Source organism: Coturnix japonica, chromosome 24, assembly GCF_054131305.1.
Source record: "Coturnix japonica strain WE chromosome 24, WE-NBRP24, whole genome shotgun sequence".
Lineage (NCBI taxonomy): Eukaryota > Metazoa > Chordata > Aves > Galliformes > Phasianidae > Coturnix > Coturnix japonica.
Genome location: NC_140686.1, coordinates 3,372,688 through 3,437,572, shown reverse-complemented (window position 1 = coordinate 3,437,572; position 64,885 = coordinate 3,372,688). Strand labels below are relative to the sequence as shown.

General features: G+C 40.6%; 2 protein-coding genes and 1 pseudogene across 3 annotated transcripts; all 3 read left to right on the top strand.

Moving 5' to 3' along the window:
- Positions 1-11,054: 11,054 nt before the first annotated feature.
- Positions 11,055-18,521, top strand: LOC146757043 (uncharacterized). Its single transcript, XM_085523304.1, has 7 exons — positions 11,055-11,897; positions 12,846-12,960; positions 13,218-13,391; positions 13,503-13,609; positions 14,041-14,178; positions 17,435-17,535; positions 18,424-18,521. Exons 1-7 carry the CDS (start codon positions 11,695-11,697, stop codon positions 18,519-18,521), a joined length of 936 nt encoding a protein of 311 aa, XP_085379430.1. The 5' UTR covers positions 11,055-11,694.
- Positions 18,522-21,048: 2,527 nt separating this feature from the next.
- Positions 21,049-62,825, top strand: LOC146757041 (ankyrin repeat domain-containing protein 26-like; annotated as a pseudogene). The gene is made up of 28 exons (XR_014936943.1): positions 21,049-21,392; positions 22,341-22,455; positions 22,713-22,886; positions 22,998-23,104; positions 23,536-23,673; positions 24,418-24,566; positions 27,377-27,427; positions 29,760-29,793; positions 29,874-29,974; positions 38,951-38,979; positions 39,081-39,144; positions 39,233-39,268; positions 42,085-42,170; positions 43,422-44,398; positions 45,194-45,411; positions 46,998-47,181; positions 48,764-48,910; positions 49,495-50,451; positions 50,691-50,843; positions 52,112-52,287; positions 52,483-52,549; positions 55,086-55,198; positions 55,606-55,747; positions 56,508-56,801; positions 57,489-57,721; positions 58,109-58,355; positions 60,281-60,326; positions 61,834-62,825. The product of XR_014936943.1 is annotated as an ankyrin repeat domain-containing protein 26-like (transcript).
- Positions 30,574-34,528, top strand: LOC146757042 (uncharacterized). The gene is made up of 4 exons (XM_085523377.1): positions 30,574-31,248; positions 31,614-31,798; positions 32,577-32,724; positions 33,605-34,528. The coding sequence occupies exons 1-4, from the start codon at positions 31,170-31,172 to the stop codon at positions 33,760-33,762; spliced, it is 570 nt and encodes a 189-aa protein (XP_085379503.1). The 5' UTR covers positions 30,574-31,169; the 3' UTR covers positions 33,763-34,528.
- Positions 62,826-64,885: the final 2,060 nt, after the last annotated feature.

Genomic DNA, 64,885 nt, shown 5'->3' with positions numbered 1-64,885 from the left:
AAGCAAATGATTCATGGATTTGGTCTGGGGAGGTAGGGAGGTGACTGCAGGCCCTGTGCTGTACTGATACTGGCAAGAGTGGCAATAAGGTGTGAACTTCAGGAAGAAACACTGCATATACAAAATAACAAAACTTAATTTTTAGTCTTTATTATTAAAGCATGTAAAAAAGAGACCAAAAAACCCACAAAACTAGTGGGATATGTGATCTTGTTTCTGTGAAACAACCACATGAGGCTGCTTTAATGGCAGTGATTGCCATTCTCAGTGAGAACTCCAGGTTTTGATCACAGTTTTGATGAAATTTTACTCTTCCTGTGCTTCAGCCTTGAAAAACAGTCACTCACAAATGTATTTACTGCCAGAAGCGGTGACACAAGTAAGAAGGAGGATATTTCTCTCTGGTAAAATGAGACTTGTAGAGGTCTGGTAGAGAGACATGATCAAACTTTTAGTTGCAACTCCATATATTCCATTTGAAAATCTGCAAGTCATGTATTTATGTCAACTGAAAATGGAGTCATAAAGAAAGCAAATAAATGATATATTTTTTTTTTCAATCTTGAAACCTATTCTTAATTTTCATTGTTAAAATGGGAAGCATAGCTGCATCTTTTTCATTTAGAGTAAGCCAAAAGGAATTCTTTCAGCATTATCAATAGAAACTAGCTGTTAATCCAGCTGAGGATTAACAGACCATGTGCATGAGATACAGTGTGAGAGCTTCAGACTGGACCAGGAACAAGCAAAACTGTATTTAAGCATACACATTGGCTGCATAGGGAAGCAAGAGTGTAACATCAAAAGCACCACCTCAGCTCCAGCTCTCCAACCTAGACAGAGCTGGAGCTGCTATAGTCTCTACCTGCAACTGCCCAGTTCTCTTCAAAGCCCTGGAGCAAGCAATGCAGAAACATGCTATCTGCCCAGCCAGATTTCCCAGCTTGTAAACACATCAGCTGCAAATCAGGCGTAGTAAATCACCTGTGGATACTGATAGGACAAGGGGAATGGTTTGAAACTAAGGCAGGGGAGGTTTAGGTTAGATATTAGGAGGAAGTTTTTCACACAGAGGGTGGTAACTCACTGAAACAGGTTGCCCAAGGGGGTTGAGGATGCCCCATCCCTGGAGACATTCAAGGCCAGGCTGGATGTGGCTATATCCAGGGGGGTTGAAACTAGATGGTCATTGTGGGCCTTTTCAATCCAGGCCATTCCATTCTATGATTAAAAGATTCTATGACCAGACAACACGCAGCACACAAGCCTTTACTGCCATTGTTACTCTTCAATAAGCAAAATACACACAGTGATTTAATAGGGGAAAAATAAAGACTGCAAAAAGAGAGCTTCAGACTGCCATTTTGTACCTCAGAGCTGCAAGGATTGTGAGCTAAATTATCCAGCCGTATTGTTATGTCAAAGGAAAGGTGAGTCTTTAGCAGACTAACCCAAATGCCAATGCTTACGCAACACTTAAGCCACACTTAAGCCCTTACTTGAAAATCTTACTGTGCTACGTGGATCTAGTACTGGGTAAAAGAAGAGGAATCACCTCACGCAGACAGCAACAGGAATAGCAATTGCTCAATGGTTCTTAGAGAAAGCTCCAGATTACCAAAGAGAACACACTGAGAATATGAGGAACTGTGACAGGAAATACCAATTTCTGAAGAAAAATAAAAATTAAATGGAACTATTTGTTTTTAACAGGAATGAATTTAAAATATTATTCAAAATCACCCATATTAAAGATTTAATAAACAGTATGAACAAAGGTGGAGGGGGGGAGGGGAAGATGGGAAAACTGAAGACAGAAAGCTGACAACTGGTTTAGTAACAGGTTAAAAACGTGTGCTTTGAGATCCCTATTAAATAATACCCACAAGTAGGGCAAGAAATAACCCTGCAGACGGTTATCCCCGTGACTATTCCAAAGGCAACGGCCCCAGGACACACCGTTGCCAACCGCTTTCTGAGGCAGCCGAGCCTACAGACGCGCACACTCCTGCTCTCCGCGGGTGTGTATCCTCTTCATATCGCTTACTATCGCTTCATATCGCTTAATATCGCACGTATAACGCATACGTGGGGCTCCCGGCTCCGGCTGGGAGCCTGAGGCTGCCCTGCAGCCTGTGGGTTGGGCCGCGGCTTCCTGAGCGTGCGCCGTGTTTCCGCGTCCTGCTCGGGGCTCGGCCCGGCAGAGTTTTGAGACAATATGAAGAAGATGCTCAGCTTCGTAAAGAAGAAAAAACGGGATCCGCCGCCCGGCAGCGCCGCCTCGGCGTGCTCCGCCGGTGCGTACGAGATCCGCCGGAAGGAGCTGACCAAGCTGCACCGAGGGGCCGCCGCCGGAGACCTGGCCCTGGTGCAGCAAGGACTGAAGAAGCACGACATCGACGAGCGCGACAAGGCGCAGCGGTAAGGGCGGCGGGCCGGGCCGGGATCCCCGCTGCATGACCTGGGCACAGAGGGCTGCTGTTAACGGGGGCCGCGCGTGGCTGGGACGGCCGGTAGAGGCCGCTCCGATGTGTCCTCCCGGCCTGGATCCCTCGTAGGGCTGCTCGGCATTCCTCCGAGCTGGGAGCTCTGTTGGGGGCTGGTGAGAAAAGGCAGCGATAAGGCTGCTGGCTTCATGAAGGCTTTCTTGCTTGCGAAGCTGATGGTGGTTCCTTTAGGTTGTCATATTCCCCAGTGCTTGGTAACGGCTGCTTTTGGGTGAGGAGGGGCTCCTGCACAAAGTTGTGTTTGTTACAGTTAAATTACTCATTCGAGCTCTTTGCGGTACACTGTGCTAAATAAATAATAAATACAGTGCTCAGATCAATATTGTCAGGCTTCTGTTCGGAGGTGAAGGATCTTGTATACTTATTTGGGAATTTCTCAGTGGGGACAGTCACCCTCGAGTTGTTCCATGTCTGTGACAAGGCATGATGAGTTATTTGACGTTCTGCCTGTTATTTCGTCCTCATCTTCTTTGCCTTGGAGGAAGCTGGTCTTATGGAGGGTACTCATCAGCCTGCCCGTGATGGGAGCTGTTAGGACAAGAGGGAACAGCCTCAGCTTGCACCAGGGGAGGTTCACGTTGGATGCTAGGATAAGCCTCTCCAGAGAGTGGTTGTGCACTGGAATGGGCTGCCCAGGTTGGTGGTAAAGTCACCGTCCCTGGAGGTGTTCAAGAAACATGTAGATGTTGTACTAAGGGACATGGTTTGGTGCACGCTGGTAATGGAATAAGCTTGTTTTTATTTTATTTTGTTTATTTTGGGAGGTAATTGGGATAAAGAAATGCAATTTGCCCTGTTCATGTACCACAGAGTGAAAATATTTATTTAGCTGTCTGTTTCAATTTACACGTTTCACTTTTAGGACACCACTGCATCTTGCTTGTGCAAATGGACGTGAGGATGTCGTTACGTTTCTAGTAGAAAACAAGTGTAAGCTAAATCTTTTTGACAGTGATAACAGATCTCCACTGATGAAGGTAAGTAGAACATACTATGTTGCTGCAAGTAGGAATTATTGATTATGTATTAAATGATGTCTTTCCAGATTCTTTAAGTAAGTCTGTGTAGAAGCATGCATGCTGTAATCAGTGTGGCTTTGGCATGTGCTAGCTAATCTTGGCAGATGCTTTTATATTCCAGGAATGGGAAGTTGTAGTAGTAGTGACACAGTGAAATATGACTGCTGGAAATTTTACCTTTTTTTTTTTTGTGTGTGTGTGTGTGTTGTTTCCAGGCAGTACAATGCCAGAAAGAAAGATGTGCAGTGATCCTGCTAGAGCATGGTGCTGATCCGAACCTGGCAGATGCTGGTGGCAACACTGCCCTTCACTTGGCTGCTGTAACTCCTAACACATTTCTAGCAGGGATGTTAATTGAGCACAGTGCCCGTATCAATGCTCAGAATAAGGTACATTTCGATATTCAATAGAGAAGTTCAAAAAGTTGCATTGATATTTTTATTGTAGATTTTTTGTTTGTTTCTTTTGATTTTTAACTTGAATTATTTCTGTTCTTTCAGGACGGATGTACTCCTCTTACTCTTGCTATCTCTGAAAATCACAAAGAAATGGTAGAGCTCCTTCTTAAAAAAGGAGCTGATGTTCACACTCGAGATCCGTGTGAAAGGTGAGGAGATGGTCTAAACTCTGCAGGTCACCTTAGTTGTCTTCAGGTTGGACTGATGGGAGGGATGGGAATGAGCATTGAAGTAGAAAGACACAGAGAAAGAGCTCGTTGAGTGACTGGCGAAAGCAGGTCTCAGCTTGGCAGGTGACATGCATTATTGCATGTTTTCTGCATTGAGAACTGCAAGAAAACATTGTTTCTGGTAGCCGCTGTGGCAGGAAAATTGCTATTGTGCCAGCAACATTGCTGTTATGCCAGAGAGAGTTTTTCAAATTGATGCCAAGTTTGTATGCAAGTGTTGTTAATATAGAAGCTTTTTTTTCTGTTCATAAAGTGATTTTATTTTTCTTTGAGATTGAGCAAATGGGAATTAAAATAATTACAATGTCTGACTAAATTGTATGGTTTGTCTTGTATTTTGGATGCTGTAGAACCCCACTTATGACTGCAGCGGCCGGTGGGGAGCTTAAGTTGGTAGAAATGCTTCTTCGCTATGGTGCTGAAATTTTCCATAAAGACGTTAATGGATGGACAGCTGAGGACTATGCTATCATTCATGGAAATGCTAGGTAAACTTTTAAATTTATTGCTAGGTTTTTAGTTATCAGTGTTGAGTTTGAACCTTTTTGGTAACAGCACCAAGTTTAACGGTGCTATTTTGAAGATGTGTTCATTGACATCTTCTCACGTATACTGTTCATGTGTCTGGTGTTAATTTGAAAGTTGAGAAAAGGGCTTCTGCTCAAAATTCTCTGTAAGATTTCAAGTGTTTGTTTCTAAGCTGATGTCTGCCTGCTATACACTATTAAAATGTGTCTGTAGCCCACAGACGCAGAAGTTCAACTTGAAAAACTGAAATGTTTGTAAATTCTTCTCAAAACAGAACCCTTGTTATTACTGTCTTCAGTTCCACTGACAAGGAACCACCTGTTTTGTTTCAGAGGAGATCTAGCTGTTATTTCTTTTGTTAAATTACTAAGCAGTTTAACTCCTCCTACACATAAGTATTTTACCCATGGGTGTTCATTCATAAGAGTGGTTGTATTTGTAAAAACTGGACTGCAAAGGGTACCGAGCAGAAGTAAATAACTTCATAGATCTGGATGTGCATCTATAAAATAGATGTGTCCATTATATTTGAGTATGTTACGGTTTGCAAAAAGTAGAGTATGTTACACTTACTGAATATGAAAATTGTTTTGGCTATGGTTAAAGCTCCCTGACTGTTTCCCAATTGATTCTTGCAGGACTCGGAGGGTTTTGAGTATCAGACTTGGGAGACAGTGAAGAAACCCAAGGCAAGTGCTGCTCAGCTGAGCAAGAAAGCCAAGAAGGAAAGCAAAAAGAAACGATAAGGGCTTGAGCAGAAAGGCACAAAGGACAGCAGAATCGCCTGGATTGCGTCCTCACAGGTGCACCAAAGGACACACACTGTGTGGTGCGGTTTTCAGGCCTGGCTGTGCTTTCCCTTTCATGGACTCCAGAGGGGAACTAAGGAAGCTGTGTCTTTAATCATTACCAGTATTCCGCCTTTTTGATTTCATATTGAAATGTATTTTGGATGCATTTGGCTTCTCTTTGTTGTAAATAAAAGCGAAACAAACATTTGATAAGTGTTGCTGCCTCTTTCAGTAGCTGCTCAATACAGTGCCTGGCTCGGGCTGGCAATTGCAGGGCCATGAAGTGGTCGGCTTCACGTCCCTCCCGGAATCACAGAATCACAGAATTGTAGGGGCTAGAAGGGACCTCTAGAGATCGTCGAGTCCAACCCCCCTGCCAAAGCAGGCTCCATATACCACATCACACAGCTCGGCGTCCGGGCGGGTCTTGAATATCTCCAGAGAAGGAGACTCCACCACCTCCCTGGGCAGCCTGTTCCAGTGCTTCGTGACCCTCACTCCCCCCCACCTGCAAGTGCAGCAGTACTGAAGGCTGAGGGCTCTTTTCGTAGGCAGGCAGGCAAAGGCAACTGAAATGCAAGTTTGCTGTCCCTCTTTGTTCTCGCGTCAGTAGGCCCTGGATATCTTCCCAGCACCTCTCTTAATCAGCCTGGAAATGTTTGCTAGCAGGAAGTAACCCCATCACATTGCCTGAGACTAATGATGCCTTTTTCCCCACTCACTGCAGGCAGCCTCTGTGATCATTTTAGACAAAAGTGCACGCTAATAGAACTAAATTTGATAGTTTATTCTGTTTTCCAAGCAGGTGTTGCACTTGGGCTCTGTATCACGTACTGGCCACGCAGATATGGTGTACAACTGGAAGAAATCCTTCAGACCCTGAATGCAGGAGAGAATCTGTGATGGGTGAGAGAGGAAATGTGCACCTTGAAGCAGGGGACGCCCTGCTGGCACCGCCTGTTACATCCAACACCAACATGGCTTGCTGTTTCTCAAGGGTCAGTAAGTAATAATGCCCCTAGTGATACTCTAGTACATTTTTCCTCTAAAATTGGTTCTATTTGACATGCTATTCCATTAAATTGCGCGATCATTAATCAATTATTAGCCCGGATAACTCAGTCAGTAGAGCATGGTTATGAGCATCTTAAAAGCATTTATTGCACAAATTTTAGTGGTCATTAAAAAATCAATGTATCAGAGTATATGAAAATTGAAGACTTTTCCAAATCAGTTACAGATTAACACAATGGGACCCTCACAGATTTATTTTCAGGTTGCAGAAACTTAGGTTGCAGTACAAACATATTTGTTCTTTTTAGTGGGTTTAACAGTAATGTTGTTATGTTGTATTTGACTTGTCTCTTTTTTCACTTTCAGAGTATTGTCAATCAAAACCTTGATTGAGTTATCATAGTTATGTTATTAATATAAGTAGTGTTGTTATTCTATAGGCAGTATCTTGAAATTGTTGTAATACAAGAAGAATTTATGGAGCAGCAGCCATGGATCAAGATAAGGAGTTCACAGAGCAGCAGCTACGGGGCAGGATAAAACTACATGAGAACTAATTGAACAAATGAACTGAATTGCTTGTTAAATATGGTTAGTCGGTCGGTAAACTGAGCCTTTTCAGCCTAAAAGAAAACGGGGGAAATGTAGAGAGTGTTTTTTACAGCTAGTTAGCTGAGAAGGGTCGTAAACACGGTGCAGTTAATCAAGCAGCCATACCACCTGCAAGGACAGTGAGAACAACAGGATGCCCTGGGATGGTGAGAAACTAGCCATGGTTCTGTGAACTCAGCAAGGGAGTAGCTTTCAGGATGATAACAAGAAGCTGCAAAGATACTTGGGGATGGTATGTAATTGGGAACCAATGATGAGCTCCACTTTTGCAATATGTATGAGCTAATTATCCGTATTATAAATGTACACGCAGCCAAGGAATAAACGAGATTAGCTGATCATATGTCAATGACAGGTGTGATCGTTTGCTTTTCTCCCGCCGTTCTGCAACAGGTGCTGTTCTTTAGAAAGCTCTGCCTGATTATGCACATCTCTCTGCATAGAGTTGGGCTTCTTTTGACAGAGGGCCCTATTACAATCTTGAAAAAAAACACAGAACATGATAACTGGAAAACTCACGTTGTAAAGCTAGATAACACCAATTTTTAACAAAGCTTGCAGCTGCACTTCCCCACAGAGAGCATGGCAAAGCTTTGATGACAGGGCTTAACAGACTTAGGAAAACTCACTGCAAGAGACTGAATGTGTCTCACTTTGTCCATTCTTCATAGGTGCCCTGCCCGCAGCAGGAGCAGAGCAAGAGTCTCCCCAGTACTCTGAGGTACTTTCTCTGAAGGATGTGCAGGGACCCCTGTTGGCTTGCTTACTTCTTGGCTTGCTTACTTCTAGGCTTGTCACCTCTGGACCCACCTCCCTCTGCTGCTGCCTCTGCCTTATGCTTCTGAACAATGAGACCTTGAAATACTTAAGCTCTAGGCCAGCTGTTCAAGGTACATAATGCTGCTAGCAGGCCTGGGTGCTTTTCACAAGCTGGAGGGGCAAAGCAGTGTGTTAGAAACAGCCTTCTAGTGGATACACAGAAACACTTTGCTCCCCCTGCAGGTTTCTGCACTGAAGCTGACATGAACCTAACAGTGGATGAGCAATGGGTATTTCTGAATTCTCCCCATCCCTGATTCTAGGAGGAGCCCAAGCTCCTGCCTTCAATGCCCAACTGTGAATTGGCCCTTTTGCTAAGCTTGTGCCACATGAAAGACTGCAGCCATATTGGGGATGTTTAATGTAAACAGGCACCAAATTACACGACAACACAAGCCATATACTCACATCAAAGCTCTGGACTCTGAGGTTTCTCCATGTCCGTCCTAAGTTTCCACGTAGTTCCCAGAGAGTGGTGCTCAGGTCTTTGCTGTAACAACCCAGAGTGGAGAGCTGATTCCTTCTCTGGGACATTTCTGTAGCTCAGGATGCTTCAGCGTGCACTCAGCTATGACAGTGACTGGGAAGGAATGGGGCTGCTGCATTCCGTGTCTGCTCCTATGAGCAGCTTAAGGTTACAGTGGGGGCATGAGCTCAGGTTGCTGTAGCACACTGAGCATCGTTTCAGCAGGGTAGATTCAGTGATATGAAAGTTGGTTGCCTTGTTTTACTAACCTGTAATTAGGAGGGCTGCCAATCAAGAAGTTGCTTTTTCCATGCTGGGAGAATTGTGTGCATGTTCCTTTCAAAAAGCTATTTTTTGAATTCTAATAGAAGGGAATGCAATTAAGTAACGTGAGTTTTTGAAAGTAGAAGTTGTCAGTTTCCCTCCATAAAGACTGCTCTTTCAGAAGTTGTGCTCTTGTGAATGTCCACAGCAAGGCCTGTCTCTCTTTCAGGCTCAAGGCTGGAAGTGACAGACTGGAAACCACAGCTCAGCAACAAAGCAAAACGAATGAAGCCCCTCAGGACAACCTTCAAGCCTTTGCTTCAGTAAGCTAGTTAAAAACCTCTGTGGGTTTTGCAAGCTCCTGAGACTAGTTAAGTAATTCTGTGAGGAAAATGCATGATGACATTTTCCTGGAGGGCCTAGGAGAGCTGAATTCCCAAGCTGTGCTGACCATAGGCTACTCTGAAAATCCTGCCATTCGTTATTTCCCCATGTTTGTGGTTTTGAGACTTGCCACGATGCTATGGCAAGCCGTAGTTAACACTAGAGAAGGTAAGGGTTTACACTAACATGCTGGTGTAAGTATTTTCAGGTTTAGATCTGCTTTAGTTGTGGTATCGAAGACCTCAGGCTGCACGTTAGACATTCCTCCTCATTAGAGGTATTTGCCAAGTTTGTAGAACTGCACAGCACTGACTTAAAGTGTCTCACTGTCCTTAACGTGGTTAGAGTTGTTATAAAATAGTATTTTCATCTGAGGCCTATGAGAAGCAAATGATTCATGGATTTGGTCTGGGGAGGTAGGGAGGTGACTGCAGGCCCTGTGCTGTACTGATACTGGCAAGAGTGGCAATAAGGTGTGAACTTCAGGAAGAAACACTGCATATACAAAATAACAAAACTTAATTTTTAGTCTTTATTATTAAAGCATGTAAAAAAGAGACCAAAAAACCCACAAAACTAGTGGGATATGTGATCTTGTTTCTGTGAAACAACCACATGAGGCTGCTTTAATGGCAGTGATTGCCATTCTCAGTGAGAACTCCAGGTTTTGATCACAGTTTTGATGAAATTTTACTCTTCCTGTGCTTCAGCCTTGAAAAACAGTCACTCACAAATGTATTTACTGCCAGAAGCGGTGACACAAGTAAGAAGGAGGATATTTCTCTCTGGTAAAATGAGACTTGTAGAGGTCTGGTAGAGAGACATGATCAAACTTTTAGTTGCAACTCCATATATTCCATTTGAAAATCTGCAAGTCATGTATTTATGTCAACTGAAAATGGAGTCATAAAGAAAGCAAATAAATGATATATTTTTTTTTTCAATCTTGAAACCTATTCTTAATTTTCATTGTTAAAATGGGAAGCATAGCTGCATCTTTTTCATTTAGAGTAAGCCAAAAGGAATTCTTTCAGCATTATCGATAGAAACTAGCTGTTAATCCAGCTGAGGATTAACAGACCATGTGCATGAGATACAGTGTGAGAGCTTCAGACTGGACCAGGAACAAGCAAAACTGTATTTAAGCATACACATTGGCTGCATAGGGAAGCAAGAGTGTAACATCAAAAGCACCACCTCAGCTCCAGCTCTCCAACCTAGACAGAGCTGGAGCTGCTATAGTCTCTACCTGCAACTGCCCAGTTCTCTTCAAAGCCCTGGAGCAAGCAATGCAGAAACATGCTATCTGCCCAGCCAGATTTCCCAGCTTGTAAACACATCAGCTGCAAATCAGGCGTAGTAAATCACCTGTGGATACTGATAGGACAAGGGGAATGGTTTGAAACTAAGGCAGGGGAGGTTTAGGTTAGATATTAGGAGGAAGTTTTTCACACAGAGGGTGGTAACTCACTGAAACAGGTTGCCCAAGGGGGTTGAGGATGCCCCATCCCTGGAGACATTCAAGGCCAGGCTGGATGTGGCTATATCCAGGGGGGTTGAAACTAGATGGTCATTGTGGGCCTTTTCAATCCAGGCCATTCCATTCTATGATTAAAAGATTCTATGACCAGACAACACGCAGCACACAAGCCTTTACTGCCATTGTTACTCTTCAATAAGCAAAATACACACAGTGATTTAATAGGGGAAAAATAAAGACTGCAAAAAGAGAGCTTCAGACTGCCATTTTGTACCTCAGAGCTGCAAGGATTGTGAGCTAAATTATCCAGCCGTATTGTTATGTCAAAGGAAAGGTGAGTCTTTAGCAGACTAACCCAAATGCCAATGCTTACGCAACACTTAAGCCACACTTAAGCCCTTACTTGAAAATCTTACTGTGCTACGTGGATCTATTACTGGGTAAAAGAAGAGGAATCACCTCACGCAGACAGCAACAGGAATAGCAATTGCTCAATGGTTCTTAGAGAAAGCTCCAGATTACCAAAGAGAACACACTGAGAATATGAGGAACTGTGACAGGAAATACCAATTTCTGAAGAAAAATAAAAATTAAATGGAACTATTTGTTTTTAACAGGAATGAATTTAAAATATTATTCAAAATCACCCATATTAAAGATTTAATAAACAGTATGAACAAAGGTGGAGGGGGGGAGGGGAAGATGGGAAAACTGAAGACAGAAAGCTGACAACTGGTTTAGTAACAGGTTAAAAACGTGTGCTTTGAGATCCCTATTAAATAATACCCACAAGTAGGGCAAGAAATAACCCTGCAGACGGTTATCCCCGTGACTATTCCAAAGGCAACGGCCCCAGGACACACCGTTGCCAACCGCTTTCTGAGGCAGCCGAGCCTACAGACGCGCACACTCCTGCTCTCCGCGGGTGTGTATCCTCTTCATATCGCTTACTATCGCTTCATATCGCTTAATATCGCACGTATAACGCATACGTGGGGCTCCCGGCTCCGGCTGGGAGCCTGAGGCTGCCCTGCAGCCTGTGGGTTGGGCCGCGGCTTCCTGAGCGTGCGCCGTGTTTCCGCGTCCTGCTCGGGGCTCGGCCCGGCAGAGTTTTGAGACAATATGAAGAAGATGCTCAGCTTCGTAAAGAAGAAAAAACGGGATCCGCCGCCCGGCAGCGCCGCCTCGGCGTGCTCCGCCGGTGCGTACGAGATCCGCCGGAAGGAGCTGACCAAGCTGCACCGAGGGGCCGCCGCCGGAGACCTGGCCCTGGTGCAGCAAGGACTGAAGAAGCACGACATCGACGAGCGCGACAAGGCGCAGCGGTAAGGGCGGCGGGCCGGGCCGGGATCCCCGCTGCATGACCTGGGCACAGAGGGCTGCTGTTAACGGGGGCCGTGCGTGGCTGGGACGGCCGGTAGAGGCCGCTCCGATGTGCCCTCCCGGCCTGGATCCCTCGTAGGGCTGCTCGGCATTCCTCCGAGCTGGGAGCTCTGTTGGGGGCTGGTGAGAAAAGGCAGCGATAAGGCTGCTGGCTTCATGAAGGCTTTCTTGCTTGCGAAGCTGATGGTGGTTCCTTTAGGTTGTCATATTCCCCAGTGCTTGGTAACGGCTGCTTTTGGGTGAGGAGGGGCTCCTGCACAAAGTTGTGTTTGTTACAGTTAAATTACTCATTCGAGCTCTTTGCGGTACACTGTGCTAAATAAATAATAAATACAGTGCTCAGATCAATATTGTCAGGCTTCTGTTCGGAGGTGAAGGATCTTGTATACTTATTTGGGAATTTCTCAGTGGGGACAGTCACCCTCGAGTTGTTCCATGTCTGTGACAAGGCATGATGAGTTATTTGACGTTCTGCCTGTTATTTCGTCCTCATCTTCTTTGCCTTGGAGGAAGCTGGTCTTATGGAGGGTACTCATCAGCCTGCCCGTGATGGGAGCTGTTAGGACAAGAGGGAACAGCCTCAGCTTGCACCAGGGGAGGTTCACGTTGGATGCTAGGATAAGCCTCTCCAGGGAGTGGTTGTGCACTGGAATGGGCTGCCCAGGTTGGTGGTAAAGTCACCGTCCCTGGAGGTGTTCAAGAAACATGTAGATGTTGTACTAAGGGACATGGTTTGGTGCACGCTGGTAATGGAATAAGCTTGTTTTTATTTTATTTTGTTTATTTTGGGAGGTAATTGGGATAAAGAAATGCAATTTGCCCTGTTCATGTACCACAGAGTGAAAATATTTATTTAGCTGTCTGTTTCAATTTACACGTTTCACTTTTAGGACACCACTGCATCTTGCTTGTGCAAATGGACGTGAGGATGTCATTACGTTTCTAGTAGAAAACAAGTGTAAGCTAAATCTTTTTGACAGTGATAACAGATCTCCACTGATGAAGGTAAGTAGAACATACTATGTTGCTGCAAGTAGGAATTATTGATTATGTATTAAATGATGTCTTTCCAGATTCTTTAAGTAAGTCTGTGTAGAAGCATGCATGCTGTAATCAGTGTGGCTTTGGCATGTGCTAGCTAATCTTGGCAGATGCTTTTATATTCCAGGAATGGGAAGTTGTAGTAGTAGTGACACAGTGAAATATGACTGCTGGAAATTTTACCTTTTTTTTTTTTGTGTGTGTGTGTGTGTTGTTTCCAGGCAGTACAATGCCAGAAAGAAAGATGTGCAGTGATCCTGCTAGAGCATGGTGCTGATCCGAACCTGGCAGATGCTGGTGGCAACACTGCCCTTCACTTGGCTGCTGTAACTCCTAACACATTTCTAGCAGGGATGTTAATTGAGCACAGTGCCCGTATCAATGCTCAGAATAAGGTACATTTCGATATTCAATAGAGAAGTTCAAAAAGTTGCATTGATATTTTTATTGTAGATTTTTTGTTTGTTTCTTTTGATTTTTAACTTGAATTATTTCTGTTCTTTCAGGACGGATGTACTCCTCTTACTCTTGCTATCTCTGAAAATCACAAAGAAATGGTAGAGCTCCTTCTTAAAAAAGGAGCTGATGTTCACACTCGAGATCCGTGTGAAAGGTGAGGAGATGGTCTAAACTCTGCAGGTCACCTTAGTTGTCTTCAGGTTGGACTGATGGGAGGGATGGGAATGAGCATTGAAGTAGAAAGACACAGAGAAAGAGCTCGTTGAGTGACTGGCGAAAGCAGGTCTCAGCTTGGCAGGTGACATGCATTATTGCATGTTTTCTGCATTGAGAACTGCAAGAAAACATTGTTTCTGGTAGCCGCTGTGGCAGGAAAATTGCTATTGTGCCAGCAACATTGCTGTTATGCCAGAGAGAGTTTTTCAAATTGATGCCAAGTTTGTATGCAAGTGTTGTTAATATAGAAGCTTTTTTTTCTGTTCATAAAGTGATTTTATTTTTCTTTGAGATTGAGCAAATGGGAATTAAAATAATTACAATGTCTGACTAAATTGTATGGTTTGTCTTGTATTTTGGATGCTGTAGAACCCCACTTATGACTGCAGCGGCCGGTGGGGAGCTTAAGTTGGTAGAAATGCTTCTTCGCTATGGTGCTGAAATTTTCCATAAAGACGTTAATGGATGGACAGCTGAGGACTATGCTATTCTTCATGGAAATGCTAGGTAAACTTTTAAATTTATTGCTAGGTTTTTAGTTATCAGTGTTGAGTTTGAACCTTTTTGGTAACAGCACCAAGTTTAACGGTGCTATTTTGAAGATGTGTTCATTGACATCTTCTCACGTATACTGTTCATGTGTCTGGTGTTAATTTGAAAGTTGAGAAAAGGGCTTCTGCTCAAAATTCTCTGTAAGATTTCAAGTGTTTGTTTCTAAGCTGATGTCTGCCTGCTATACACTATTAAAATGTGTCTGTAGCCCACAGACGCAGAAGTTCAACTTGAAAAACTGAAATGTTTGTAAATTCTTCTCAAAACAGAACCCTTGTTATTACTGTCTTCAGTTCCACTGACAAGGAACCACCTGTTTTGTTTCAGAGGAGATCTAGCTGTTATTTCTTTTGTTAAATTACTAAGCAGTTTAACTCCTCCTACACATAAGTATTTTACCCATGGGTGTTCATTCATAAGAGTGGTTGTATTTGTAAAAACTGGACTGCAAAGGGTACCGAGCAGAATTAAATAACTTCATAGATCTGGATGTGCATCTATAAAATAGATGTGTCCATTATATTTGAGTATGTTACGGTTTGCAAAAAGTAGAGTATGTTACACTTACTGAATATGAAAATTGTTTTGGCTATGGTTAAAGCTCCCTGACTGTTTCCCAATTGATTCTTGCAGGACTCGGAGGGTTTTGAGTATCAGACTTGGGAGACAGTGTAGAAACCCAAGGCAAGTGCTGCTCAGCTGAGCAAGAAAGCCAAGAAGGAAAGCAAAAAGAAACGATAAGGGCTTGAGCAGAAAGGCACAAAGGACAGCAGAATCGCCTGGATTGCGTCCTCACAGGTGCACCAAAGGACACACACTGTGTGGTGCGGTTTTCAGGCCTGGCTGTGCTTTCCCTTTCATGGACTCCAGAGGGGAACTAAGGAAGCTGTGTCTTTAATCATTACCAGTATTCCGCCTTTTTGATTTCATATTGAAATGTATTTTGGATGCATTTGGCTTCTCTTTGTTGTAAATAAAAGCGAAACAAACATTTGATAAGTGTTGCTGCCTCTTTCAGTAGCTGCTCAATACAGTGCCTGGCTCGGGCTGGCAATTGCAGGGCCATGAAGTGGTCGGCTTCACGTCCCTCCCGGAATCACAGAATCACAGAATTGTAGGGGCTAGAAGGGACCTCTAGAGATCGTCGAGTCCAACCCCCCTGCCAAAGCAGGCTCCATATACCACATCACACAGCTCGGCGTCCGGGCGGGTCTTGAATATCTCCAGAGAAGGAGACTCCACCACCTCCCTGGGCAGCCTGTTCCAGTGCTTCGTGACCCTCACTCCCCCCCACCTGCAAGTGCAGCAGTACTGAAGGCTGAGGGCTCTTTTCGTAGGCAGGCGGGCAAAGGCAACTGAAATGCAAGTTTGCTGTCCCTCTTTGTTCTCGCGTCAGTAGGCCCTGGATATCTTCCCAGCACCTCTCTTAATCAGCCTGGAAATGTTTGCTAGCAGGAAGTAACCCCATCACATTGCCTGAGACTAATGATGCCTTTTTCCCCACTCACTGCAGGCAGCCTCTGTGATCATTTTAGACAAAAGTGCACGCTAATAGAACTAAATTTGATAGTTTATTCTGTTTTCCAAGCAGGTGTTGCACTTGGGCTCTGTATCACGTACTGGCCACGCAGATATGGTGTACAACTGGAAGAAATCCTTCAGACCCTGAATGCAGGAGAGAATCTGTGATGGGTGAGAGAGGAAATGTGCACCTTGAAGCAGGGGACGCCCTGCTGGCACCGCCTGTTACATCCAACACCAACATGGCTTGCTGTTTCTCAAGGGTCAGTAAGTAATAATGCCCCTAGTGATACTCTAGTACATTTTTCCTCTAAAATTGGTTCTATTTGACATGCTATTCCATTAAATTGCGCGATCATTAATCAATTATTAGCCCGGATAACTCAGTCAGTAGAGCATGGTTATGAGCATCTTAAAAGCATTTATTGCACAAATTTTAGTGGTCATTAAAAAATCAATGTATCAGAGTATATGAAAATTGAAGACTTTTCCAAATCAGTTACAGATTAACACAATGGGACCCTCACAGATTTATTTTCAGGTTGCAGAAACTTAGGTTGCAGTACAAACATATTTGTTCTTTTTAGTGGGTTTAACAGTAATGTTGTTATGTTGTATTTGACTTGTCTCTTTTTTCACTTTCAGAGTATTGTCAATCAAGGCCTTGATTGAGTTATCATAGTTATGTTATTAATATAAGTAGTGTTGTTATTCTATAGGCAGTATCTTGAAATTGTTGTAATACAAGAAGAATTTATGGAGCAGCAGCCATGGATCAAGATAAGGAGTTCACAGAGCAGCAGCTACGGGGCAGGATAAAACTACATGAGAACTAATTGAACAAATGAACTGAATTGCTTGTTAAATATGGTTAGTCGGTCGGTAAACTGAGCCTTTTCAGCCTAAAAGAAAACGGGGGAAATGTAGAGAGTGTTTTTTACAGCTAGTTAGCTGAGAAGGGTCGTAAACACGGTGCAGTTAATCAAGCAGCCATACCACCTGCAAGGACAGTGAGAACAACAGGATGCCCTGGGATGGTGAGAAACTAGCCATGGTTCTGTGAACTCAGCAAGGGAGTAGCTTTCAGGATGATAACAAGAAGCTGCAAAGATACTTGGGGATGGTATGTAATTGGGAACCAATGATGAGCTCCACTTTTGCAATATGTATGAGCTAATTATCCGTATTATAAATGTACACGCAGCCAAGGAATAAACGAGATTAGCTGATCATATGTCAATGACAGGTGTGATCGTTTGCTTTTCTCCTGCCGTTCTGCAACAGGTGCTGTTCTTTAGAAAGCTCTGCCTGATTATGCACATCTCTCTGCATAGAGTTGGGCTTCTTTTGACAGAGGGCCCTATTACAATCTTGAAAAAAAACACAGAACATGATAACTGGAAAACTCACGTTGTAAAGCTAGATAACACCAATTTTTAACAAAGCTTGCAGCTGCACTTCCCCACAGAGAGCATGGCAAAGCTTTGATGACAGGGCTTAACAGACTTAGGAAAACTCACTGCAAGAGACTGAATGTGTCTCACTTTGTCCATTCTTCATAGGTGCCCTGCCCGCAGCAGGAGCAGAGCAAGAGGAAGACTGAATCTCCCCAGTACTCTGAGGTACTTTCTCTGAAGGATGTGCAGGGACCCCTGTTGGCTTGCTTACTTCTTGGCTTGCTTACTTCTAGGCTTGTCACCTCTGGACCCACCTCCCTCTGCTGCTGCCTCTGCCTTATGCTTCTGAACAATGACACCTTGAAATACTTAAGCTCTAGGCCAGCTGTTCAAGGTACATAATGCTGCTAGCAGGCCTGGGTGCTTTTCACAAGCTGGAGGGGCAAAGCAGTGTGTTAGAAACAGCCTTCTAGTGGATACACAGAAACACTTTGCTCCCCCTGCAGGTTTCTGCACTGAAGCTGACATGAACCTAACAGTGGATGAGCAATGGGTATTTCTGAATTCTCCCCATCCCTGATTCTAGGAGGAGCCCAAGCTCCTGCCTTCAATGCCCAACTGTGAATTGGCCCTTTTGCTAAGCTTGTGCCACATGAAAGACTGCAGCCATATTGGGGATGTTTAATGTAAACAGGCACCAAATTACACGACAACACAAGCCATATACTCACATCAAAGCTCTGGACTCTGAGGTTTCTCTATGTCCGTCCTAAGTTTCCACGTAGTTCCCAGAGAGTGGTGCTCAGGTCTTTGCTGTAACAACCCAGAGTGGAGAGCTGATTCCTTCTCTGGGACATTTCTGTAGCTCAGGATGCTTCAGCGTGCACTCAGCTATGACAGTGACTGGGAAGGAATGGGGCTGCTGCATTCCGTGTCTGCTCCTATGAGCAGCTTAAGGTTACAGTGGGGGCATGAGCTCAGGTTGCTGTAGCACACTGAGCATCGTTTCAGCAGGGTAGATTCAGTGATATGAAAGTTGGTTGCCTTGTTTTACTAACCTGTAATTAGGAGGGCTGCCAATCAAGAAGTTGCTTTTTCCATGCTGGGAGAATTGTGTGCATGTTCCTTTCAAAAAGCTATTTTTTGAATTCTAATAGAAGGGAATGCAATTAAGTAACGTGAGTTTTTGAAAGTAGAAGTTGTCAGTTTCCCTCCATAAAGACTGCTCTTTCAGAAGTTGTGCTCTTGTGAATGTCCACAGCAAGGCCTGTCTCTCTTTCAGGCTCAAGGCTGGAAGTGACAGACTGGAAACCACAGCTCAGCAACAAAGCAAAACGAATGAAGCCCCTCAGGACAACCTTCAAGCCTTTGCTTCAGTAAGCTAGTTAAAAACCTCTGTGGGTTTTGCAAGCTCCTGAGACTAGTTAAGTAATTCTGTGAGGAAAATGCATGATGACATTTTCCTGGAGGGCCTAGGAGAGCTGAATTCCCAAGCTGTGCTGACCATAGGCTACTCTGAAAATCCTGCCATTCGTTATTTCCCCATGTTTGTGGTTTTGAGACTTGCCACGATGCTATGGCAAGCCGTAGTTAACACTAGAGAAGGTAAGGGTTTACACTAACATGCTGGTGTAAGTATTTTCAGGTTTAGATCTGCTTTAGTTGTGGTATCGAAGACCTCAGGCTGCACGTTAGACATTCCTCCTGCATTAGAGGTATTTGCCAAGTTTGTAGAACTGCACAGCACTGCATTAAAGTGTCTCACTGTCCTTAACGTGGTTAGAGTTGTTATAAAATAGTATTTTCATCTGAGGCCTATGAGAAGCAAATGATTCATGGATTTGGTCTGGGGAGGTAGGGAGGTGACTGCAGGCCCTGTGCTGTACTGATACTGGCAAGAGTGGCAATAAGGTGTGAACTTCAGGAAGAAACACTGCATATACAAAATAACAAAACTTAATTTTTAGTCTTTATTATTAAAGCATGTAAAAAAGAGACCAAAAAACCCACAAAACTAGTGGGATATGTGATCTTGTTTCTGTGAAACAACCACATGAGGCTGCTTTAATGGCAGTGATTGCCATTCTCAGTGAGAACTCCAGGTTTTGATCACAGTTTTGATGAAATTTTACTCTTCCTGTGCTTCAGCCTTGAAAAACAGTCACTCACAAATGTATTTACTGCCAGAAGCGGTGACACAAGTAAGAAGGAGGATATTTCTCTCTGGTAAAATGAGACTTGTAGAGGTCTGGTAGAGAGACATGATCAAACTTTTAGTTGCAACTCCATATATTCCATTTGAAAATCTGCAAGTCATGTATTTATGTCAACTGAAAATGGAGTCATAAAGAAAGCAAATAAATGATATATTTTTTTTCAATCTTGAAACCTATTCTTAATTTTCATTGTTAAAATGGGAAGCATAGCTGCATCTTTTTCATTTAGAGTAAGCCAAAAGGAATTCTTTCAGCATTATCAATAGAAACTAGCTGTTAATCCAGCTGAGGATTAACAGACCATGTGCATGAGATACAGTGTGAGAGCTTCAGACTGGACCAGGAACAAGCAAAACTGTATTTAAGCACACACATTGGCTGCATAGGGAAGCAAGAGTGTAACATCAAAAGCACCACCTCAGTTCCAGCTCTCCAACCTAGACAGAGCTGGAGCTGCTATAGTCTCTACCTGCAACTGCCCAGTTCTCTTCAAAGCCCTGGAACAAGCAATGCAGAAACATGCTATCTGCCCAGCCAGATTTCCCAGCTTGTAAACACATCAGCTGCAAATCAGGCGTAGTAAATCACCTGTGGATACTGATAGGACAAGGGGAATGGTTTGAAACTAAGGCAGGGGAGGTTTAGGTTAGATATTAGGAGGAAGTTTTTCACACAGAGGGTGGTAACTCACTGAAACAGGTTGCCCAAGGGGGTTGAGGATGCCCCATCCCTGGAGACATTCAAGGCCAGGCTGGATGTGGCTATATCCAGGGGGGTTGAAACTAGATGGTCATTGTGGGCCTTTTCAATCCAGGCCATTCCATTCTATGATTAAAAGATTCTATGACCAGACAACACGCAGCACACAAGCCTTTACTGCCATTGTTACTCTTCAATAAGCAAAATACACACAGTGATTTAATAGGGGAAAAATAAAGACTGCAAAAAGAGAGCTTCAGACTGCCATTTTGTACCTCAGAGCTGCAAGGATTGTGAGCTAAATTATCCAGCCATATTGTTATGTCAAAGGAAAGGTGAGTCTTTAGCAGACTAACCCAAATGCCAATGCTTACGCAACACTTAAGCCACACTTAAGCCCTTACTTGAAAATCTTACTGTGCTACGTGGATCTAGTACTGGGTAAGAGAAGAGGAATCACCTCACGCAGACAGCAACAGGAATAGCAATTGCTCAATGGTTCTTAGAGAAAGCTCCAGATTACCAAAGAGAACACACTGAGAATATGAGGAACTGTGACAGGAAATACCAATTTCTGAAGAAAAATAAAAATTAAATGGAACTATTTGTTTTTAACAGGAATGAATTTAAAATATTATTCAAAATCACCCATATTAAAGATTTAATAAACAGTATGAACAAAGGTGGAGGGGGGGAGGGGAAGATGGGAAAACTGAAGACAGAAAGCTGACAACTGGTTTAGTAACAGGTTAAAAACGTGTGCTTTGAGATCCCTATTAAATAATACCCACAAGTAGGGCAAGAAATAACCCTGCAGATGGTTATCCCCGTGACTATTCCAAAGGCAACGGCCCCAGGACACACCGTTGCCAACCGCTTTCTGAGGCAGCCGAGCCTACAGACGCGCACACTCCTGCTCTCCGCGGGTGTGTATCCTCTTCATATCGCTTACTATCGCTTCATATCGCTTAGCATCGCTTCATATCGCACGTATAACGCATACGTGGGGCTCCCGGCTCCGGCTGGGAGCCTGAGGCTGCCCTGCAGCCTGTGGGTTGGGCCGCGGCTTCCTGAGCCTGCGCCGTGTTTCCGCGTCCTGCTCGGGGCTCGGCCCGGCAGTGTTTTAAGACGACATGAAGAAGATACTCAGCTTCGTAAAGAAGAAAAAACGGGATCCGCCGCCCGGCAGCGCCGCCTCGGCGTGCTCCGCCGGTGCGTACGAGATCCGCCGGAAGGAGCTGACCAAGCTGCACCGAGGGGCCGCCGCCGGAGACCTGGCCCTGGTGCAGCAAGGACTGAAGAAGCACGACATCGACGAGCGCGACAAGGCGCAGCGGTAAGGGCGGCGGGCCGGGCCGGGATCCCCGCTGCATGACCTGGGCACAGAGGGCTGCTGTTAACGGGGGCCGCGCGTGGCTGGGATGGCCGGTAGAGGCCGCTCCGATGTGCCCTCCCGGCCTGGATCCCTCGTAGGGCTGCTCGGCATTCCTCCGAGCTGGGAGCTCTGTTGGGGGCTGGTGAGAAAAGGCAGCGATAAGGCTGCTGGCTTCATGAAGGCTTTCTTGCTTGCGAAGTTGATGGTGGTTCCTTTAGGTTGTCATATTCCCCAGTGCTTGGTAACGGCTGCTTTTGGGTGAGGAGGGGCTCCTGCACAAAGTTGTGTTTGTTACAGTTAAATTACTCATTCGAGCTCTTTGCGGTACACTGTGCTAAATAAATAATAAATACAGTGCTCAGATCAATATTGTCAGGCTTCTATTCGGAGGTGAAGGATCTTGTATACTTATTTGGGAATTTCTCAGTGGGGACAGTCACCCTCGAGTTGTTCCATGTCTGTGACAAGGCATGATGAGTTATTTGATGTTCTGCCTGTTATTTTGTCCTCATCTTCTCTGCCTTGGAGGAAGCTGGTCTTATGGAGGGTACTCATCAGCCTGCCCGTGATGGGAGCTGTTAGGACAAGAGGGAACAGCCTCAGCTTGCACCAGGGGAGGTTCACGTTGGATGCTAGGATAAGCCTCTCCAGAGAGTGGTTGTGCACTGGAATAGGCTGCCCAGGTTGGTGGTAAAGTCACCGTCCCTGGAGGTGTTCAAGAAACATGTAGATGTTGTACTAAGGGACATGGTTTGGTGCACGCTGGTAATGGAATAAGCTTGTTTTTATTTTATTTTGTTTATTTTGGGAGGTAATTGGGATAAAGAAATGCAATTTGCCCTGTTCATGTACCACAGAGTGAAAATATTTATTTAGCTGTCTGTTTCAATTTACACGTTTAACTTTTAGGACACCACTGCATCTTGCTTGTGCAAATGGACGTGAGGATGTCATTACGTTTCTAGTAGAAAACAAGTGTAAGCTAAATCTTTTTGACAGTGATAACAGATCTCCACTGATGAAGGTAAGTAGAACATACTATGTTGCTGCAAGTAGGAATTATTGATTATGTATTAAATGATGTCTTTCCAGATTCTTTAAGTAAGTCTGTGTAGAAGCATGCATGCTGTAATCAGTGTGGCTTTGGCATGTGCTAGCTAATCTTGGCAGATGCTTTTATATTCCAGGAATGGGAAGTTGTAGTAGTAGTGACACAGTGAAATATGACTGCTGGAAATTTTACCTTTTTTTTTTTTGTGTGTGTGTGTGTGTTGTTTCCAGGCAGTACAATGCCAGAAAGAAAGATGTGCAGTGATCCTGCTAGAGCATGGTGCTGATCCGAACCTGGCAGATGCTGGTGGCAACACTGCCCTTCACTTGGCTGCTGTAACTCCTAACACATTTCTAGCAGGGATGTTAATTGAGCACAGTGCCCGTATCAATGCTCAGAATAAGGTACATTTCGATATTCAATAGAGAAGTTCAAAAAGTTGCATTGATATTTTTATTGTAGATTTTTTGTTTGTTTCTTTTGATTTTTAACTTGAATTATTTCTGTTCTTTCAGGACGGATGTACTCCTCTTACTCTTGCTATCTCTGAAAATCACAAAGAAATGGTAGAGCTCCTTCTTAAAAAAGGAGCTGATGTTCACACTCGAGATCCGTGTGAAAGGTGAGGAGATGGTCTAAACTCTGCAGGTCACCTTAGTTGTCTTCAGGTTGGACTGATGGGAGGGATGGGAATGAGCATTGAAGTAGAAAGACACAGAGAAAGAGCTCGTTGAGTGACTGGCGAAAGCAGGTCTCAGCTTGGCAGGTGACATGCATTATTGCATGTTTTCTGCATTGAGAACTGCAAGAAAACATTGTTTCTGGTAGCCGCTGTGGCAGGAAAATTGCTATTGTGCCAGCAACATTGCTGTTATGCCAGAGAGAGTTTTTCAAATTGATGCCAAGTTTGTATGCAAGTGTTGTTAATATAGAAGCTTTTTTTTCTGTTCATAAAGTGATTTTATTTTTCTTTGAGATTGAGCAAATGGGAATTAAAATAATTACAATGTCTGACTAAATTGTATGGTTTGTCTTGTATTTTGGATGCTGTAGAACCCCACTTATGACTGCAGTGGCCGGTGGGGAGCTTAAGTTGGTAGAAATGCTTCTTCGCTATGGTGCTGAAATTTTCCATAAAGACGTTAATGGATGGACAGCTGAGGACTATGCTATCATTCATGGAAATGCTAGGTAAACTTTTAAATTTATTGCTAGGTTTTTAGTTATCAGTGTTGAGTTTGAACCTTTTTGGTAACAGCACCAAGTTTAACGGTGCTATTTTGAAGATGTGTTCATTGACATCTTCTCACGTATACTGTTCATGTGTCTGGTGTTAATTTGAAAGTTGAGAAAAGGGCTTCTGCTCAAAATTCTCTGTAAGATTTCAAGTGTTTGTTTCTAAGCTGATGTCTGCCTGCTATACACTATTAAAATGTGTCTGTAGCCCACAGACGCAGAAGTTCAACTTGAAAAACTGAAATGTTTGTAAATTCTTCTCAAAACAGAACCCTTGTTATTACTGTCTTCAGTTCCACTGACCAGGAACCACCTGTTTTGTTTCAGAGGAGATCTAGCTGTTATTTCTTTTGTTAAATTACTAAGCAGTTTAACTCCTCCTACACATAAGTATTTTACCCATGGGTGTTCATTCATAAGAGTGGTTGTATTTGTAAAAACTGGACTGCAAAGGGTACCGAGCAGAATTAAATAACTTCATAGATCTGGATGTGCATCTATAAAATAGATGTGTCCATTATATTTGAGTATGTTACGGTTTGCAAAAAGTAGAGTATGTTACACTTACTGAATATGAAAATTGTTTTGGCTATGGTTATGTTTAGGATGGATAGTATAAGGCTCTTATTATCCCATTAAGTGTTTATGTAGCTATGGGATTATTTTTCCCAAATGCATTTCCTTTTTTGCTCTCCATAGTCTTAGTAAAACACTGGCAGAATATGCAGACCATGAGAATGCAGGGGAAGCTTCTGCAGGTGCTAAAGGAGGCATCCCTGTGCCAGTGACTCCTCACCAGGCAAGAGCTGCTGGCTTTACGTTGGGTGCAGCTGCTTCGAGCAGAGGAGGTAGGATACTTAACTGTGGTAGAGCTAATGGGCAGAATCGTGGTGGCCCCTTCCTTAGGTTGGTTTGCATCTTTTAAATTCACCGTGCTCAGTGTGGACTTCAGTGGAAGCATCAGGTGGACTGTAATAAGAAGTGTTATGAATGTGTTTGCTTGCTGCTAGTTTACACTGCATCTCCACAGGCTGTGGGGACAGTTGTGATTTGTGTGCACTACATCCATCTGCTCATACAGTTGTCACTTTCAGCACATCAAGTTGCCCATTTATTTAAATTGTCCCTTTAGCAAGGGGGAGGAGGGAAGAGAAGAAACAAAATAGGTTAAAGTAGCCTTGTTTTATGGGTGTGCAATTTTTCTTAGAGATGCTCATTTAGATTGTTGTTCAGAAAATCCAATTGCAAAAGCTGTAGTTTCATCCCAAATAGTAGTTTTATCTTCTGTAGCAGCGAAGCAGCAGATGAATTGCAAGAAGATGCATCTTTTGTTGATTACCACTGGATTTCTGTCACTTTGTTTTAATTTTAATAGTTTCACCTGCATAAAGCTCCTTTTTTGGGAGACATAATTTCTCACCTTCAATTACAATTGCTTTTGTTTGTGTTGTGGAGACGTAACAAAAATTGTCTTGGAAAAATAACTTCATAAGCAACAACAGTACATTGTTTGTATACACCGTATCTTTTTGGACATGGTTTGATTTATAATCAAATAATGTTTTTTTCAATTACTTTTATTTAAAAAAGAAAAAAAAAAACAACTGAGAAAGACTTTGTGATCCAGAAAAACTGTTACATTTTCTCATTGCCTTGTAAATAAAAGAAATACATTCCTTCAATGAATTTGTAAAATCCAGGCAGCGTTTATAAGCTCAAATTGCCCTAAATGAATCTTAGAAAGTTGCTATTTTAGTATGAATGAGATTGCCTTGCAGTTTACGTTTCAAGCCCCAACGTACGAGGTTTTATTTGTTCCTTATTTTTAAGGGTTTTGTGAGAATCATGTGTCAGATGGGCAGCAGACTGTTCAAACACAATTCATTACTTTTTTATTATAAAGACTTAGAAATATGAACAAAGAATACATGGAATATTTTTTCTTCCTGGACTTATCCCAGATGGAAGTATAGATTTTAGACCCAAGTGATGTTGCCTTTGACTTAGGAGCAGTTACTTTGAACTAGAGAGTGGTTGAAAAAGTTTCTTCGTAGCTTGGTTTTGAAGTTTTGTTTGCTTGTTTTTCAGTGGGGCTCGATACAGTTGGTTTAATCATTGAAATACTTTTTTTTATCCAAATCCACTCAGTTGCTACCTTCCATGCACGTAGATAGTTGCTCTGGTACCCCATTGTAAGGACTAACAGGCCTGGGTTAATTTAAAATATGTGATTTGAGGGTTTCTTCTTCCAAGTAGAGGGTACATTTAGACTAGATATCAGGAAGAAATTCTTTACTGTGAGGGGGATGAGACACTGGAACAGGTTGCCCAGAGAGGTTGTAAATGCTCCCTCCCTGCAAGCATTCAAAGCCAAAGGTGGATGGGGCTTTGAGCAACCTGGTCTAGAGGGAGGTGTCCCTGCCTATAGCAGGGAGTTGGATTTAGATGATATTAAAGGTCTGTTCCAACTCAAACCATTCTGTGATTCTCCCTGTGCTCAGTCTCTTAAAGATGACACCAGCATGAGGAGTAGGAGGGAGCAGAGAGAAAGTTCAGTAGCGTAGTAGAAACAATATTGGAATTAATTCTGCAGTCTCTGATTGCATCCACACCCTGAATCATGAGAGTCCTTTTAATATGCCACAGTAACAGTCTTAAAAGTGTCCTTTAGAGGAGAAGCCGGGATGTTGAGAGAGAGACCAGAGAAATACCCACTTTGGAATTCTTTTATTGTCTTTTGCTCTTCTGTTTTATTTTTCTGCTATCTAAAATTTTGACCTTATCCTTTCTGCTACTTTTGTACCTTCTAATTAGAAGAGGAGATTCTGAAGAATGTTGAACAGGTCAGCATTTTTCAACAAGTTTGCTCATGATTATTTGGATGTCAGAACATGAACCCTTTTATTAATCACGTACAGATTGGCTTCCAGAACGTATTGAATGACCGATCTCTTAGATTTTAAGTAACAATTTCTTTTTGAGGAAAACAGTAGTTGTGCTATTTCTGTTTCTAGTATGTTTGCAGTGACAGTATGTTTGGCCACTGCAGCACATACTAGTGTATTGTTCAGTGTTTCCCTGAGTCATTTGCAATTGGACTTGATAATCTTTTCCAACCTTAGTGTTTCTATGATTAGAGGAATTGTCTCAGCATTGTAAAACTCTTTACAAAAGTAAATTATCACTTCTGTGTGATTTTTATCTCCTGAGGTCAGATAAAACTTTTCCTGTATTCCCTCTTAAGGAAACAGAGAAAAGCCAGAAGGGATGAGAAATCATCTTGAGGTTCTTTTCAACCCAAGCCATCCTATGATTCTTTTAAACTTTCTCTTAAGTGTATGTTTCTGATAGTAGCTGTTTTTCCACAGCACTGCATGTGTATGTGATAAAATCCATGTAAGTAGGACAACCTTCTGCTCCAGAGAAAAGTAACAGATTTATTGTGAAAGAATTTGATGTCAAGGTAGTGTTCCACAGTTTCTCTTTTGACACACAGATGTACACATGCACACAAATGCATGTCATAGTCACAGCACATTCTCCCAGTGCTGTAGCTTTGTGTGTGTGCTTTTTGTATTTTCCAAACTTGTGAGATTCCGCATTTATTCTGATGTCATTGTTGTCTGTCCTTTCCATGCCTTTCCCTTAATGGATATAGAAATGCAACGGTCCCCTGAGCAGACTCTGAGAACAGGAGAATCGAGTGAAGGTATTCATTCTGCACAGCAGTATTTTAAATACCACACATGTCTTGTGATACACAAATACTTATTCATCATAGGTGCTTATTATCTTGCAGATCTGTATCTTGATGATTTAAGATCTATGAGTTAGAGTGGATTTGGGGCAGCTTTTGTTTCTTTGCATGTTTTGCATGAGTCCCTTATTACTGAATTCAGCATTTGCTTTTATCACTTGTGATAGTGTTGGTTTTGGGGTTGTTTGTTTTGTAATCTGTTCTCCTCTTGCTCAGAAATGGTGATATAGGCTTCAGTTAAAGTGGAAACGGGTCCCTGGAGACTAGATCTCATTTCTGTGTCAGTGCATCATGGCTGTGGTTTTGGTCTAGCTGAAAGCTATCTCATCAAATTCCTGTCTCACCTTCTAAAGGATAGCAGGATCATTGGCAGTATTTATATGTTGAAAGCAAAAGTGTAGGTAATTTAATGAGCTGTTTTCCTTACTTCTAGTAGTACTCATTGAAGATGTAACTGAAGTCGTTCGTCCAGAGTTTAACTGTTCCACACAGCAGCAATTTTCTGTTCTGCGTGGAAAGTTAGCAGATAGAGTCATAGTACTGAGTTAGTTATTTAGCTTTACATACAGCAGGATTCCATTAGCATTTAAGAATATTCTGTGTTTTCTGTAGTGGAAAACATCAAAAATCAGATTGTTAGCATTTGAACCATTTAAGATGCCCTCAGATGGGAAGTTTCAGCCTCTAGCTTTTTTCTACATGAGATTTCTTTGAACATTTATACTGTACTGCATCTCAGAAAGCTGTGTTCAGATCAGGGAATATTCTCGCATACTGTGTTTAGGAAAGGCAAAATTTGTACACTCATTTGTAGGTTGTTAGTAGTAACCATTCTTTTTGTTATAATATTTAACAGTTCAGAAACTTCAGGAATTATGATTTCTATGTGGAGATCAGATATGTCTGTTTTCCCTTCTGTGCTGGGAATCAGAAAGTCCTTCTATTATGTTTTAGTTGTTAAGAGGTGTTAGCGCTTCAAAAATTGTGTTCCTAGACTGCAGTTTTCATTAGAACGGTGACCTGAAGGATTTACTGCAGGGCGCTCTCATCAGGGTTGCTAATGATCTGAAGTAAGAGTGATTGTTGGATATGCTTCAGCACAGAGCTGGCATTCAGAGGGACTTCAATGAGCCAGGGCAATAGACTGGCAGGCATCTTAAGAAATCCATCGGGGGCAAATACCAAGACCCATTTGGGGTGAAAAAGCCCCTTCCTACAAAACATGATGGGACTGCACGGCAGGGGAGCAGCTCTGCTGAGAAAGGACACAGACCTGTCAGAAGGCAAGCTGAGCATGAGGCAGCATGAGTAGCAAAGCCAGGAGACTGAGAGAAGCGATTGTCAGCCCCTGTTTAGCACTCACTTGACTGTGCCTTGGCTGTAATTTTGAGTTCCTTCTACGTGAGAGGTCGATGGATCAATAGCAAGCTAATTCTCTAGGGAGCCATCATATTTGTGAAGGAGTATTTGCCCTGTGAGAGAGGGCTGAGAAAGTGGACTTACTCAGCCTGAAGAAGAGGCAGCTTTGAAGGGCCCTAACTGCAGCGTCCAATGCAGATGAGAAGACAAAGCCAGATGCTTCCCTGTGATACTTGACAGGAAGCGAAGATGGCAAGAGGTATAAATGGAAGCAAGATGGTTTCTAGCTGGAGATGAAAAGTGTTGCCATGATAAGGATGGCAAAATAGAGAAGTTGTGAACCTTCTCTTGGAGGTGTTCAAGACTAGACTGAATAAAACCCTGACCAACTTTTCCTGACCTCAAAGCTGAGCTGGCTTTAAGTAGTTGGCTGAGAGACTTCCAGAGATCCCTTTTGACCTGACCTATCCTATAGTCTTAGGTGTGAGTTACTACCTTCACTGAACTGATAAAAACTTGGGGGTGTAGTATAGCATGCCCTGCTAATGCTCCTTTTGTCTCAAGTATATCATTTTTTGATTCACTGTAGAGAAATGCTGGTGATTCTTCTAGCTAGGGATAACCTATAGCTCCTGAGTATGCTTTTTGATTTTCTTTGTATTTATAAATATACTTTATATTTATTTATAATCCATAGCAAGGTACGGCAGCAAAAAATGGTAGATATTGTAGATATGTCTGATTTGTTTTTCAGTATAATTTGAAAAAGCATTTGTTTTGTAAATACTTTCCTTCATGCTGTTCTTATTGAATTGGCCACTTCAGCTTCTGTACTCTTATGAGCTGTTTTCATGTTAAATGTCTGTATTGGTTAATTTGTAGTATGCAAAATCTAATCTCAACATGTTGATTTATATTTGAACAGCAATGGATGACTTTTTCGAAGGATACTCAACAAGGTGAGTCTTATAAAAATACCAAATGCTTATTTGAGGAATTATTTGAGAGGACCAGTACTTACTTTTCGTTGTTTTTGAAGTTCTGAAAAAGAGGGCAGTAATGGCACCTGGAATAATTCTGAGGAAGAAGAACTGGATTTTACAGCCAAGGTATGGTGCCTTTATGGGAAAATAGTTGTGTAAAATAAGTGATTTGAAGGCAATTTCCTATGAGATAGAAGGAAACTCTTTTTCCAGCCAATTCTTTTTTTTTTTTTTTTTTTTTTTTTTTTTCCTCCTTAAGAAGAGTCTCTCATCTGCCAACCTTTCTTCTGCTGTAAGTTTTTCCTAAAAATTGTTGCTTTGGCAGAACATGCAGTAGATTTGTTGTTTGAGGCAAAAGAGTAGATATTAAGATAAACTACCACATTGTATTAGTTGTTCATTGAGTGAGATTTGCCAACCCTAGGAATTGATAAGTTAATAAATAACCTGTTCTGTTCTCTTTCAAACTTCACAATTGTTTCCCCTAATTTACATGATAGGATGATTAATGAAAAAAGAACACGATAATGAAAAAGAACATTTATTTATCAAAATCTAGTGAAATTGTTCATCACCTGGTTCTCTTTCCTTCCTCACTAGGTTCCTCAAGTGTTCGATACTTGAGTTGCTCAAATAATTATTCTTTCTTTCTTTTTTCCTTCTGTGGGATGACATTCCGTGCTTGTATATAATCTCACACTGCATGACTATCTTCATTTTTTGAATATTTGGATTTTTCTCTTTATAAGCTCCATGTGCTTATCCTGCTGTTTTTATGAATGTTCCAAAGGATTACCAGTTTTTTCAATGGCGTCTGGAGTATTTAGTCTGTTGCACTGGGATTCTGCAGTGATTAGGAACTTTAGTTTGTTAGTTCAGCACACTCTGTAATGCTGGAGATGTAAGCATGTGTACTTTAAAATTTTTTCTATTTTCTTACATTGATTTTAGGGGAAGTGATTCAAATTTCTAGCATTATTTTGAAATTTACAGATATTTCACTAAGTGGAGTTATATTAACTAATTTATTCTTCAAGCTTCAGGAACTTTAATTGATACTTGAGTTGTGCATACTTACAAGTAAGTAATCGCGAGTGTAGTTGTATTTTACCAATGGATTAAAATACCTTTTTAGAATTGTTACGCATTTACAGATAGTTTTGAATAGTCACTGACTTGTACACAAGAGGAGAGGAATGTTTGTGTAATTAAAGTTGAAGGATCTAGCAAGTATCTGAGTCCTTTCAAAAGGGGACAGCCTGGTTGTATTTACTGTTCAAGATTTGATGTAAGTAAAGGATTTGCTTTAAAACAAAAAAGCAAACAAAAACAGATCAAATAATTCTTTTAAAATGTGTTTTTATTTGCAGAAGCCACAGAAGCCAAACTTGACATCGTTAATGAATGTTCCCCAAAAGTTCAGAAATACTGGTAAGTTATTTGGAAAGTACTTCATAATACAATGACATACAAAAGTAAACTTACTAAGTAATTTCATTTCGGTTTTTGTTGTTGTTGTTTTCACTTGGCTGTAGTAATTGAGGAAAGTAGTGTTATAAGAACAGAACAGATGGTCATGTCAGAATAAAATAAGTAAGATAATGGAAATGACCATACTGAGTCCCCTCCTAAGCCTTTGTGTCTGATGTGTCCTTCTCCCATCCTGCCCTTACCTGGCTTCTTTTCCATACAGTCCCAGATGACTACTTTCCTGTGTTTTTAATGGGTAAAATGCCTGCTGCTATTTATATAACCCATTTGATTCATATTCCTCTTTCCCTTTCTCATGCTTTAAGGTGGTGGTGATAGTTCTAGAATTGAAATTCCTAAGTCACAGAAGAAAAGCCTCAAACAAAAAAAACCAACAGGTGCAAATCTGAGCAGAGGAGAATGTGGAGAGTTGTTGAAACAAGATGTCTCAGATTCAGGCAACCTTGAGGAAGATGAATTGGTGGAAGAGGAAGAAGGGCAGTGCAAAGAGGTACATAATAAATTCCATGAAACACTAAAACAAGAAAGTGAAAACCTGGGCCTAAATAGATATGAGGAAAATCTATGGGCAGCATTTCCCTCAAGCACAAAAGTAAGTGTACAGGGATGATTCAATTGGAAGAGTTTGTTAAGGGTAATACAGGTAAGCGACAGTAAACTATTTTCCTGTTAATACTCAATCACGTATCTGTATTCAATCATTGTATTTTGATACTGAAAACATCTTGTTCATAGCCAAACTCAGACATTATTTTCAATATTTTTATTATGAGATTGGAGAGTTTTGGAAGGAGAAAGACAGGAAACTTCATTCTTTCTGGAATCTGTGCACTTTCTGTTATGTAAAACGGAGGGAATGGATAATATCCATTAGAAGTTGTAGCCATTTAGTAGAATTCATGAGGTAATGACTGGAAATGAAGAAACAAAAGGAAGTTTTGAATGAAATTGAGGGCAGGAAACTAGTGAAATTGTGAGATATGTAGGCAGAAAGAAGACTTTCTGAATAATATCAATGAAACTGCATTTAGATTGACACAAGGAAGTGCTTCTCAGAGGTTTTGCATAGCCAGAGATGAAGTTTACAACATGAGGCACTGCAGTTTAATTGTGCAGATTCCCACTAAAAATTGTAGGCCTTTAGAAACCATGTTGCACTTTGCTTCATTTAAGTCTTACCCAAGAAAACCGTTTTCCAAGTTGTTAGTGGGTGGTGAAGTAGATATTGATTTCTGTGCTTTTCAGCTGTTTTGGTCAATCTGTTTTAGAAGGAGTCACCTAAATGGAAAGAAGAACAGGAGAAGGAAGATACTAGAAGGAAGCTGCAAACGACAGTTTTGGGAGATGTGAAACATTCTGTTTCTAGTAATAAACATCAAGTCCGTAAAGTTTCAGAAGACACAGCTTATGCGAGAAGTGAGTTTAAATATGATCCTGATTGCTCCTCTATAAGTATTAATGTTCAGTAAATAAAGTAAAATGATGATTATCCTCAAAGATGATAAACTTTCCTGTTACCTGTGAACCCTAGCCTGCTGTGGTAGAGAAGGTCTGCAGCTTTTGTTTTTTTTCGTTCTTACCTAACGGTCACAAATGGTGGTGCTGGATTCCTAATGATTACGTATGATGCAAGTTTCTTTATTAATTTTGTTGCTGTATTCTCCTATATCTGAACAAAACAAGTAGGTAGTCTAGTGTGTCTTGTGTGTGGCACTGCTGATTCCCTTTCGAATGGGTACTGTCAGATTGAAAAGCTGTGGTTTTTCAGGGCTTCAGCCAAAAGCTGACCTGATTCAAACTCAGAGAAGACTCTTCCAGTACCTCGACTTGTTCAGTTGTAGAATGTAGGAGATCTCTCCTTTGCTAAACCTTTGTGGGCTTGAGAGCATGACCAGCTCAGAGAGAGTTGGGTAATTTGGCATAGACCCCAGGGTGTGAAAGCAGAAGATACTATTTCCATTGTCTGACTCCAGAGCACTGCTTGTTGCAGTAGACTTCTTCAGAGCATGTGTAGCTATTGGTCAGATGCTGCACAGAACATTGTCCAAACATGGTGAACGTAGCCATGTCAGCTGTCCTGCTTGGGCATCTTCTGCTGGAAAACAGATGAAGAGGAGTGAAGAGAATACTGTGATGTGACTGGATGTAAAGTTACCGTTGAGTGGGACTCACTGTTTGGTTAGTTCTTTGCTGTAGAATTACTGCTCGTCTTTCAGATCCTTTATTTGACTGATGGGGTATAAAAGTGTAGTGCAGTATATTTCTCAGTGTCTGTATTTCTCCTTTTTATTTGTAGAAGCCCAACCCACAGTAGGAGCAGAGAAAAAGGAAGAGTCTGATTCTCCCTGGGATTCTGAGGTACTTTCTGTGAAATGTGCATCTCCCCAGTCTGTGGGAGAGCCAGATGAGAACTACGTGAGAGCTTGCCTTTGCGTTGAGCCCTGCCCCTGGTGAGGCTTATTTACCCCATATTGCTGCTGCTCGATGTCCTGTATCTGAGGGTCAACGAAATACTTGTAGTGTAGGTTCTGTGTGGAGATAGTACTGGGACAAAGTTAGGTTAAGCTTCTTGTATCGGCCCTTTGGTTGCAGGCTTTTGAGTTGATTTTCTAGCACAGTAGTGAAACAGAATAACTACTTCCCCTCTAGCCTTTGTTGTTGGGAAAAAAACTAATTCCCCACTCCTTTCTTAAAAATACGAGACTTTCTAGATAGCTTAATCGCTATCAGCTTTGCCTTTTTGGCCTTTAAGCAAATCAAATCTTGCTTTTGCAACGTAGTGATGCACTCACTCAACATTGTGGGACATGTGCCCCAGCAATGTAGGCTGATATTTGAATGCCAGGTGCAAATTTGATGCCAATGTTCAATCAACACAGAGCTGCAGCTTCTTGTTCACAATCAACATCTTGATTTCCTGTGTTAATTTCTTGTGTGGCTCTGTGATTTGCCAGCCTTAATCAACATTATGGAATAGTTTAGATGAATTGTGAGGATTTTTTTGCCCTTTTATTTAAAATGCAAAAGCCTTTGTTAGATTTTATTTTAAAAAAATTGTTTTGTACAAATTCTTACGCGTATGTACTGTATTGTACAGCCGTGTTCTGAAGGTCCGAGGAAAGCATCTCCTCCTGTGTTTCTCCCACCTGCAGTTGAACATGGAGTACGCTTGCAGAGTGTTTCAGGGGAGCACAACAAGGGTAACTATCTGATAGATTGGATTTGTCTGTGTTTATAGACAAGTGAACTTTTTCTTTTGTTTTCCTTGTTAGTCCTGTTGTTCAGTGAGTATGTGCTGTAGCAATGAAGTGCTTGGCTGATGTTAATTAACAGCAGTGAACACTGAACTTGCTGGCCTGCTTGATTAGTCCAGGAGGTTCTTGCGTTCATTATGTATACTTTTTGGATATGTATTTGTTCGGGTGTTTTTCTTTGCTTTAAGTGGTTGCTTAAAGTGGTGGGAGTGGTATCTGGTTTAAGATTTAGCTGTGAACCCTAGCCTGCTGTGGTAGAGAAGGTCTGCAGCTTTTGTTGCTTTTCGTTCTTTCCTAAAGGTCACAAATGGTGGTGCTGGGTTCCTAATGATTATGTATGATGCAAGTTTCTTTATTAATTTTGTTGCTGTGTTCTCCTTGATCTGCACAAAACAAGTAGGTAGTCTAGTGTGCCTTGTGTGTGACACTATTGATTCCCTTTCTAATGGGTACTATCAGATTGAAAAGCTGTGGTTTTTCAGGGCTTCAGCCAAGAGCTGACCTGATTCAAAGTCGGAGAAGACTCTTCCAGTGCCTCACCTTGTTCAGTTGTAAAATGTAGGAGATCTCTCCTGTGCTACTCGTCTGTATGCTTGAGAGCATGACCTCAGAGAGAGGTGGGTGCTTAGGTACTCACCCCAGGGTCTCAGAGCAGAAGATAGTATGTCCGTCTCCAGAGGATATCTTGTTGCTGTAGATGTTTTCAGAGCTCGTGTAGCTATTGGTCAGTTGCTGCTCAGAAGGTGTGGAAGCAGCACTCACGGTGCATTCACTTTTCTCTTAGTGCATTTTATGTGCAAAGAGTTTATTTTGGAAAAGCGTGAATAGTCAGCACTCAGGCTGGAATCAGCAGTTACGGTTTTCCAGAGTGGACGCCATTGCTCCAGTCTGGCTCATTCCTGTAAATTTTCCTTGCGTTTCTGTGTGAGTCAATCCTGAGTTTGTTTTACATAATGGAGTAGCTTAGAAGAGAGAACTGACTGTGGTCTGCTCTAGATGGGAGTTTGGTGGTCAGAAGATACTAGACTTTGAAGTGATAAGATTTAAAATGCTTGCAGTGTTCTGGACTGTATTGGAGCTGTGAGCTTCTGTTTCATTCCTAAATGTCAGTCCTTATGTATGTACCTGGTCAGAAGTTGCAGGATTATGAATCATGGTCAGGTGAGGTATCCCTTGATAGCACTAAGCAAGGAGCCGTGTGTGTTGGCAGCTTCCTCTTAGTGTGAGGTTGTTTTGTATCGTGCTTTTGTGGTATGTCCTGTAGAGTGGAATGTGATAGTAAGTGCCAGATGATGGAGGTGTAGGCAAGAGGGAAGATGACTCAGGGTGTCCATATGCTGAGACTGAAGCATGCTGGAGTTTCTTCCTTAACGTTGTCCCAACACGAGGGACATTGTCATGTCAGCCACCATTCTTATGCATCTTTTGCTGGAAAAGAAATGAAGAGGAGAAAACAGAATACTGTGATGTGACTGGGTGTAAAGCTACCGTTGAGTGTAACTCATTTCTTGGTTTGTCCTTTGCTGTAGTACTGTTACTCGTCTTTCAGATCCTTTGTTTGACTGATGGGGTATAAAAGTGGAGTGCAGTAAATTCTCAGTGTCTCTCTTTGTCCATTTTTTTGTAGGTGCTCTGCCAGCAGTAGGAACAGAGAAAAAGGAAGAGTCTGATTCTCCCTAGGATTCTGAGGTACTTTCTGTGATATGTGCATCTCCCCGGTCTGTGGGAGAGCCAGATGAGAACTACGTGAGAGCTTGCCTTTGAGTTGAGCCCCGCCCCTGGTGAGGCTTATTTACCCCATGTTGCTGCTGCTCGATGTCCTGTATCTGAGGGTCATTGAAATACCTGTAGTGTAGGTTCTCTGTTGAGATAGTACTGGGACAAATTTATGTCACACTACTTACGTTGGCCTCCTGGCTGCAGGCTTTGGAGTTGATTTTCTAGCACAGTTTTAATACAGCAGTTTATTGCTGCTTTTAAACTTATGAACTTCTCAGGCATATTTTTGTGAGGATTTTTTTTTTTCCTACTATTCAGATCTATTCTGCTGATCCAGTCAGAGTTTAATGGATGCCAATACATTGAGCAACCCAGACATTTAGATTTTTCTGTATAGAACCTCTGTCTTCTCTAGATAGACTTAATCCGATTTTGAAAATCATGTTCAGCAGACACCAAGTGTGCTGGCTGTGTTTATCCTTTCTGTCTGATAATTCTCAAGATGAGAGTGAGCAGGGTCTGTAGCTACTTCCCCTCTAGCCTTTGTTGTTGGGAAAAAAACTAATTCCCCACTCCTTTCTTAAAAATACAAGACTTTCTAGATAGCTTAATCGCTATCAGCTTTGCCTTTTTGGCCTTTAAGCAAATCAAATCTTGCTTTTGCAACGTAGTGATGCACTCACTCAACATTGTGGGACATGTGCCCCAGCAATGTAGGCTGATATTTGAATGCCAGGTGCAAATTTGATGCCAATGTTCAATCAACACAGAGCTGCAGCTTCTTGTTCACAATCAACATCTTGATTTCCTGTGTTAATTTCTTGTGTGGCTCTGTGATTTGCCAGCCTTAATCAACATTATGGAATAGTTTAGATGAATTGTGAGGATTTTTTTGCCCTTTTATTTAAAATGCAAAAGCCTTTGTTAGATTTTATTTTAAAAAAATTGTTTTGTACAAATTCTTACGCGTATGTACTGTATTGTACAGCCGTGTTCTGAAGGTCCGAGGAAAGCATCTCCTCCTGTGTTTCTCCCACCTGCAGTTGAACATGGAGTACGCTTGCAGAGTGTTTCAGGGGAGCACAACAAGGGTAACTATCTGATAGATTGGATTTGTCTGTGTTTATAGACAAGTGAACTTTTTCTTTTGTTTTCCTTGTTAGTCCTGTTGTTCAGTGAGTATGTGCTGTAGCAATGAAGTGCTTGGCTGATGTTAATTAACAGCAGTGAACACTGAACTTGCTGGCCTGCTTGATTAGTCCAGGCGGTTCTTGCGTTCATTATGTATACTTTTCGGATATGTATTTGTTTGGGTGTTTTTCTTTGCTTTAAGTGGTTGCTTAAAGTGGTGAGAGTGGTATCTGGTTTAAGATTTACCTGTCTGAGGATTTGGATATTTCTGGATAAGCAGCAGAAGAAAAATATCATTTGGTTAATCTTTTTGTTTGTTTATTTAATTTTTTTTAGTTTCCTGTTTTTATTTAAAAACTAAAATATGTGGGCAAATTCTTGTTATGTTTCTGCGGGTTTCTACCTGCAGCTCATGGCAGTTGCTTTATGACCATCCTGATTGATCATAAGTGTGCTGGAAAATTTTTCTATTGGAATAAATCTTTTATCTTTTTGAGAGTGATTTGGCAATGTGGCTTATAATATGGATTCAATGACATAGCCTAAAAGGCAAGTCCAATTTTATTTTTGTAAGCAGACACCAAATCTTAGCAAGCTTCTGGAATCCATAAATCAACTTACCAATTGTCTTTAATGTCTGCTTCCATATGATTCTGCTAAGCTTGAAATCAGTGTGGGAGGGGGGAAGAGGTGACTGTGGTAGTCTTTTTAATGTATTTCCATGTTACTTGACCACCTAGTGTTCGAAAATCAAGTTTTGATGATTTGTTTTTAGTATTTATTTAAATCTAAAAATTATTTTGTGGAACAATTCGTAGAAGCATTTTGTATGCTTGTTTCATGAATGGAGTCGTAAAGTATAAGATGACTGCAGCACAGGGCAGTAGGTTGTGTGAGTTAGGAAATAAGATTTGACACTAAACTTGAAAAAGATTTGGAATAATGCACATGTTGTGCATTACAACCAAGCAATGTTTGTATCATTTATTTCCTTGCAAACTGATCCAGAGAGGTCAGCTGAGAACCAGATTGTTTTTACCTCATTGAATGATGTTTGTATGAGGTTGCTGTGTCTGTACCCTTGCTCTCCATAAGCTGTTAATGAGAAAGTAGCCTCAACATTATGCACTGCTAGAATAGAAGTAGTCATAGTTCTGCTGGGTTCTTTCTTGATTGGTCATTAAGAAGCCAAAGCTATCTGCTCTAATTAATTTTTCCAGAAAGCAGAATTCAGCTTCCAAAAGGAACAAAATATTTTAATCTTGTTCCCTTAATAGACATGACTTAATGCTTCACATGAATTGTTGTCATTCTGTGATTTGATTCTTTTTTTTTTTTAATAAAAGTTGGATGATGGGAATTACTCTGTATTTCTTATATACTGCTACAAGTTCTGTGTGATAAGATAATTGGATATTAGCTATTTCACTCTCAATGAAGTAATTTGTGCAAGAAACAATTACAGAGCCTACTAATGTTGTAAAGAATAAAAGATATCTTCAATTAAATAAAATAACGCTTTCATTTTTCATCTCCAGGCTTTTCAGAGAAACCCAGTAATTTGCAGGTAAATGCTTTTCATTGAAATCTACTTGTCCTGCTCATTAATGAATATGTAGTTACTTTGAATGTATGGGTGTTTATTTTTCATTGGTTTGTCTTTCATAGTTAAAGGTTTCTGCAGTTTTAGAGATGAATGAAACATCTTCAAAAACAGAAAAGCAAAAATCAGGTAATGATGTCTTTTATATTCTGATTTTAGCTTCAAAATCTTTCTGATAAGCATATTTAATTAAGCATTTGATTCATTTGTTTTGCAGATCCACAGGAGAAATTGAGTGTAGATGATATTGAAGGTATTTATAAATAGTTGTTTTTTTTTTGTCATGTCCCTTTGTGGGCAGATAAATTGTAGTTATAAATTCTTCATATTAAATTAATGTTTTGCTAGCAAGATGTTATTTCAGCAGCAGATTTAATGAAATATGGCTCTATCTTTGGGTGTTTTCTCCACTAGAGCTCCATTCAACATTTCTAAACATCCTTCTACAGTGTAAGGTTCCTCCAGCATACCTGCTATCATCACCCCTTGTCAGGCAGTCCACATTTACTCATTTCCTTCTCATTGCCAAATATACCAATCTGCAGAGGAGCAATAGGGGTCATGTCCTGTGTCTGATTCCTGGCTAGGGTCTGCAGATGGAGCTGTCCAGGAGCTGCAGGTGGGACAGAATGGGTGATTCACAGGCTTATGCTTCATTAGCATGATTGATTATTTACCTGGCTTTTTCTTTGCCTCTCTGGCAGTTGTATGAAAACATGTATTACATATGCTCTTCCAAAGCCATCCTCTCATGTTTTGTTTAAACTGGCCACTGAGTTTAGAGCTAGTGGAAGGACATGGGAAAGAGAGTGTAGGTGGGAGGTAGTGAGTGGAAGTATGTTGGCAGGTATTCCTTTTGGTTGGGAAAGATAAATAAAAGTGAAGCAGCTAGATCATTTGTTATACATGGGAGAGAGTATATCTAACCTCAATGGGTTCTTAGTTTCTTAATTCTGATATATGTGAATTTAAGTATTTGTTAGCGAGATACAAAACAGTTCCCTATTAAGGTCTTAGAATTTCTACAACGAGCCCTGAAAATTACAAATCAGGTGAAAACCTATATAAGCAAGCATATGAAGTAGATGATTAGATAAGAGTTCAGAAAACTATTGCAACTTCTAAGTATGGAATGGAAATTGCTCCAAGCTGTTTGACATCCATGTCTTGGGAAAAAAGGTACTGTTTCTTTTGATGACAATAGAGGTTAAACTTCTTTCTAGAAAAAAAATGTACGTGTGTTTGCATAAAGAAAAGGAGATTCTCTACTGCAGTGATATTGTTTCTGTAAGATGCACAAAAGGTGGTTAGAATCATTGAATTATAGAATTGGGCTGGAAAGGACCTTTAAAAATCACCTAATTGAAACTTCCCAGCTGTGGATAACCTGTTGCAGTGCCTCATCACCCTCATCAAGAATTTATTCCTTATATCTAATCTGAACGATCTTTTAGTTTAAAACTGTTACCCTTTGCTCTGTCACTACAGGCCATAGTTAAAAGTCTTTCGTGTAAGCCCCCATTAATTATTGAAAGGCCATCATACGGTCTCTGCAAACTCTTATATTCCCCAACTCTGTCAGCTTTCCTCATAGGAAAAGTGTTCCAGTCCTCAAATTGTTTTTTGAGACCCTTCCCTGGACCTGCTCAAGCCAGAGATTTTTTGTGCTGGGGGCCCCGGAGATGAACTCGGTGCTCCTGGTAGGGTTTTGAAAGAGTGGAGTAGAAGGGGACACCACCTCTCTTGGCCTGCTGGCCATGCAGTGCTTCTTTTTTTGTGGCCCAGGGTGCAATTGGCTTTTTGGACTGCAAGCATGCATTCTCAGCTTATATGTAATTCTTCATCCAGCATTATCCCCAAGTCCTTTTCCACAGGACTGCACTCAGTCTGTTCATTGTCCAGCCTGTGCTAAAGCTGATGACTTCCCAACCCAGGTGCAGGATCTTGCGCTTGGCCTTGCTAAACATCATAAGACCTTCTTCTGTAGGCTGTCAGTATCTGTCTGAATGCGATCTCTTTTCACTAACATATCAGATACACCACTTGGCAGCACTTCCCTGTCTACCAAAGAATCCATCCATGATATTTCTCCAATTTAGAGAGATGAGCTCTCTAGGTAGCTAACATCAGTTGCTATTTCTTTATCCTCCACTCTAGTCACTCCATAATAGAAGGTTGTCTGGGCCTTGGAAAGTACCTCCTTTCTTAAACTCTTTAAAAACAAGTGTGATGTTTCCCTTTCTCCTGTCACAAAGGGTTTTACCTGACTGCCACAACTCTTTAAATATGGTGGATAGTGACTTAGCAACCTAATTTACCCATGATCTTGGAGGTCTTTTCCATCCTTTGTGTTTCTGTGATTCTGTGAGTTCTTGTTTTGTCTGTTTTATGTAGTCATGTGAAATGTAGTCCAGTGATGGTGTGGGACGTGGCAAAGATAGATAGGAAAAACAGTCTTTTCATAGCTCATTTAATGTCATCATTTCATGTATTTTCTGTTCATCCTTCCTCGTGTCTGTTTTTTTTCTATAATCCATGTATTTGCTCAAAGATCAGGTATTAAGAAATATATGTGAAAGTTTGTCTCAAACTCCTATGTTTGGGTTTCAGCAAGCTGTATTTCTTCTGCAGAGTGTTATAATTCCTATGGTACAAGCATTTCTAACTCTAAAAGGGTTAAACGAGACCCTTTGTGGCACAAAACAAGGAGAAATGAAAGTAGCTAGAGGAATCTAGCCGATTGCTGTCTAGCATACAGTGTGTCATGTATGTATAAATATAGTTCTACATGTAAACCATTTGAGATTCTTAAAGGTGTATTTCTGACTGATTTTCATCAAATTTCCCTTAGGAATGAAAGGGAAAATGCCCTGAGAGGGATTAGTTCGCACAGAGGCATCTTCAAACTGTTTTGTAATATTATGTTCAAATCGTAAATAATCATATGCTTGAGAGGCTGTGTTAGTTTGTGCTATTTTCTCACAAATGCAATGATTCAGGATGTACTCTAGGTATAATTAATTTGTAATAAGTCATGTTCGTTATAAAGATGTAATTTTTTCACTGTAGGTGAGCGCTCAGAATCTACCGTTCATGTGTCGTCATCAGCTAAAAAAGAGATGGTCAAGGATGCCACTGAAAACTTTGGGAGGCAGGTATGTGAAACCAAATATTGTGTTTTTCCTTGCGTGCAATTCTGAGAAACAGTGCAGTCATGTGGTGGGTTTTTTGTTTTTTCCTATGCAAAATACATACTCATTTGGGAGCAAAATTTTATATCATGTGATTATTTCTTTGACAAAACACGCCAGATTTTCCTCTGTGTATTAGAAAGATTAAGTAAAAACCTGAAATATGATCTGTCAGTGCTTTCTCTGCCTCTGCAAAATATCTCCTTATCTGATCAAGTTAGTAAGTGTTCGAAAATATTTTTTGAAGGTCATTATGGAGGAATATAGGCTAGGCGTCCTGTTTGTATTGAGCATACAGGACTGGGTAGGGATCTTCATTGAGTGTCTGGAGTCTTCTGTAATACCTCAAGGGAAGTGGAGGAAGTAATATCATCATACATCCAAGGCACTGTGGAAGAGGGATGTGATTCATTTCAGCAGGTAGAGAGCGGAACTTAAGTATTGGAAGGTGGTAGCGGATGTGCAAAGTGAATGGAGCTTGGAAATGAAGTGGCTGAGACAGGTGGTGACTGAGATGCTCTCCATTGTGAAAGATTTTTGTGGAGTTACGATGTGGAAGGAGAAAAGGGCCTCTATAACCAGAGTAAGAAGGACAATAGTTGTGGTTCCTTGGGATGCCAAGGCTGCAGACCTTGTTCAGAAGGGAACACAAACCAAGGGCAACTTTGCAGGGACTGTGAAGTCAGAGATAGTGAGAAGGCTGGAGAGAGGAGCTGGTCAGTGAGCTTGAGGCATGGTACCGTTTGGATAGATGTCTCAGTTCTTGATTTTGTGCTGAGGGCAGGAATGAACAGGTATTCCTTGTAAATATTTGTCTTGGGAGCTTGGAATAGAATTTAATAATTCTGACTCTGAGGAGCATAAGTGATTGTAATGTAGCCAGTCCCTTGTGGTGGTTAGTAAAAAAGCTTGTTATGATCACTCACGCTTGTTATGAACGCTCACCAGCAGGGGGTTTAAAGGGACAGTCAGTAGAAAGTAATGGAGTATGGGAAAATTTGGGCAGTTGTGTTTTCTGTTGTTACTGATTGGTTTTGATCTGTTTGATTGGTTTATGTTTCTAAACTAGATCCTTCTGTTTTGAGGAAAAAATAAATAAGGTATCTTTGTTTTGTTGTTGTTGTATGATGGGATGAGTTTGCAATGTAAATTATATGGCTTAACGGTAATTTCATTTTTCTTGGTAATTTTTCTGTCTTTACCTGCTTACTTAAGGATAAATATGTTTTAGAAACTACCAACTTGATAGAAAATACAGCACATGAAAAGCAGACTGACAAAGCAGAAATTTCTCATCAGGAAGCCCTAGCAGAAAATGAGGAATCCCACAGTGCTGACAAGCAGTTAAGTCTAAAGCTGTGGGAAGAAAGATACAAAAAATGTGGATTGAAAAAGAGAAAAGGGAGTTGAAAAGAAATTTTACAAACATTACAGCAGAGCTGAAGCAGCTGTTTGGTGAAATTAATGAATCTGAGAAAGCTTCATCCCTTGTGGCAGAAGTGTCAGAAGATGACCTCATTGAAGAATTGAAGAGTCTTTGTGTTTCGTCTTGTGTGACAGAATCAAGTGATAAGTTAGAAAGTAAAGGTGAATTTGGAGATGTGAAACTTAATGTAGACCTAAAAGAACCCAAACCTGAAATAGTTATTCTGAGTCTCTGTGTCCTTCCTGATCACAATAACTTAAATGCGAGCATGGAAAATACCTGGAGAATACCAGATGAAGAAGGCTGCACTAATTACACAGATAATACAAAAGTACATCTATCAAAAGCAGAGGAAATGGAAGAGAATGAGAATGGGATTAGTAGAGATGTAGAGGGAAGTCCTGAGTATTCCCTGAGACACTGTTTAAAAACAAATATTTGGGATGACATTTCTAATAATCTTCCTAATATAAGACCTGTTTCCACAAATGGTGAAAGTACACTTGGCTTTATAAGTGAGAAGAAAATTAGCAAGGACATCTGTCTTAGTGACAGTGTTCCCAGAGACTGCCTTATCAAAAACAAGGAAATAGGAGAAACAGAAATCGAAAATCTTTTCCCGCATGCTCAGCAACCTTGTGGCATGCTGAAAAGGAATCTGGATGAAGAACTAAAACAAGATGTGGAAAGATTTAAGAGTAAGGTAGGAATACTGCAAATGGTATTCCTGGCTTTGGAAAAAGAGAAGGTAGAGCTACAAAAAGAGGTAGAAGTTCACCTGCTTTTCCTTATTCTTTAGTCTTTCTCAGTATTGGTGGTCCTGTTCATGTTAGCTATTGATCATTAAAAGAAGGTGCTTTGTGCAAATTGGTTTTTTTGTCTTAAGAGAAGAACGTTACTCATAAATAAAGGAAAGCAGTGGAGAACTGTGCTTTTCCCCATAATGTAATCAGAAGGTTTTGAGAAAGCAAAGTGTATTGTTTCAGTTTGACAATAGGTGGCAGTCATTTCCAGTGTAAGTAGTTATCACCTCATTACCATAAAAAGAAATTCATACAAGTACACCAGTTTTGATTGTCGATCAAGGAATGAAAATAGCTTCTGAACAGGGTCTTGATTTATCTCTTCATTTGCTGTGGTTTGTGCATGGTGTGCCTTCATTGCCTCTCACTAAAATTCCTGATTGCTGTGAAGCTGTTCCTGCTTTTGAGTTCAGTTTGCTTTTTTCTTCATCATTAAGGAAGTACGACATCATACATCCACTCATACTTTGTGTTTCTACAACTACTGTTGTGTAGTCCATCTGATTTCTTATCCATCAGTAATGCTTCTATTGTTTGTTTCCTTAGGGCTGCTTTGCTTTTTTGTTTTTGTTTGATTGTTATACTTCAAATCAAGAGTGAATTCAGAGTATATTTGTTGACTTTGTACATTTTGTAGAGTAATTTTGGGGGATAATCTTTTTTATTTTACATTATTTTAAAAGTCAAGCTTAGGTTATTTGGTCTTGGATCTCCTTTAGAATCAGAAAAATATATGAAGCTTAATTTTCTCTTCATAGGTTGAGAAGGAAAAAAGGAAGCAGAAACATTTCAAAATGCAAGCAGTGGAGAAACAGGAAAGTCTTGATAAATCAAATACACCAGTGGGCAATATTACCCATCAACCAGTAAAAGAAAAGCTTGCTCTAAGGAAGAATGAAAAAATGATAGAGGAAAAACACACAAAGAATTCTTCATCTGAGGAGAGACCAAAATTACTTGAAATGCCAGTAAAAGGGTAAGCTAATAAAATAATCCGTAGAATTAGATTGTTTTAAATCTTGTAATTGAAGCACTTTCCTCGGTATTGAAAGCTATGCTGAGTAGTCCCCTGCTCCCCAAACTGTTTTAAAAGTATATTTTTCAAAGAACTAAATGCACAGTGGAGGTTCAGATTAATTTTGCTGGAGGTAATAGAGGTCTTAATCACAGAATCATAGAATGGCCCAGGTTCAAAAGGACCACAATGATCATCTAGTTTCAACCCCCCTGCTATGTGCAGGGTCACCAACCACCAGACCAGGCTTCCCAGAGAATTTCTTCCTTAACACTGACTCTAATCGTGTCTTTAGAATCTTACCTCCTATGCCTAATAAATTAATCAAGAACGAATTCAAAGCCCTTGCACGTGGGATGGAGGAACCCCTTGTGTACACAGTGAAATGCTCTGGCTGGTGAGCTGATTCGCTGAGAAGCCTCTGGGGGCTTTGGCAGAGATTAAGTGCAACATGAGTCAGAATGATCTTGCAGCTGAGAAGGCCAGCAGCATCCTGGGTTGCAGAGTCAAGAAGCTGAAGGGAGGAGTCCATCCCTACTTAGCATCTAGTTGGTCTGTGTCTGGAGCACTGGGTCCAACTTTTGGCCTCCAAGTACTTGTGTGCATTTCTTTTTATGGCCTTCAAGAGATCGTAGTCAACATGTGTGAGTTCAGTAGAGGCTTTCCAGGCTGATCACAGAGCATGAAACTCTGTGAGAATAAGCTGAGGGAAATAAACTTCAGGATGTGCCAACAGTCTCCCAGTACGTGGAAGGGAATTGTAAGTAAGACAAAGCCGTTCCTGATTTGGCCTGGATTTGATTCTAAACATTTTTCAGAATTCCCAAACATCTGTAAATAGAAGGAATTAATTTTTTCTTCTATGTAAAATCTCAAAACAGTATTAGCTATATATGAGTAAAAGCTGTACTTTTTTGGGAAGCTAAAGACTACATGTAAATCTTTCTCCTTTAGAATAAGCTGCTTCAATACTGATGTTACAGCCAATGTTTTGAACTACTTGTTAGTGGTTGCTGATATTCAAATCTTTTTTTGAACACTATCCTTATCCTTTAATTTATTAAAAGAAATGAAAAGGTTCATCCGCACATGGTAAGCAGTTGTTATAGTCTTAGGGAAGGCTTCTTAAAAGTTTTTGATTTGTCTTAGATAAGTGATGTGATGTTTTATCGGTATTCCTTGCAGTCATTATGAATCTGTACTATATAGGTGATGATCAACTTATTAAAAACAGTGTATTTTTGTTAGTAAAAGTTCATGGTTTACTGTTCATGTTTACCTATGTCGACATGGAAATACATGATGAATTTTGTACATCACTTAAGGGCTTATTTGTCAGTCTTGTGCAGCTCATGTATAAGGTGTCTTCCACCACTAATGGAATGAAATTAGAGTGATGTTAAAAGTTTAAAATTGCAGAAAAACTTCTATATTTGAAAAGGTGTGACATTTCTACAGTTTTAAGTTGTTTCTCCTGGTTCATGATGTGGCATATTTACTTTTTTGTCAGTGCTTTAATTCCTCAAATACTCTCTTTTAAATCCCAGATTTTCTGTGAAACAAGGAGAGGAAAAGAGACATAGAGCTGAAATGCGATATGAAAAAACAAGAAAGCAACTAAAGAGGGAAAAGGATCAATATTCTAGAGAGACAGAGGAAAAACAACAACTTGAGTTTCGTGTAAGGAATTTAGAAACAGAGTTAATAACGCTGAAACAGCTCAAGAAACAGGTATATTAAATATATATCTTCTGTTTTTCTGTTTCTTTCAAACTGATATTTTATGCTAGTATGTTCAACTTGTTGGTGAAAGAGACATTAGGTAATTATCTTGGTGCATTTTGAGGACCATTGTCATGAAACCAGCGTGAACAAACAAGTTCATGATACCTTTTCACATTTTTCAGAATTATAGTTTGGTTTGTGCTTCAGGCAAAGCTTCTCTTTGAGTTATTTTTCCTAATTACTACAGAACTCTGTGTGCGTGTGTGTATATGTATGTCTATATCTATATATCTATATATATATTATATGTGTATATATATATATATATAATGTTTTTATTATTGTTTTTTTTCTTCAGAAGGAAATTACAGTTACTGTTTGTAGTATTCTTTCAAGTATACTTACATGAATTTAAATTTAGGCCTAAATGTTACTGTTTACCTGATAATCTGTAAATTGCCTCAGTTGCTTAAAATCAAGACTGAATCCAGAAAAACTCTCACCTTTATTTTTATTACAAGTTTAGTGGCTTATTTAATGCAATTGAGATGATGATGTTCTCACTGTACACAACCTGCATGAATTCTTCAGTTCTTACATACAGTTTTGAGGGTCTTTTCACTGGCCTTTACCTACTTTTCAGCATTCCTGTCATGGTTCTACGCAGTTTGAAATATACCTCGGAAATTCGGTCTGTTGTGTTGTATTTTTCCCCATAAATAGTAAGCCTCAAATTTTCAGAACTTGTATTTGCAAACATATTAAGAACATGTGAAAGTGGTCATTAAGGATCCTCAGTGGCCACGTTGCTCTGGCAGAAGCAGTAAGTAGTTAGCATCACCTCTTTCAGTCTGCCTGGATTTAACAGGCACATCATTGGCATTAGTTTACCTCCTGGTCTGCTGTTCAGCTGGTCAGTCCTCTTCTGTGTCTCAATTCATTAATAGCCTTTGGAAATCTCATACAACTCAATTTATCCAGCAGTATTGCTAGATTTTGGTAAACTGAAAATGGATTGGCACATTTTCTGAAGCATTTCTAAATATTAGTAGAAGAGATGTAGACTTAAGACCTTGCAGTGGGGTAAAGTAAGTGTAGTTATTGTGCTTTTGGAAATCTTAGTCATTTGTTTTGTGCAGTTCTTAGTGTTAGTGCTCATATTGATGAATAGATGTTTTTAAATCTTTGACTGTAAGCATATGAGTGTCCATCTCTGGTTTTAGTATGTATATATAGTTTGTTAGAAAGATAACTTGGGTTTCTACTTAAACTCTGTATGTTTCCAAGAATAGTAGTTCTAGTTTGTTTGTTTTTTTCTTGTGTTATAGAGGGAGATTCATTAAGTATAAAACTTCTATGATGCTGATTTGTGCAAAGGACTCACACTATCCTTATAACTTTCAATTCAGATAAATCTAAAGATGTTTGTTTGCAAACATGGAAAATTGATATGCAGGTCATTCTATGATTTTATGATAAATGACTCTTAATAGAATTAATAGAATGTAAGAATAAAAAGAATGAAATAGGAAGGTATTGCTAATTCTGATTTTGTTCAAGATTCACAAGTTCAACTATATTACTGTAGGTTGAAGAAGAGCGTGATGAAACACAGAGACAGCTCTCTAATGAAAGGAGTGCTAGAGCTCTGCAAGAAGGAATTTTGAGCAACCACCTGTGGAGACAGAAGGAGCTGGAAGAAGAGACAAGAAAAACTATTGGGAAAAATTCAGAGGTAAGCAGTTCCATTCCTAATTAATTTGGTTATACTTCACTGTGCTCATTCTAAAACCTTAAGAAAAATAACCTTTTGTGCCTTTTCGTGGATTATCTACAGTTTATCAATATAACCAAATTTTGTTACTGTTGTCTAAAAACTCTGAATAGCATCATCAATCCCACATAGACCTGAATTGCATGTGGAAGTAGGAAGCCACTGGAAAATAAGACATTGTGTTCCCAGTCTCTTAAACTGCCTGCTGTTCTTCACTGTATAGTTGTTACAATCATTTCTAAGGTTTCTACCCGTGAAATGTCCAGATATCTGGAGATTCACTAGGAAAGAAGCTGGCTGAGGCTGTTTGTGATCCTATTACTTGGCTTTTGAATTCGTTATTATACTGTCATCACTTTCTTGTTTCCATGTCCTTCATCTTTTTGCTTAATAAATTATTTTTATCACAGCCCATGAGTTCTGTTTTGTTTCCTGTTCTCTCCCTCATCCCACTTAGTGATGAGAGTGTGGTGCCTAGCTGCCTGATGGGTTAAACCTGAATTTATTTCCCAACTAACTATTCATTATTGTCCTTTATCACACAGAAATCTGACACTAATGACAGAGAAAAGGATTTGCTACACAGAAATCAGTTACTGCAAGAAGAGATTGCTATGCTAAGACTGGAACTCGATCAAGTAAAACTTAAGCACCAGGAGGATGAAGGAAAATACTTAGAGGAAAATGAGTCTTTGAAAGAAAAGAATGATTCTCTTCAGAAGGAACTTAAACTGAGTGAGGAAACCTTAACACAGACAGTATTTCAGTACAATGGACAGCTGAATTTACTCAAGACGGAATCTGCAATGCTAACTTCCAAGCTTGAACAGAAAAAAGAAAGCAAAGACAGACTGGAAACAGAGATTGAATCATTCTGTTCCCGCTTGAATGCAGTGGTTCAAGATCTCGAACATCATCAGTCATTGAAAAGTGATGCCGAACGAACATTTCAGAGAGAACGTGATGAATGGCTTCGTTTACAAGACAAGCTCCATCGTGAGCTCTCTGAGGTGCGAGAGAGCAACAAGAGCTTGTCTCAGCAGCTGAGTAAAACGGAAAGCAAAGTTAATAGTCTAGAAAACGAGCTTCACCAGTTGGAACAAACACTTCGAGAAAAAACACTGCTTTTAGAAATGACACAAAAAGACTTAAATCAAGCCCAGTGTCAAGCAAAAGAAAATGAGCATGCGTGGCAACTTGAGAAAGATCAAGTCAGTAAATTTATGATAAAGCATGAATCTATGCAGGAACGATTGGCCCAGCTCCAAAGTGAAAACCTTGTGCTCCGTCAGCAGCTGGAAGATTTGCGGAACAAGAAGATCATCAAAGAAAAGGTTGTGAATGATGTCCAGGACAGATTTCATGATATGTTCAACAAACTCAGAGCTGACAGTGAAAAGCAGGTTTACCTCATGGAAGAGAGAAACAAGGAATTAAATACCAAGTGTACTGATTTAAAGGAACAAGTCTTTAAATATGAGACTGACAAAGTAGAAAGAGAGGTAAGCTATACAATTAGAATAAATTAAAATGTTTCAATTCATAAAATGATTTTGTATTTCTAAAATGCATCAGGTGTAAGTTTTACATATAGGACCAAATTGTGTTGTTTTGTTGTGGTTCATTGTTTTTTCTCTTAGAATTAAGGAGGACCGGTAAATGACTGAACTGTATAATATAGTCAGTTTAAAGGAGTAAAGTCAAGTTTCATGTTTTTCTTCATGTTTATCTGTTTCCTTAGGGTTTGGTCAGACAGCTGCAGCAGGAGCTTGCTGATGCTCTTAAAAAGCAGTCTATGTCAGAAGCTTCCCTTGTAGTTACTACATGCTACCGCAGTAACCTTGAGGAAGACAAATTGCACTTGCAGAAGGAACTGGACAGGATTAAAGCTAAGGTACAGAGAGGCTGTAACTTACACATAAAATCTGAGGGTGATTTTTCCCTGTTTCTGGTGAAGAAGAGAAAAATAATGTTCTGAGAGCAAGTACCAGAGAGAGCTAAGGAGGTTAGCAGTGATACCCTGTCATAATTCACGAAGCTGGTGAAATCTTTGCCAGCTGGCCTCCTCCTCTGTAGTGAAAGATAAGTGTAACTAGAATCATCAAAAAGCCAATTAGTTTCTTTTGCAAGTAGGAGCCGTTCTTCAGCCCCACAGCTAAAGTTCTTCTTGTGGCTCCAGGGTGTTGTAGCAGTGTTCTTTCTTTTCCCAACTTACTTCCCTCTCCTGGTGTCAAACACAATTAAGAATTTATTTGTGGATGGGATGTGTACAAACTACCAACTATCTGAAGCAACATTACACAGGTGCTCTGAATTTACAAATTGTTTTTCTGTGTCTTATAAGGTTGGTTGTAAACACTATAAGGTGGTCTTTATCCCCTCAGTCTTCTCAACTTGCCCCTTGTCATCTGTGATCACAGTCATGCCTGTGCCAAATCAGAGCAGAGAGTTCAAAGTATAAGCAAATGTCCTCCTATCCTAGAAATAAATTCAGGGGTATAGATTTAAAGACAAGTATATGAACTGCATTGTTCTGTGCACTTGGTGTCCATGACTGGGTGGTCTTCGACACGAAGTCATTATGTCTTTAACTGGAGAAGATCTGTATTTGATAAGCTGCTTTGCAAAATGACCTGGTGTCTCAGCAGGTTATCGCTTTTGGTTTGGCCAAGTTTGGTGTCTGATTTCTGAGAAAAAGTAGAAATACTGGACAGCTGAATTTGAGTTTTTCTTTTTTGCTCTCTGTGAGAGTTGTGGGTTTTTTCTGAAACATCTACCATAATAACGTACTAATGAGCTGTGAAATCACTTTAGGAAAAGGATGAGGTTTTTTGGTTAATATTTTCGATAGAATAGCAAACAAGTAATTTCAGGATGTCACAAGTCACTGAGAAGGTAGGATTGGCAGTGTCAATGCTCATAATGGTGTTATAGAAAATCCTTTGTACAGATGGGAGAGGCCAGTGTCACAGATGATGAAATATCATCTGTTATTGTTCATTTGCTAAGAGAAATGAAGGCTTGAATGAATTGGAAACGATTCCAGTACTTTGGGTAGGGGGTGTATGTAGATACATGCAATATCCAAATTCTTCAGTGCTCACTGAGCTCTCTATACTGAACCTAACCGGGCTGCTGAGGATTCTCATTGCTACTTTACAGTTACATGACTCTGAACAACAGCGTATTCAATATGAGCGTTGCATTCAAGATTTGAAGACTGACCTAGATAATAAGGAAAGACAAATATCAGCTTCTAACCAAAAAATGAAAGACCTTCTGTTAGCAGCTTCCAGAAGCAGTTCTACAATAAAGCAGCTGGAAGAACATGTCCAACGGTAAGAAAATAACAGAGTGAAGCAAGGTTTTGCTTTCTGGGATTCTCTGAAAACGTCAGAATTGCCTTGTTGCATCATCAGGGTAAAACATGATTTTAAAAGAAGCTCTTGCTTTAAATAGCATTCTTTCACACCATTCTTTTGCAGTGTGCGCTATTATGGATTTGTCTAATAAGATCTGTGCTTCTCTTTAAGGCTTGAAATGGAAAATGCCAGAGTGGAAGCTGCTGCGCAACACCAGGACAAGAGAACTGAAGCCTCAGTAAGCCAGTCATAAACTTCCCTTTTATTTATTTATTTTTTATTTTTTTATGTGAGCTTCTGAGCCTATTTAGATATTTTTCGTGGGGAAGTTATGTGGTTTTCCTGGGGATCATAGGGGAGCTGAGTCATCTGAGCTGTGGTGTGACTGTAGGGTACTCTGAAAATCCTGATGGTCTATTCTCCAGTTTTGAGAGTTTTCCCATAAGGTAAAGGTTGTGAATCTCCACCTTTCACTGCTGCCATTTCTGTCTTTGCAGTAGTATGAAAATGTTTGTGTTAATCAGCATGATTCTTTTGATGGATAGGACGGACAGTGTCAGCAGGAGGGAGATGTGTGGTTGAGATCTGGGAGGGGAAACCTGGATGTGAGAAATCTATTTTATCTTCAGAGCTTTGTCATAGTTTCCACCTGAGCTCATTAGGTTCTTTTTCCATTTGTGAATATGTGTTGGTACTTTACTGCCCCGCAGGGGGCTGAGGTAAGGAAAGAACAACTAGGTGAAGTAATGCTGTGCAGTCAGTGGCAGGCAGCTGGGAAGTAGCTGGTGCGCATGCATGGCTTAGCATCTTGTGTAACCTTGGAATATTCTTTAATTAGTTTGCTGTTGGAAAATTAAGCTGCTATAGGGAAAATAAGAAGGATCTAGTGGAAGGGAAAAGCTGTTGATTATCTGCACCAGAAAAGTCAGTCTGAGTTCTTTTCCAGGTTCCTTTCCTGTCATCTTCTTTTGGTGATATACCAATTAGAAGGTTTTTAGCATTTTTAACACTTCTGTATTTTACCCATACATTGTCACATAGGGAGAACCGACATTTAACATATCCTGTAAAGACACATGAGGAAGTTTTATGAGTTAGTCATATAAGCCTTTAAGCTCAGGTTTTTATGTCCTTCTGTACGTCAGGGATGTCTCTCTTTTTCTTAAAATGTGCTATTCAAAGCATGTAGGCAACTTTCATTCTTTACAAAGGGAACTGAATAAGCAAACTTGTTTACACACAAATGCATCTGTGATGCAAATCTTTGCTCCTTTGTGTAAAAGGATAAGTAACATTGCTGTTCTGAAAACATTTTCTTGCTCTGAGGAGATCTGCAGTTATTTCACAGTCAGTAAGTGTAGGGAATTTTAAGTGGTGGGCACAATTATAAATGCAGTCATTTTTGTATCATTATGAAATCTGGAGAATTTTATGAAGAAAACTGTGAGTTAATGTTGTATGTGTGTCTTCTTATCTCCAAATGATGTAACCTCATTTTATCGCATAGAGAGCATTCACTTTTTCCACTAGCATTAAGTGCTATTCTTGACGGTGCTTCTCAAGCCATCTTTTATAAACTCAGTGTAACATTCACTATAGATCCTTAGTGGTGAGAGATTAGCCCTGCCTCCATTTGAGTTACTAGTTTATAATGCAGTTCATGTGCAGTGTTGTCTCTCTGGTTATCTTGGCATTCCCTTTGTCATTGTTGTTTCCATAGATACAAAATCAGAATATGTTGGCTATGACATCCAGAGGCTCATGCATGATGTGCGAGGAAGATCGAAAGTCGAGAGCCCACCTTGAAGACCATATTGCTAAACTGAGTAGGGAAAATGCTGAGCTTTTAGAAGAAGTGAGCCCAGAAAACAGTCCCTAACACCTAGCCAATACCCAGAGCAATGCTGACATTTTCTTGAGTTCTTACATACTCTGATTTTATATCCCTGCTACTCAGGCCCTGAGTACTATTGTGATTTGGGTGTCATGAAGGAATTGAATAAAAGCCAAGAGAATATCTCGGAGTTGTGCTATCAGAAAGACGGTGTGGTTTGATACCAGTTGAGCACATGGAGCAAGGCAGCAGTTCCTGTGTTCTTTATTTTATTTCCTTCTGGTTATTGTCTGACCCCTTGATTTCCAAGCAGGATTAAAACACCCCTTATTTTCAGTGCAGTGTACGGAGGAACTGCTGCATATTTTCAGAATAACAGGAGCTTAAAAACCTTGCAGAATAAATAAGGTGCAAATGCAAACTACAGAACTAGTTGCCAGTTCTCCTGTAGTTTGTCTGAAAAAACACCATGAGGAACAGCAACTAAATTAGTAAACACCCACAAATAAGATATGGAAGTAATGACTGAGAAGACACTGGTGAATTCCAGAAAAGCAGACTCTTCCACAAGAGCCTGCTGGTCATTGGAATGAATGCTGTAGAGTGTGCAGTGTTCTCCAGGGCTGTGGCTACCTGTGCAAGCTGACCTATTAGCAGAGGAACTGCGGAAGCTGTTCTCTAGCATCTTTTTTCCAGCTTTTTGGGACAAAGCCCAATAAGGGGGCAGAGGAGCATTTGCTTCAGCAGGGGCGTTAATTGGTATCCCTAGGTCTTGGCCCGCTTGTGTGAAGCCTGAAGTGATTTAAATGTTTACAAGAATCCTGTGCCTCAGTGTTCTGCTGAATGTGGCAAAGGGATGGATATGTGCTATCTGCAGTTGCTATGTGTACTGTCCTGTGCTGAGTGTATCATGTATTTTTGTTTGTTTGTTTTTTGAAAGTGTGAGAATGAAAGAAAGAATGTGAAGAAGCCGATAGAATTGAAACGACCACTTGAAGCATGTCTTGACCAGGAAAGGGAAAGAAATACTGAACTGCAGAAGGAATGTGACAGGTATGGTTCACTAGTACTTGAAAGAGAGCTCATGTAGGTTAGAAGTCAGGCTTTAAGGAACTTGCATGTAAAAGTAGGTGTGTTTAACTCTGAACAAATTCAGATCTCACATCAGTTCTTGCAAGACAGTTCTGGTACATGAGCCTATGATTTTCTGTAGCTGCCATAAGAAGAGCAAATGTAGGCTGCCTTGCACTTCTGGGAGGGAAGTCTTTTTTTCCTCTGTTGAGGTGAAATGTGGACCCTCCAGGTGATCTATTGCATTGAAATGCTGGTTTTTCTTATTAACTTTTGGCCTGTTGAGCATGGTAAAAATGAAGCAAGCCATAGCTATGCTTTTCTTGTACAAGCGTGACAAATAGATACCTAGTTCCTTTGCTTATTTTCTTGACTGATTTGTTGTGCAGGTTCAAGAGCCTTTTGAAGAAAGCTGTGAAAAAACTAAAGATGCACGAAGCCAAAGAAAGAGACTCCCAGTTCAATTTCCAGGGAGAAATGAAGAACAGGTATTCTGAAATGGTGAATGAAGTTGAAAAATCAAGAACAAAGGCAAGTTCTTGTTGTTTCTTTTTGGGTTTTTTGGTGGTTTTTTTTGTTGTTGTTGTTTTTGTTGTTGTTTGTTTCTTTGTTTGTTGTTGTTGTTGTTGTTTTGTTTGGGTCATGTTAATTTCTAGAGACTTGTAATATTCTTTTCAGTAGGTATGGAAAAGTTATATTTCTGGGAGAGAAAATTGGCTTCACAGTTGACCTTGGAAACTACTGAAACATCTCATATTTTGTACATATTCTTGCAACCAGACACTGGATTTGACCTAGAGAGAAAATACCTTCCTTTACCACTGCTGTGGAAGCTGCTTTTTGAAGCACTGTTTACAAAGCTTTCAAGAGCAATGGCAGGAGGAGTACTTGTTACCTGTGCCCAGTTAACTCTGTACTGGAACATTCCCCCTGAAGCATGATAGGCATTCTTTCTGCTGTCTGGGTAGAGTGGTTTGATTTCCATCGAGCAGTAGAGCAGTGCACAAAAGAATGGCCCTAGTGCCTTTCAGCACACTCCCGTAAGTGAAATTCTGCTAGTTTGCTACTTGTTGATCTTTTACTTGCTGCAGAACTGAGGAAGGTTGTAAGTCAAGGAACCCTATTGGCAAGAACTTAAAAGTTGTTCTTCCCTTAAAAGATGATCTTGTCTTTCCTTTGACTCGGGTACTGAGTCAGCAGATGACAGTTACAGACTTGATGGTCTTCCCCTTCATAAATTTTCAGAGAATAATTTTACACCCCTCTAAGTTCATTTTATTACTGTCTGTAGGTTACTGAACTTTCTCATCAGCTGGATTTAGAGTGTAAAAAATGCGTCCAACTACAAGGACAAAACCATTATTTGCAAGAACTGCTGGCTCTAAACATGAAAAAACATGAAAAACTAGAGAAGACCAGATGCCAGCTGAAAGAAGAGGTGGCAAACCTGAGACAACATCTGGAGGCTGTCCACAATGTGCACATGATGACTTACAACCAAATCGAACGATACAAGAAAGAAGTGGAAGAGCGAGCTGCACAAGAAATAAATCAAAAACTTCAAGAAGTCAATTTGTTTTTGCAGGTAAGTGAATTTGTTGTGTATGTCTGTAGTTTTTATTATGTAACTTCTTTTTGCCATTTCTTGTTCGTACTTTGGTTTTTTGTGTTAGTGCCATACTTCTATATTTCCTGAAGGGAAGTGGAAGAATGGAAAATTGTTTGGCAAAAGTGCTTTTGTGTGTGTAATTTGCCTGCAGGTCCCCAAGCTAATAGCCGTCCCTTGACAGACTTCTGTTTTGCAGTTCTTAGAAGAAGCTATGGCCATCTGGTCATCTTGTTATTGCTGTTCATCACATGAATGCTATAACTTAGAGATGGCTTGGCCATACGTACAGGTTATGTTTTATCATTGTACAGGATAAAATGCTCAGGGAAGAAGTCACTGAAGTTACCGTGGGGCAGAAAGAGTGGGGATGGGATTCTCATAATTTCTTTGTAGAATCCTTTTTGTGTGCCCTGTCCTTCAGCCATAGCATTCTTTTAGTAGCTGCTCCCATAAGTAATATTGCTAAGAGCAGATCTGTCTGGATGAAAACAGTTATTTAACGTGTTGGTTCCAGGGTTTTGCCTTGATTGCTGATAGTAGTGAAAAGGTCCAGTTGACTCAGTTGAGTAAAACTGGGCCCTTTAAATTGGTTATGGGCAACCGTATAGGGAGATGCAGTTCACTTTTTCTTTGCAATGGTTGAAATTGTATTATCTGCTTCAGGTCCAGGCAGCCTCACAAGACAAGATAGAACAAATCAGAGAAAATCATCATGCCTCGCTGAGAGACCAGCTGAAGTGCAGAATAAAAGAGGTTGAATGTGAGTTGGACAAAATAAAAAATACCAAAGACAATATTTTTCAAAACGAATCTATGCTTGCGGAAGTGGAAAAATACAAAGAGCTGCATCGTGAAGAAATGAAAATGAGAATAAGGCTAGCAAATAAGCTGGAAAGGTAAGTGCGTGCTTTTTTGGAGTGGTAACAAGACGTGAAGTAGCAGTAGCTTGCATGAAAAACCTTGTACTGTTTCCTCCTAAAATCCTTTTTCTGTGTCTTGTCAGCACTATGGATGTAAGCGTAACCCTCTAAAACCTTTCTCCTTTATTTTTGGAACCACCATCATTTCACTTCAGTGTTCTAGCAGTCACACCACTAGTTATGGCATCACTGGCCCATGTTTGAAGTTGATAGCATTTTAACACATGGCCTTTGGGCCCCTCTCATTTTGGACTTCTAATGCCTTCTCTTTTCAAAAGCTGAATAGTAGTCAAAGACCTGGAAGAAGTGACTCTGCAAAAATATTATCAAAGATAATTCTTTGTGTGTTTTTAAATATTTCAGAACAACCAAGAGACTTGCAGAAGCCAATTGTAAGCTCTTTGAGGAACGCCAAAGAAACAAATCTTTAATTGCGAGCAGCACTGTCAGTGGAGGTCCTCCTGCAAGTCCAGGAAAATATTCAGCTGAACTGGGAAATCTCAGAAACAATTCCGCACTAAACAGAAGCTCCAGCCAAGAGGAATGCTTCCTAGATGCTGCTGGGATTGCATGATTGGCAAGAAAAAAAGTTGAAGTGTACATGGATAAGGTAAGCATTGTGAAATACTCTTCAGTGATGAAGACTTTAGGTCATTAAGATTGTACAGAATTCCTAGAGTGCTCAGACACCAAAAATACTGACATCTAAATGATGAACTATCTAACTGTATATACACATAACTATGTACTTATGTAAGGTTTTTGTATTGTTTTTTTTTTCTTTTTTTTCAACTAGAGAAAATTTAATAAGCAGCTGCTGTGGCATTGGAAGTTCCCAGCTAAGCTATTTATTAAACTTTACTGTATAGAATGTGCATAAGTGTATGACATACTTGAAATGGATAACTTTGACATCTTTGCTCAGCCCATCAGACATCTCTGGTCAAGCCACGTTGTTTTTTTCCTTACTGATCTTCATTTTTAGTTTCTTTTAGTACATTAATACTAACAAAGACATCCTTTAAAACTAGGATGATGTGAGTATGATTGCTTTGCTTCTTCCTATACAGTCTGCTGTGGGATGCATGCTGTGCCTAGGAAACATTTCTTTTTGTGCTTCCTGCTATGTATTATTACCTGAGAAAACAACAACCTACTCTTCAAGTCTTCACAGCTTTATAATATTTTGCAGCAATTTATACATGATTGCAACTTCTGCAATAGCTTTGAAGTACTTTGCCAGTTGTGCTGCTTAGTACTTGGCCTGTTCACCAGGCTACTTAAAAAGACAAGAGTTTACCTGACTCTGAGCCTTGTCTTTGCTTCAGTTATACCTCAGATTTTTCCAGTAATCTGTTTCCTTCTATTGGGGAAAAAAAAAAAAAACAACAAAAAAAACCACCTCTGTATTGCCATTAAATTCAAACTAAGTGCTGCCTTCTTGGATGGAGGAGATTACAAGTTCTCCTGACAGTAAAGTTCATAATAACTGGAAACTAAGGAACTTAAATTGGAGTTTGCCTCGTGTAGTCATCTTGCACTTTTGTTTTTATTTAAAGCTCTCAGTGCACATTTGGTGTTTTTCAAAGTAAGGGAGGTTATCTGAAGTAGAGTGTGAGCATCTCCTGGGATGAGGAAGCTCGTGTAGATTTTGGCTTTGATTTTGCAAAAGCTTTGATAAAGCTTCAAGGATAAGAAGCTGAAAATACTTTACGCCGCCGTTATTCAAAATGCTGGTATCAATTACTTTGTCCATGCAACTGTTTGAAAAAACAAATTGCACTGATTACAAACAAGAGAAAGAAATGCAGCTCTGAAAAGTGGGTGCAGGAAATAATAGTGACTTCTGCTAGCTGCAACCAGCGTGAGTGCATGGATTCATGAAACCAGTTTTCCTACTGGTAGCATAAGAAAGGGAACACCTACTTCCCATTCCGTCTCTCAGTTTCTGTTTCCTTTCTGATTTTATTTCCTGTCTGCACTCCTGATTTTTAGCAGTCTTATAAATTTCCACTCTTTTGACTTCTGCCTGTTCCTCTTGTTCTTTTACTTGGCACCACCGAGAAATTTCTTGTTCTGTCTTCTTTATGCTGCATCCCACAGTCAGATAATTACACCTGTAGGTGAGACCACAAGCCTTCTGTTCTCCAGGCTTAACAGTCCTGATGCTCTCAGCCTCTCCACGTAAGCCACATGCTCCAAGCACTTAACTGTATTTGCTAATGACATGAGTCTGGAAGCTATATGCTGTCTGTTTTGACAATTACTTCTATGCGTTAAAGACCTGATGGAAAATAACACAGGAGTCGCAAATATCTTCAAATGTAAATGATCGCATACGGTGTTTGGACTGTGGCCCTTTAAAAGGTCTAATTTCTCCTTATGAAAACTTTGCATTCAGAGTAAATGACAGTAAATAAACATCTCCTGGGAGAGCGAGGGGCAAATGCTCCTTTCTAGCGATCCAAGCTGGTTTCTGTTACTTAATAAAATGTGCAGTGTTATTTATAATGCATGTGTTATTTATAATTCTAGGTACAGAAGGAATTGGAGGAAAAAATCAATAAGGAACTTCAGCAAGGTAATATGCTACTCTGATATCAGTGTTTTTAAGGAAGATGATGACTGTTCGTAACTTCTATGTAATTATTTTCAAAAGTTGTCAAGATTTGTGCTGTTTGAAGCACAGTGTGGGGCTGTTTTTAACTCTAACTTAGAGAGTTTTAATGGAAAACTTCCTGCTAACCAATATACTCTTCAGAATGTTCTGCAGCTACTTTTGAGAAAAAGCATGGAGAGCAAACCATCTCCCCCGCACAGATACACTTGGCTTAAGTTCAAGTCACCTTTCATCCTCAGGCACAAACATCAAATGTAAAAAAAAAAAAAAAAAAGCCCAGAAATAAGATTTTTATGGACTTCTGTCACTACTTCTCTTTCTGCATACATTCATTGCATTCAGCACTTCAAATATACCATATACATTTTCTGGTGTTCTTAATTTTTGCTCGCTCTTTTTCATTGCTTTTTTTTGTACCTGACATGTTGTCATACTTGTCTTTGGATAAAGAAGAATCAGTGGAAAAGATAGCCTTTCTTTAGGTAAAAATCATTCAGCAATATATAGGCAAACACAGCATGAACTGATTGCTTTTAATATGCAGTGTAAAGCCTGTTCTATAATAAAAGGCCAGGTCTTCAGAGAAGAATTCATACTGTTTCACAATTAGCATTCTGCCAGAGTCACTGCTGCTGTTCCTAGAGTTATTTTGAAGCAGGGAGCCCTTGAGAATCCAGCTGTTGCTTCACAGCTCTTCCAATTACCCTGAATAGACAGAAACCCATTGCCATGTGCCCATTTGCATATTCAAACATAATTACATGTGTAGTAGGAGCCGTAGTATTTGCTTGGTCTGGGGATCTTGTCTGGAAAAGGCTGATGGATGGAAGTACTGAAAATCCTTTTCTGCTTCCATCGAAGATGTGTTTCCATGAACGAAAGAGGGTTTAGCCAGGGAAAGTTAAGACATCCCTGGCAGTTAAAGTTAAGGCTAAAACTTTCATATATATATATGGGCATGTAATAACAGGATGCGGAGAAATGGCTGTAAACTTGAAAGTAGGTAGATTTAGACTAGATATTAGGAAGAAACTCTTCCTAATGTAAGGGTGGTGAGACTCTGGAACAGGTTGCTTAGAGATGTTGTGCATAGCCCCCATCTTGCAGGCATTCAGAGCCAGTCCGGATGGGGCTCTGAGGAACCTGGTCTAGAGGGAGCTGTCCCTGCCTATAGAAGGGAGATTGGAACTGGGTGATCTTAAAAGGTCCCTTCCAGCCCAAACCATTCTGTGTTTCTAAAACCTGGAATTTCTTTAACTAGCTTTAAAAATTGTATTGGCTGATCATTGAATGTGAAAAAATGTTTCTTCCTTTATGCCTTCCTTTTTGATTTGTGTTTTCCTTGGAAGTTTTTAAATATCTCTGTAGAGCGTAGCCTGATCAGTTATCAGTAATGTTTTTACAGTGACTGATTTGACTCAATCTACTGTAAAAGTAACATCGTCAATCTTGTTTCTTTTCTTTCCAGCCACCGCTGAGCTTGAAACTGCTAGAGCTTCTCTAATGAAATCTACTTATGGATCTTCAAAAAATCTCAATGTTGACCAGGATCCCCTTTGCAGAGCGGTACAGGAGTACCGGGATGTTTTAAACCAAAATTACCTGATCTAAATATATTTTTATTTAAAATGTAAAGGGAAAAGTACTGGAGATCATTTGTTTACATAGGAGGTCTGTGACTTCCCATCCTGCAGCTTAGTGTGGAAACATCTTTACTGCGGTTTGAATATAAATTTTAAATATATTAAATAGGTTGACACTCTGCACTTACCTGTTGGTCACCGAGGGGTAGTCAGTTTATTTTGCACTCAGGATAAGAACCATATCTATTTTTAATTACTGTCAGACTGAGTAAGGTTGGTTCTTGAACTTGACGGAACTGTCAAAATGTTTTTGACACATTATTTTGCTCCATGTTTTTTGTTAAAGGTTTTACCAGAAGCATTCCTTTGGTTCTATTTAACCCTTCCACTGTTTGTGGTAGAGTCTCCAGTGTTATTTTAACGCATAGGAGATTTTGATTGGATTCCTGCCAGCTGTTTCCGTCCTGATGCTGTGAATATTTCTGCTGGTTAAGTGGAAGTTTTAGCAGTGATTAAGCTGGAGAAGAATGCACTTTACATTGCTGTCACTTTCACGCACCTAGGGTTTAAAAATACTGTGCGTGTGTAGCAGTGCCAAGAAAGCTTTAATGTGACCTTTTTGATATTTCTGACTTGATATCCTTGTTGGATTTTGCATTAGAATTTGACTCATCTTAAGACATTCACAGTTGGTAGATGAACACATGATGAACCTGAAGCGGTTCATAGTGGGAAGAATGAAAATTAATGTTTCAACCTTCTGTCCAATTGGTACTGCACCTTTTTATATGAATGTATTTTATGACACTAATATGCTATATTTAATTCCAGATATTTATGTTCCAACTTGGTATTTAATAAACTTTCATATCTGGTACATCTTTGTTTTATTCTGTTGGCCTTCTTGACTTGCTTTCCACCTCATTCCTTGCCTCTATGACTTGCTACAGTCCTCCTCTGCTCACTTCCATCTCTCCTTCTGGTGCCTTCAGTCTGCCCTGAGATCAGACAAGTGGCCAGCATGCATTTGTGTTCTTTTCCTCCTGGGTACTTGAAGCATTGGGGCAAACAGCTACTATATGTCATAAGGTTTGTCATCATAGAAATTAAGGGGTATATGCTTGAAACAAGTGTGGAGGGTTGTGATTTTAATGGGTGTGCTGAATCACTTTCAGGTCTTCGGTGGTGATTCATTAACAGGAAGCCGAGGGTAAAGTCTCTGTTGTAAACCTGGCCATGCTTGGGAGGGGGATCTTTGGAGCCTTTTCTGCAGGTTGGCCATTCCTTTATGAGATAACTTCTGGTGGCCCTTTGTGCTCTCTCCAGCTGGTACAAGCCAGGAGCCAGGTGGAAGAATATCTCCAGCAGAATCCAGACAGCAAAGCACTCATAGAGTACCTTGCGCTTCTCCATGTTGGTTAAAGCCAGTTCTCCCTCCTCACTGTCACTTCTGCCCAGTGCACCTGTAGGCTCCCTTCTGGTTATTTTTACATCCCTCGCCAAGTTCAGTTCCATCTGTGCCTCAGCCTTCCTGATCCCATGCATGTCCAGACGGCATCCCTGGCCCCTTCCCAGCTACCTGTCCCTGCTTCCACTGCATACAACAAGCACGCAGGGCAGGGCCAACCAAGGAGTCCTATTAAAACTAGTGCCACCAAAAACAGCTGACGAGCCTTGGTAATTGGGACTCCTTGCTGGGAGGCACTGAGGCCTCAAATTTGTCACCAAAAATAACCTCTCCAGAGCAGTTTGCTGTTATCTGGGGGCACATGTCACAGATGTTAAGAAGACTCTACTGCCTCTGATAAAATAGAAGGCTACTACCCACTCAAGGTCTCATTCAAGTAGGGTCCCAGGAGGCTGCAAAAAGGAAATTACAGAACATTAAAAGGGACTTTGAATCCCTTTGGAAGATGTTGAAGGGATCAGGAACACAAGAAGTCTTCTCTGTACTGCTGACTGGGGGCTGAGAAATGAAGAGGGAGAATGGGCCAGGTAAATTACTGGCTCAGGTAATGGTGTCAGATCAAGGTTTTGGTTACTGTGATCTTGGGCAGGCCTTTGAGAGACCAGGTATGTGGACATCAGACAGAATGTGACAGAGCAGGTGGGGCAAAAGCATGCTGGGGAGCAAGCTGGTTGGATTGATTACCAGCACTTTAAACTAGATTCAGTGCAGGGAGTGGATAGTTCCTTGTGATAGAGAAGGGACAGGGAATGCTGTCATTTAAGGAAACTGCAGGGGTAATCCTCAATTTGTGAGGAGTCTTGTATTTCGATATCATATTTAGTAAAATAAGTTTTTCCTCCTTAGATTGCCGCTGTTTTTATCCCATTCCCCTTTTTCCCCCTCCTTTCTGGGCCCCGGGGGGGGCCCACGGGGTGGCTTCCCCTGTCACGGGCATAGGTAAATCTAAGTAGCCCATGACAGATTTTTTAAAGACTAGTCAAATGCAGCAGTGGGTGTGGAGAAAGAACAAAGAAATCTGTAACGGACTGTGATCAATTATTATAATTTCCATTGCCATCGGACTAGCAGCTGCGCCGAGCCTGGGACTGGACCGAGTTAGAGTTGGGCCACCGGAGCAGTGAGGCGGAGCGTGTGCGGCCCCTTGGGGTTCGGTGCCTGCGGATATGATATCGAAATACAAGATAACACAATATAATATAATTGAGGCTAACAAATTGAACAAACAGAGAGAGAGAGAGTCCCCGAAAACAGAGAGGCCGACGGTGAACTCTATGCGACACGGCTGGAACGCTTCCCACTCTCCGAGAAGTCCGAGAGAAGGAGGAGGGCACTCCAGCCTGGGAACGAGATTATACAGCGTCCTGGTCCCGTGACTTATCGTTACCCCTGTTGTTCTCTGGGATATGTAGTCTTCTTCTGTGGACTGCACATTCAATAGAAGTATCCATACTTTACATGATGTTATG

Coding starts and splice junctions, on each gene's coding strand:
- LOC146757043 (XM_085523304.1), top strand. CDS start 11,695: ATGAAGAAGATGCTCAGCTTCGTAAAGAAGAAAAAACGGGATCCGCCG. Junction 11,898..12,845: donor GAGCGCGACAAGGCGCAGCG/GTAAGGGCGGCG, acceptor TTTCACTTTTAG/GACACCACTGCATCTTGCTT. Junction 17,536..18,423: donor CTCTAGGCCAGCTGTTCAAG/GTACATAATGCT, acceptor TCTCTCTTTCAG/GCTCAAGGCTGGAAGTGACA.
- LOC146757042 (XM_085523377.1), top strand. CDS start 31,170: ATGTGTTTTTATTTGCAGAAGCCACAGAAGCCAAACTTGACATCGTTA. Junction 31,249..31,613: donor CCAAAAGTTCAGAAATACTG/GTAAGTTATTTG, acceptor TCATGCTTTAAG/GTGGTGGTGATAGTTCTAGA. Junction 31,799..32,576: donor AAGAAGGGCAGTGCAAAGAG/GTACATAATAAA, acceptor AATCTGTTTTAG/AAGGAGTCACCTAAATGGAA.